General features: G+C 44.6%; 2 protein-coding genes and 1 pseudogene across 2 annotated transcripts; 2 read left to right on the top strand and 1 right to left on the bottom strand.

Moving 5' to 3' along the window:
• Nucleotides 1-372: 372 nt before the first annotated feature.
• Nucleotides 373-32,515, top strand: COLGALT1 (collagen beta(1-O)galactosyltransferase 1). Its single transcript, XM_063118939.1, has 12 exons — nt 373-593; nt 6,338-6,448; nt 8,862-8,979; nt 12,738-12,872; nt 14,030-14,234; nt 16,909-17,028; nt 20,899-20,975; nt 23,010-23,116; nt 23,986-24,118; nt 27,710-27,837; nt 29,367-29,573; nt 31,671-32,515. The coding sequence occupies exons 1-12, from the start codon at nt 373-375 to the stop codon at nt 31,936-31,938; spliced, it is 1,830 nt and encodes a 609-aa protein (XP_062975009.1). The 3' UTR covers nt 31,939-32,515.
• Nucleotides 32,516-57,826: 25,311 nt separating this feature from the next.
• LOC134393912 (olfactory receptor 5B21-like) lies at nt 57,827-58,893 on the top strand (annotated as a pseudogene).
• Nucleotides 58,894-60,466: 1,573 nt separating this feature from the next.
• HTATIP2 (HIV-1 Tat interactive protein 2) lies at nt 60,467-68,650 on the bottom strand. Its single transcript, XM_063119300.1, has 5 exons — nt 68,341-68,650; nt 66,488-66,595; nt 65,698-65,835; nt 64,690-64,751; nt 60,467-63,364 (listed from the first exon to the last, which is right to left on the bottom strand). Exons 1-5 carry the CDS (start codon nt 68,539-68,541, stop codon nt 63,148-63,150), a joined length of 726 nt encoding a protein of 241 aa, XP_062975370.1. The 5' UTR covers nt 68,542-68,650; the 3' UTR covers nt 60,467-63,147.
• Between the last annotated feature and the right edge of the window lie 579 nt (nt 68,651-69,229).

Genomic DNA, 69,229 nt, shown 5'->3' on the forward strand with positions numbered 1-69,229 from the left:
CCTTGCATATTGCAGAACTAACACATTTCCTTAGCCTGTGGCAGCAAAAAAACAACAACCCACCCCGCCGGGTCTGCTCGTGCTTGCTAGTGCAGAAGCGTGGCGGAGGAGGGGAGAGGCTAAGGGAAGGCTGAGCGGCTTGAGAGGGCGAGGCGAGTTTTGACGCGGACAACCCCGCTTGTCTACCGGCCAGCAAAAAATAAATAAATAAAAAGCCCTCCTTAAAGGGAAGGGCTGGGCCAGGCACCCCGTTCCCCCCCCTCTTTTCCCAAGTTTTTGTCGGAGGGCAGGCATCCTCCAAGGGGCTTGTCCTCCGCCCCTTTAAGGCGGTGTTTCCTGTCGGAGGGCAGGCGAGGCAGTGGCGGTTCGGCCATGGAGCCCCGCTGGCTCTGGCTGTATCTGCTGGCGCTGGCGGCGTGGAGTCCCCGCCGGGCGGGCGCTTACTTCCCGGAGGAGCGCTGGGTGCCCGAAACCCCGCTGCGGCCTCCCCGCGTCCTGATAGCGCTGCTGGCCCGCAACGCGGCTCACTCCTTGCCGGCGACGCTCGGCTGCATCGAGAGGCTGCGGCACCCGAAGGACCGCATCGCGCTCTGGTGAGTGGCAGGCGGGGACGGGAGGAGGGGCGCTCGCAATGTTACTTCGCGCTACCTACTCCGGGGCAGCTGCTGCTGCAGCCACCCACGTTTCTCCACGCGGGCAAACGTAAGGCTGCAGCGAAGTCCCGCTGTGCTGAATAGAGATTGCATCGCAGTTACGCGGGAGGAAGTCCCGCTCAGCGCCGTACAGTGCAGCGTAATACTTGTCTACTCCAAAGTAGACCCCGTTGAAGTCATCCAGTCTTGCCTATCCGAGTGCCTTCCAGACGTTTTGGACGACAGTTCCGATTCCTGATTATTGACTATGCTCGATTAGGTTGATGGGAATTGTAGTCCAAAATGTCTGGAGGGCTTCAACTTGGAATCATAGAATAGTCGAGTTGGAAGGGGCCTATAAGGCCATTGAGTCCAACCCCCTGCTCAATGCAGGAATCCACCCTAAAGCATCCCTGACAGATGGTTGTCCAGCTGCCTCTTGAATGACTCTAGTGTGGGAGAGCCCACAACCTCCCTAGGTAACTCATTCCATTGTCGTACTGCTCTAACAGTCAGGAAGTTTTTCCTGTAGTCCAGCCGGAATCCAGCAACCCTATACATCAGTTGGTGTATAGGGTTGCAGCCTTAGTTCTGAGTAAGTATTCTAGATTTACAACGTGCCCGCACAGATTAAAACCCTTACTTTCCCCCCATGAAAGGGTGTGTGTGCACTGGGCAAGATTCCTTGTCTTTATCTTCAGCCTTCCCCAACTTGGTGCCCCCCAGGGGTTTTGGACTACAAGTCCTAGCAGTCCTGGTTATGCTGATGGAAGTTGTAGTCCAAACTGTCTGGAGGTCACCAGACTGGGTGGGGAAGACTTAGGCCACAGCTAGACCTAAGGTTTATCCTGGGATCATCCAGGGTTCGCCCCTGCCTGAGCACTGGATCCCCTGTGTGTCACCTAGATGAACAGGTTTGACCCCTGGACGATCCAGGGATAAACCTTGGGTCTAGCTATGGCCTTAATCTTATGCCCTCCAACATGCCTCCTTTTTAAATATATTTTTTTTATGTCCTGGTTTGTTGGTCCCTGGCCGACAGCTGGTTGACCACTGTGTGAACAGACTAGATGGACCCTCAGTTTGATCTAGCATGGACTTCTTATGTTCTTATGACATAACAAAAAAGGAAGGGGGGAAATAGTAAAAAGAGAGAGAAAGAGAAGAGAAAGAAGAAAGAACAGGAGATTAGAACATATCTGTTCAGAACACAGAGAGCTATGGGGCAGTATATAAATGTAATAAATAAATATTAATAAAAAGGAAAGAAAGAAGAAGTTTCAGCACTTCTATTTAAAATATATACAATAATATAAGCAGTTCATCCATACAAAATTGGCCGCCACTGCTTCTTGAAGTCCTGTCCTCTCCCTTCCTAGGTAGATTTGTAACAGTGCACCCACGTGGGTTTTGTTTCTGGGGGAGCAAGTGCGCCATTTCTTTTGGGACGCCACCACTTGAAGCCTGGGGCATAGCAGAATGCTGAACACTATTCTAGGAAGTAGTTTGCCATTGACTGAGGGAGGCTTGTGTGTGAGGTTTGATGACAAGAAATGGGAGCAGTGACAATTCCAAAAAGACTTTCCATTTGTGGTGGTCTTGCTCATATATACAGGGATTCTGGAAGTCAATACATAGAGAATTAATGTTTATTAGCAGAGAAACAATTGTATATGATCCAGAATTATTTTTATCATCAATATACAAAGGACTCAATACTGGATTGAAATGTAAAGATCTGCTAATATTCCTGTTGATGGCAGCTCGCCAGACAATTACACAGCAGTGGAAAAACCTGGATCGTTTGAATTTATCGGCATGGTATTGAAATATATGGTCTGTGACAATATCAGAAAAAATATCTCATGACTTGCTTCAAATCCAAGGAATATCAGAACCAACATCGTTGTTGCTATATGGGGGAGATTGGTTCAATATACATCACATCCGGATATACAACAAAGTATGCCTGCCTCAGCTTTGAGTATATGGACATTATAACAATAAATGAAGGGAACATAGCACATTTATAATTTAGTTTAATTGTATCTTTAATTATAATTATAGATAATTTTTTTCCGTCTTTTTTTTTGATTCGCTACCTTCCCCTAGAAGTTGTATTAATCAATTTTTCTTCTTATCTTTTTATACTATACATATTTACATAACTAATGGTTTTATAATAATTGTTAGGGGATTGTTTGTATTCATTCTTTTTTGTTTATTTTCTTTTTTTGTAACACTTTAAATAAAATTAAAATTAAAAAAAAAGATTTTTTAAAAAAAACTCCAAAAAGACTTGGAAATAAAGAGCAGTTGGATGTTTCCCTGCTCCTGAATCCCTCGCTCCATCTACGTGGTGCTTTCAGGGCCACTGTACACAGGCGGAGGGTGCTTCTGGATTAGTGCGGAGCAGGGTGGGCTGAGCAGCCTGAACCAATTGCAGGGCCAGCCCAAGACATTTTGCCGCCTGAAGTAACAAAACAAGATGGTGCTCTCTCCTGTTCCATGTACAAAAGTTGACCGGACTGTTTCTTCAGCACTGACAATGGGACAGCATTCTCCGCTGTACCTGAAGGACCAGGTTAGCTTAGGGGTCACTGGGCAGGCTGATTGGCACTCATCTCTCTCCTCGAACACCTTGCTGCTGCCTCCCAGGATCTGCGGCCTGAGGTGACCGCCTCACTCTAGCTAATTGCATGCCTGCTGTGAGGAAAAAGGCACCTTTTCCCCTGGGATGTTTCAGCACAGGCTGTTCTTTAAGCCCTCTAGGGAAAGAGGGTGGCGCTTCCCGCGCAGTATGCAGTCAGACCTGGCCCTCGGCATGTTACAATCCTGAGGGAAATTTTCTAATGAGCTCCTCATCCTGTCTAGTGGATCCTGGAGCTTTGTGGGACATGCATCCCCTTTCTAGCTTCTCCTGGGTCTGGCAGCAGGGTGGCAGGGTTCTCAGTCGACACACGCAGTTCCTACTGCCTGCCTGCCTGCCCCATCTTGTCTCTTGCTGGACATACCTTTTTGTGCCTTGGCCTCCACATGTAAATATATGCACCCCTGTTGCTGCCTGTGTGTCTCTTCTTTAGACTTAGGCCTTAGCTAGACCTAAGGTTTATCCCAGGGTCGTCCCTGCCTGCTCCCGAGATCCCCTGTGTGTCATTTAGATGCACAGGGATGATCCTGTGATAAACCTTAGGTCTAGCTAAGGCCTAAGTCTTAGACCTTTTTATCCACTCTCTCTTACATGGGCTCCCATTCGGGTTGTCTGGCCCTCTTTAGCTGTAGTGCGATGCATGGACAATTCTAGTTGCCTTTCTATTGATTCCCCCCACCCTACGTTCTGAAATGGAACACAGTTTCTCTTCTGTTTTTTAAATGGGTAATCACTTCCCTTTTGAAAACCTTGGATCAGCAAGTTCCTTACATTTCCTTGTATTGAAACAGACTGAGCTGCCTTATCCAACCTGGCAACCTGGCTACTTCCAGATGTATCAGGCTACAACTCCCATTATGCTGGCTGGGGATGATGGCCATCATAGTGGACCCATCTGGAGGGCTCCAGTTTGGGGGAGGCTGCATTACGCAAAGTACTATCTCTTGGCTTCAAACGCCCTCCCACCCAACATGGGAACATAAATAAATCAAGACAATAAATGTCTCATCAATAAATCCATTAGACTAAGTGATTGACAACCGTTTGATTAAGAAGGTGCTGCTGATTAACTAGGCAGGAGAAACACAAGTATCTACAAAATGCATGAATAGAGGACTGCCATTTTAGAAGAGGTTTTCCCTCTTCTCTCTCTCTCAGACTGGAGGGAATACCACTTATTACAGGGGTGGGCAACCTGTTGCCCTCCAGATGTTTTGGCCTGCAACTCCCAACAGCCCTAGGCAGCGTAGCCAATGGTGAGGAATCATGGGAGCTGTAGGCCAAAACCTCTAGAAGGCCATAAGTTGCTTACTCCTTAGATTAGAAGATTCTCTCCCTCAGTTCCCATGCACCCCCAAAATCTGCTCTGGAGGGTTGCTGGATCCTCTTGAGCAAATTTGAGGTGTATGTGTGGGGAGGATGAGGATGCCCCATTGTGCAAGAGGGCAACACTGGATTTAAGCCTAGATTATTATTTGTTGTAAGTTCAACAAACTCTCTCTCTCCCTCCACCACCTGTGTTTAGAAAATCGCAGCCCTCTAGAGAATAGAGTTGCCAGATGCCTTTAAGGCAATCCTTATTCCATATTATTATTATTATTATTATTATTATTTATTTATATAGCACCATCAATGTACATGGTGCTGTACAGATTACACAGTAAATAGCAAGACCCTGCCGCATAGGCTTACAATCTAATAAAGTTGTAGTAAACAATAAAGAGGGAAAGAGAATGCAAACAGGCACAGGGAAGTGTAAACAGGCACCGGGTAGGGTGAGGCTAACAGTATAGAGTCAGAACATGGCTTACTTGGGGTTATCAGATGGTCTCATACTGCATAGCCAGCCCCAGCTAGGCACGTACACTGGGAGCCATGGCCCATATTGGGCCTTCGACAAAGTAATTGCAAAGCTAGAGTATTAGTGTACAATATGCCTCAATCTATTCCAGGGATGGGTGTCTATTCTGGGGATGTTGAGTATGCTTCTGGTTGAACAATGAAAGCAGCTGTTGTGTGTCTGACACACAGTTTCACTGAACATAACGGATGGCTCGGGTTTCAGGTGTTCTAGCTACAATTTAACAAAAAAACCAAAAACACTCTACAAATCAAATAGCAATCCTCATTCAGATCCAGGAATAGACATTCCAAGTTAATAGCATTGTGCTAAAAAATTGAAATTTCAGACTTTCAGCCCTAAACCCAATCTGTGTGAGCAGATGCATACATCCATGTCTTTCTGTTCCTAGGTTTAGTATCAGGATATTAGCCAAATCGTATGTTTTATTACACCTTTGTATTACCTTCTCTCCCCAACTTGTTATTTACAATACGTACATTGTCATTCCACCACCCACCCCTGCCCTGCACATATGCAGAAGTGATCCTGGCATCACAGTGCCCTATATGTATCAAGCTCTCAGTCACCTTTGGGATGATCCCTCAACCTAATCAGATCAGTGCCTTTAGGGTTTGCCACCTGGGCAGAATTTTAGTAGCTCAGAGAGAATTTTATCTTCCTGGCCAATTGACAGAACAGGAGAATGGAAAGACAGTGGGGGAATGGAAGGTAAAGACAAGCAAAAATGTGGTTGGTCACCGGAAGCCTGGGCAGAGGGCAGGGGCATACCTGGTGAGCCGAATGGCCACTGGAAAGCCCACACTGCCTTCTGCGTCAGGATTAGATGCCGCCACCCCGCAACAGTGAAAGCACGGGGTTTTCCCAAAAGCGGCAGCAACCCTGCGTCGTCAAGGCAGGCCCTGGAAGTATTGATATTTTCTCACCAATCTGTCTGTGTGCTGCAATGGCTAGTATATTTATACACAAGCAGATTTGTCCTTTTTGGGGGTGACTGGGGAGCCTGCTACTTTTAAAACCAGCACTTATTTTATGACCCAATAAGAAGCCCTTGCAGGTGCTGAAGCACCGGTGTTCTGGGTGGCTGTTTACAGCAAGGGTGGGCAACTTGTGGCCTTTCAGATGTTTTGGCCTAAAGCTCGCATCAGCCCTAGCCAGGATAGAACCTTGTTTCATTGTCTGATATCTCTGTAGGGTGGCAACCGATCACAATGTGGACAACACGACAGCTGTGCTCCGGGAATGGCTGACGAACGTGCAGAGCATGTATCACTCAGTGGAGTGGCGGCCCAAGGATCAGCCCAGGTGAGCAAGCAAGCATTGTGAGGAAAGATGGCGGTGGTGGTGGCGTGGAAGAGGAAAAGGTGGGCCTACCTTTGAGCATGTGAGGAAGAAAAAAGAAAACGGAAACTAGATTTGAAGATGGAGCCAGTTCTTGAGTGAGGACACAGAGGCTGCTCTGTAACTGCAGCTGTGTTCCACAAACTTACTTCCTGTCTTACATTTTGCAGACATAGGATGGTTGACAGACAGCCTGCCCCCCCCCCCGAAAAGTGAGCAGATTGCATAAGTGAGTCGACTTCAATAGAGCCCAGTTTGATGTTCTACACAAAATGAAGGAGGGCGTATACATCCGAGACTTACTCACTGCTCGCCACATCTCAAATGTTGGGGCAGTGGAGGAACTAGGCCAGATTGACACTCGCTTCTGTCCTCCTTACAGGGGTGTGTGTATGGCTATCCAGACCCTGGAGGTGGACCTTATGCATAGTCAAATGCCATCCAGGGTCAAGCCAATAGAGTTCACTGCAAAGAGCACAGCACCAAACAAGGCTGAGTACAAATGCGAAGTCACAGGGCAGCCTGAGGTCTAGGCTAGCAAGGTACAAGCAAAGACTACAGCACCAGGCCAGGAAGGGTCCAAACACAAAGTCACAAGGCAATCCAGGATCTACTCTCAGGAGGTCCAGCAGAGGGAAGGCTAGGTACTCAAAGATGAGGCCAGGAATCAGAGCTGGTGCAAAGATAGCATTCCAGGAGATGCTGAGAACTCAGGCTTAGAAGCCCAAGCTTTCACAGCCTCACCCTGGGCTCAGCTGCAGAACACCAGAGGTTTTTAGAAGAAGCCCTTGTGAAGATGGCCCTACTCATGAGAAGCCCTTTACTCATGAAAATCCTTCTTTTGCAACTGGACACTTCCTCTTTGATTGGGCTGGTTCGCATGACACGACAGCCTGCCGTGGCTTAATTTGGCTGTGGGGGCTGTTGCGTGGATACCTGGCTTACTGTGGCTTGTCTTGTTATGTGAACCCAGGCAGTGTGGCTTGTTGGGAGTGGGCAGTGACCCAACAGCAGCCCATGGGTTGTTTGAGGGTTGTGGCCCACTCCAATAAGCCATGCCACCTGAGTTCGCACAACATGACAAGCCACGGTAGCACGGCCAATTAAGTAAAGCATGCCAGCATGCACGGTGGGGTAAATAAGACACCATGGCTTATCCCCCCCACCCCCATGATCATGGAAACCTAGTCAGTTCTAGGTGACACCTAGGTGACACCTAGATCATGGAAACCTAGTCAGTTTCAGGTGACTCTTGTGACACTGCTATTCTTGGGGGCTAGGTCTTAGAGGTGGAGTTCTCCTCCTCCACTTCTCAATCTAGCATGGGCTTTTCCTTTATGTGTGTTTTTTGTGGGACGTCTGGCTCTTTCTCTGAAGAAGATTCCTCCAGCATGGGCATGATAGTACCTTATGGAGATCGTTGGTTAAGTCTACGTGCACTATAAAAGAAAATCATAGTCCATGTAATCCAAATTCTGCACCTTATATAATAAGTTATGCTGCTTTTGCTAGTTATATGGGCAGGGTCTGAGCAGAGTGATAGAAGTCCCATTCTGTTGATTGCTGAAAATCCTGCTCAGTTCCACCCTGGTTAGCTTGTGGGATTTTACTACATGCTTTCAAACCTACCTTGGTTGTCATGAAGACTAGATGACTGCTTTTATATGTATTTTTTGAAGAAGGAAGTTGAGTTTCTCAGGATGTTGACTTCCATGGCCACTACTAAAGTTGGTACCGTGGCCCTGCAGGACACTGCTTTTCTCAAAATGCATGACCCTATAAACGATTGCCCCAAGCTGTACTATGAATCTTGCAGCTTGGAATCATGCCTTGGAATATTTATTTATTTAAAATTATTTTTGGGCCGTCTTTAAGGGTGGAAGCCTCCCAAGATGGTGTACGTAAGAGAAACAATACAAAACAGTTAAAAAAAACCACCCAAAAAACAAAAACAAAGCCATAACAACAGCAATTACCAATAAAACCAGCCACCCAAAAATAGATCTGGCAAAGCCCTGTGAAGTTGAAGGATAGCAGCCTCACTCAAAATGCTGTTTTGGGTTTATTGCAAAGGACTGTTCTTCCTCCAGCTCCTTCCTAAACGTTTGGATACTTGAACGTCGGTGAGCAGAGATCCTGTTGGTTTTTATGATCCCTGTGCCAAATCCAAGCACAGAACCGTGCTAGTACTTGGCGGAAAACACATCCCCTTCCCTTCGCCATAGGAGCCAATGAGCGAACTCTGCCTCAGAAACGCTTGGCATATTGCACCGGTCACATCTGTGCCCTGCATGGTTTCCGTATGATGGGGCAGGCTGGTGGAGAAGAGGGTTATTCCATTCCAAGGCCTGAACCTCAGCTTCCTTATCCCTGGCAGGTTCTATCCAGATGAGGAAGGTCCAAAGCACTGGTCCAATTCCCGTTATGAACATATCATGAAGCTTCGCCAGGCGGCTTTACAGTCTGCTCGGGACATCTGGGCTGATTACATCCTGGTAAGGAGGGGTTTGGAAAGGAAGCCTGGTGGGCGGTAGTGGAATATCCGGGTTTGCTCCTGTCTTCCGTGGTCCTTGTCTTAGGGGTTTCATTGCACCCCTCCAAGTCTGCACACTCTGGACGTTCGGCCTGTGCTGGTCCTTTCCTCCGCCACGTGGTTGCTGGAGGTGATTCAGAAACTAGAGCAAGCTGTGCAGTTTGAGTTCCTGCAGTTGGCCCAGGTGTATCTTGGCAGTGGGGCGGTAGCTGGAGAGGGGAGGTGCCTCACTTTTCCTGGGCTGTTGTAGCAGGCAGCTACCTTTGGGATGTGTTGATCCTGTTTAAGGGCAAAGCTGGAGAGCTGGGAATTCTCTGGCTCTAACCAGCCACTCCCTTAGCCTTGACTGGAGATGGCCCTGGCAACACCATTAATAAAAAGGGGGGAAAAGACGCTTCTATTTCAAATGTATACATTACTGTAAATAATCCATATAGCTAAACAAACACTTATTGTGAATGGATGTGCTTTTTGGTCATGTTCTTTCTTTTTCTCCACTCCTTCCTTCCCTTTTTGTTTCTGTTATAATTGCAAAGAGAGAGAGAGAGAGAGAGAATGAGAATGAGAGAGATGACTGTGGCAAGTTGAGGTTTGGATATGAGGTCAGACAGATCTGACTCAAGTACATTTTTTACTGGGGAAGTTGTCCTGCACAAGCCCCTTTGCAATCAACCAGAGCTGTGCAGGAGCCAGCCAATCAATATTGTGCGGAGCCAGTTTCTGCTGCGACCTTGCAAACCTTTTCCCCTTCTCCAGGCCTTGACTCCGGAGAGGAATAGGTATGTTGGGGATTGTACGACGTGAGGGCACTTTGAAACCAGGCCCGCCACTTTCTAAAATATTTCATCCGTCTTCCCCACTTGAGCATGAAACAAACCCAATCCATGAAGTCTTCCAAATGTTAGTGGAATGCAAGTTCACCCCACCTGCTATCTTTGCTCTGGCAGCTCAGGGGAAGAGGGAAACACTTGAAAAGTGTGTGTGTGTGTGTGTGTGTGTGTGAAAGAGAGAGAGAGAGAGAGAGACCAGAATAAAGATCCTCAAATATACTATCTCTTTCTCATGGTCTCCAGCCATATTGTCTCTCCTACCCTCTCATCATGTAGTCTTTTACTTCTCCACCCCTTTCCTTCTGCTGATATGCTGTTTACTGAAATACTGTGAAATCTGCCAAAAGGAAAATATCAGGTGTAGAGTCAAACAGATGCATGCATTGTATTGCCTTATGTAATTTTTGCAGTACGGAATTGGATATTTCTTGGTGCAGCTAGGTTGGGATGATCCATCCCCACCTCCTTTGGCCTCGCACTTTATCCTCGGTAAAGCCGGCTCATCTCTAACCCTCTGCCGTAGCCCTGCCAATGGAACTGGCCTCACTTCGAACGCCGCTGATGTCCCTAGGCATATCCGGTGTGCCCCCTCTTCCTTCGTGTTTCTCATTCCCAAGTTAGAACAGCTGTGGTGGGATTTCAGGGCGAAGTGATAGCCGGCAAAGCAGCTGTTCTCTCTGGGAACCCACCCCTTGGCTGGCCATGCCTCGTACTTCCGCTCTGGAATTAGGTCCTGGCCTCCAGCCCAGAAAAGCTGGAAGGGAACGCTCTCCCTATCTCTTGCTATGGCTTGGCAAAGTGGATCGTTCCTTTCTGCCCTGCTCATGAAAAGCAGCGGCATCTGTTGGTATATTGGATCTGTGGGCATGTTTCTTTTGAGTCCTGCCGGGACTCTTGGGATATCACCCACCATGGGCATGTAGTACCTGACTTCCTGGAAGCAGCACAAGGCTCTGGTTACAAAGGGCTTTGCCTGCTTTCCTTTAATGACCCCCCCCCAATAGCCCGCCCTGCAGTGTTTTAAAAGCACGGAGGCTCCTTGCCTTTTCCATTTTAAAAAAAGCACGGCTAAACAGGCCCCACGTATTGCAGATAGAAATGAATCTCCAGCTGCAGTGTGAGAAGCAGCAGGCTGCACATGATGGGGTGTTTCAGTGTTCATGCACTCCCACGTGCGCGTCTGCTTCCCGCTCCAACTGAACCACTAGAAGCCCGGGAACTGCTATAGCAAGTTACACTAGAACAACATTTTAAATCCTAAGTGAGCCTTCCTCAGCTTGGCTGGGAAGGATGAGAGTTGCAGTCCAAGACATCTGGAGGACACCAGGTTGGGTAAGGCTGTTCTCTTAGGGCTTTGCTAGACCTGCCGGGATAAGCCGGCAGGGAGGCGGGGCGGCAGCGCGCTGACGTTAGCGCGCGCCGCCCGGGCTTCCAGACGCACGACGCGCAGGGACGACGGAAGCCTTGCAGCGTCCGACATTTTTTAAAAAAGTTTAAAGGGGCCGCGTGTAGCTGGAAGACTCCGGACCAGGTAATTTCGATTTTTTTAAAAAACCGAAGCCCTCCCTCCCTGCCCCCGGCCTTACCCTGGCAGCGGGGGGGAAGAGAGGGGCAGGGGGAAGGCCGGACCCGGCAGGACGGGGCGGGGGGAGAGCAGGCATCGGGGATGGCAAGGGAGGGGGGCTTTGCCTGGGCAAGCGCCGGGCGCCGGCGCCCAAGCAAGCAGGCGACCGGCGCTGCCTGGGCAAAGCCCCCCTCCCTGCCCCCAGCCTTGCCCTGGCAGCGCCGGGCGCCTGCTTGTTTGGGCGGTGGCGCCTGGCGCTTGCCCGGGCAAAACCCCCCTCTCTTGCCATCCCCGATGCCTGCTCTCCCCCCCCCCCCCGGTCCTGCTGGGTCCGGCCTTCCCCCTGCCCCTCTCTTCCCCCCCCCCCCGGCCGATGGGCACAGCGCTCGTAAGAGCGCTGTGCCAGGTCCGTGGCTTTTCGCAGCTACTTGCAAGTAAGCAAGTAGTCGCAAAAAGCCACAGACCTTCCTAGACGTTTTGCAGCCCCGTCCTGAGGCCGGGGCTGCGAAAAAGGCGCCCCATAAGCGACTTCGCTTATGGCGCGTTAGAGGAGGCCTCAGTGCGGCCTGGGCTCGGATTCCCCTGTGCGTCATCTGGACGCACAGCAGGGAAACCGGGTCTCAAAGCTCGCTAAGGCCTCGTCTAGGAAGGCCCTAAGTCTCCCCAACAAGCAAAATAGGGAAAGTGATTGAGCAGGGACGGGTGCTAGAATTTAAAAAAACGTCCCTGGTAAAATAGCAACTATTTGAGCGCATGCAGGGGGAAATGCCTTGGAAAAGCAGGTGCAGCTACTCCAAGAACTGAGGATGCCATCTTTGCAGTGTGCTTGACTTTGAGATGCATAAACCTCTCCTTCTCAAAGTGGCTGGCTGGGTGGCAGGCTGCCTTTGCTCCATTTCTCCCTGTTGCTGAACCACAGCTGCCGAGTTCCTCCTCTTCTTTCGTGCTCTTCTGGACTTTCTGAAATGTCTGTTTCTGGGAAAGGGGTCTTGAGGATGCATCAGCTATACCAACAACCCTCAGAGGGTCAGATTTGACCAAGTGGCAGCCGTTTCCGATCCCTACGCCAGATATGATTTGAACCGTGATTTTAGTGCATTGTCTGAATGTATGTTATGTATCATTTGAAAATGGTAACCTATCATGAGTGATTTAAAAATGTGAATGGGTTAGCTAAAAAAATCACGCTGACCATCTAGTAGAGCAGTCATACCCTGGAGCTTTGGGGTTTACCACTTTTTAAGCTACTCTAGCAATTTACATTAGAACAGCCTTGTAACTAGAATTAATGTTGCTTTTTTTGGTTTTTAATGCGCACCTCTGTAGTTTGTGGACACAGATAATCTCCTGACGAACCCCGACACCTTGGGCCTTTTGATAGCTGAGAACAAGACTGTGGTGGCACCCATGCTGGACTCGCGAGCAGCCTATTCAAACTTTTGGTGTGGGATGACCTCACAGGTATGCAGGTCACAGAAACTCTGGTTCAGCTTTTATCTCCCACTTCCATGTATTTGTGGCAGTTGAGGCCACAGCCAGCAGCGCATGATGTGCAGGGGTGTGTTGGGGTGGAGTGAGGAATACAGGATTTGTATATCTATTTGCTTAGCTCATTGTTCAACCTAGCTGTCCCAATGCCCACCCTCCTCAAATTCAAAGTAGTGAAACCTCTAACAGATGTGTTCCCGCCTGCTTCCTAGCCTGTGGTTGCAACCACAGAGAAGACTTTCGACGTCATGACTCCTAGCTTAGTTTTATGAGGCAATGGTATCATGAAAGGCCACGGTAGCACCCTTCCTGTTGGGTCCTTGCTGCTGCATCTCTGAATAATAAGGCAGATACATTTGTGTCAGATAAAGCCTCACCAGCCTCATCTGTCCAGGGCTCATGAGTAGAGTGACAATATGAAAAGGAGGACAGGGCTCCTGTATCTTTAACAATTGCATAGAAAGGAGAATTTCAGCAGGTGTCATTTGCATGCGTGCAGCACCTGGTGAAATTCTTGCTTCCTCATAAGAGTTAAAGCTGCTGAAGCTTTACTAGTGTGACCACATACAAAAGAGGGCAGGGCTCCTGCAGCTATAACTGTTGTAGTGAAGAGGGGATTTGACCAGGTGCTGCATGCATACAAACGACACATGCTGAAATTCCCTTTTCTATACAACTGTTACGAATATCGGAGTCCTGTCCTCCTTTTCATATGCTCACCCTACTCAGGAACACATGTCAGGTCAGCATGCTGTTCCAGAATTAAGCAATGAATCACAGCAGATTTCTCTTTCGCTAACTTGGCACTGGATTGCAAGATGTTAAGACCCAATGGGAAACTAGCATGGCAGCATGAGAAACCTTAGCTATACAGAATTGCAGATGAAGGAATCGGCCTTGGATGTCTACAACCCAGTCCCCTTGTCTGGCTTCCCCAGTGCTCACCGTCGTTTCTTCCCATCCACTGGAGGGTCTGGATGGCAAACTCTTGGGTTGGTTATGGTGAGCCTCTGCTGATCTTTTGCACATGGTGTTGAAGTGCTGCAGGTTGTTCTGTGTTGCAGCATCCGTGCTGGCTTCTCTCTTTGCAGGAAAGCTCTCATGGGATTTCTCTTCTGCTTCTCTCTCAGGGCTATTATAAGCGCACCCCTGCTTACATCCCCATCAGGAAACGGGACCGTGAGGGCTGCTTTGCAGTTCCCATGGTGCACTCCACCTTTCTCATCAACCTGCAGAAAGAGGCCAGCCAGAGCCTCATCTTCTACCCACCCCACCCAGATTACACTTGGGCATTTGATGACATCATTGTCTTTGCCTTTGCCTGCAGGCAGGCAGGTGAGTCAAAATGCAGCCTTCCTATATTAAGGGTTCCTCTGCATTAACCAAAACTCCTGCAGCCTCACCGGGGCTTTGTCTTCCGGAGTCTTTGTGGGTTTACAATCAACAAAATTCACACTCTTCCCCCCCCCCCCCCGCCCGACTTTGCTTTTGCCAGTTCCTTCCATTATGTTTGATTTATACTGCCAGAAGATGGCGCTGCTGTATTGCACGATTTAGATTTATGACTGCATTTTAGGTGACTTATAAAAGTAGTGGATTCCTGCTTGAAAGTGACGGGGGTGGCATTGGAAGTTGACGAGGTCATGAAAAGTACTCGTGAACTTCCGTGAGTGAACAGCCATGAGCTTGCATAGAGACAGCCTTGTGTAATAATGAGGATATCTTTGCTTGTACATCCACTGAACAACTGGCCTCCTTGTTTGGCCAAACCAGAGACGTCTGTTGGTGGGGAACACCGAGCTAAGCTTAAATTGATAGGGCTGCCTTGCAGATGATTCTTCTTTACAGCCTTCTGCATTTCCCTGCTTTGACTGCCAGCCCATCCCAGCGTGTTGCCTGCTCACCCTTCCACTTGCCATTGCTACTTTTTAAAGACAGGAGAGGCAGCTTGTCCCTAGGCTGCTTCCTCCACTTATGGCTTAGAAGATGTCCTTCTCTAAGGCAGGGGTGCACATGCGCTGCTGGCTCGAAGGATGTGGCTGTGCATCCATCTCATACGCATGCACACGCCAGTGGTTCTGAGACCAGCAAGGAAAAGGCGACCTGTTTCAGGATCGCTAAAGGAGGCGCTGGAGAGCAGGCTAGGGCCTTTTCTACACCTACGGGTGTAGAGGGAGGAAGAGGGGCTGATCCTGGACTTACCTGCTTCCTGGATCGTCACCCTCAGTCCACATGGGCGGCATGACATCCCAGGCATTGCGCCTGTTGCGGTGGCCATTTTTTTTTAAAAAAGAGGAAGAGCTGGTGTGCACTTGCGCTCCAGCGAAAATTAAGGTAAAAAAACAAAAGAAAAAAGCCCTGAACCTGCTCCCCACCCCAGCCTCGATGGCCCTGGACTCCCCCCGTTCCAGCTCCTTCCCTCTGATGACCCCCGGTACTCGCAGGGAGGAGGGCAGACGCCAGGACGGGCGCCCACATCACCTGCGGTCCTCAGGATCGTCCTGGGACCACAGGTAAAACCTAGATAATTGAGGTCTCCGTTATCCTGGGGAAATGGAGGGATCATCCCTCCCTGCTCCTGGGATCCCCTGTGCGTCATTTGGATGCACAGGGATGATCCAGGGATGATCCCTGGAAAAACGGAAGGTGTAGAAAGGGCCTAGGAATCAGTGATGGCAGAAGTGGCAGTGGTGACAAAACTTGTCATGGTACAATGAGGGAATTCAGTGTGAGGAATCAGTGGGTCAGGGCATCCTAGGGGTAGGGGGGAGGTGCAGTCAAGGCCTGGGGGGGGGGGCTGCAGGTTGGGCACCCCTACTCTGAGGAGTGGCAAGAGAGAGGAAATGCAGATGCTGCAGCACTTGGCTGCTTTTTCTCAGCAGAGGTGTTAGGCAGTCTCTTTTGGCTTGGAACGGGTCAGGTTTTGTGCCTGGGAGAGTGCTGCAGTGGGCTGAACGAGCTGGTGGCAGCATGAACAAGGAGAAGCAGACCTCATTTGCCACCCGGCTGCTTGTTTGCAATTCAGCCTATGTGAGTGGTTTCTGAACAACTTGATGAATCCAAACTGGTATGCTTGGGATTTTGTACGCACAGCAGAACTCCACCTTAGAGGACGTAATAGTCACTCCTCAGTGTAACCGCACCTGCATGTACTGTATTCCATGTTAAAGTAATAATAAAGGTAGAATCTTGCATCCTGGATAAATTACATAGTTGATCTTCTTTTGCATAGTTCCCCCTCCCCCTCTCTTTGAACCTTTTGTGGTGGTTTTGCTGGTCGTGAAGCCCCGCTCTAACTACTGAAAACCCTATTCGGTCACTTCTCTGAATTAACATTGCAAGCATATCTTTGCAGACATAATGGCTAGACGTTTTGCTTTTGAAAGAGCAGAAAAGAAAGCCGGGAGTCTGGGGAAGCTGCTTTCCGCACCCACGTTTTACGCTCCTCCGGAATTCTGTCTTGCGCACAGCCCTGACAATGCAGGCTTCGTGGTAGTTTAATTGGTCAGCCACTGAAATCTGTGAGCAGGATGTGGGAGCACCGCATGGGCAGCCAAATGCGCTGTAGGAACCTTTAATCAAGAGTTTATCCACGTTCAGGCACATGGAGGTGAAACGACATGTTGACCAAGGCTCTGTAACCTGCAGGGGCGGCCCTGCCATTAGCTAAAGTGAGGCGGTTGCCTCAGGCGGCAAATGTTGGGAGGCGGCAGCAAGATGATGGAGGAGAGAATTGTGTGCTACATGGCCTTCCCTATTGCCCCTAAGCTAGCTTGTTGCTTTCAGGTGTGGCAGAGGATGCTGCGCATTATTTGTGTTGAAGAAAAGTGATTGTGTGTGGAATAGGAGGGGGTGCCATCTTTTTCTTTGCCTTAGGCAGCAAAATGTCTTGAGCCAGCCCTGGTAACCTGTCAAGGTGATGGACAGAGGGATCTGCTGTTGCCCAATGCCATTCTGCTCTTGTGTGCTCACTCTGCATCTCTCCCCTCCCCTCCACCCATTTGTTTAGAAATTCAGATGTACGTGTGCAACAAAGAGGTGTACGGCTTCCTACCTGTGCCTCTGCGATCCCACAGCACCCTGCGCGACGAAGTGGAGAGTTTCATGCACGTGCAGCTGGAGGTCATGGGTGAGTGAGCTGTGTGACGCGTGGTCAGAGGGCAGCAAAGCCTTTGATGTTTTTTCTTTCTCCTTTAACCAGAGGGGAAATTTTGCAGTAAGGGAAACCAGATTCTGCATTGAGTGTTGTGTCAGCTTTACAAATTGCACAGGTGGGCCACCGAAGACCGTTACAGGGCTTGATCTAGGGAGAACAGGGTGGCCATTTTTATGCAAGAGCTTTGACATCTACACTTGTTCCCTGTAGGAAAGACAGTGTGGACTCTTGAGCTAAAATAAAGATTTGGCATCTGAGCAATTCAGGTTCTGTGCCAATGTAAATTGCATTGTCTGACCCATATTGATGTATGCCAGTCTTCCCCAACCTGGTGCCCACCAGATATGTGGGACTACAGCTCCCATCATGCTCTGCCAGTGTGGCCCTGTGGCTGAGTTTAATTGCAGTTGTAGTTCAACACATTTGGGAGTTAGCACAATGGGGAAGGCTGATGTACGCAAATTAAGCAAAATTGCATGGCGAGTGACAGAACTATACACTCCACCCCCAACTAGTGGAAAACTGACTCTGCCATACCTTTGGCATGTGAGATTTCAACAGACACTTCACCTGTGGATCTCTGTTCTGACCCAGGATAAGGCAGCTTCCTATGTTCTTATGCTCTGTGGGTAGCAACTTAGAAGTTATTTGGATGGTCTCCTTCTCTTTGGCTGGGTTCACACAACACAGCAAGCCACACTATGGGTTAAGTGTAGGTTGAGTATGAGTATGGGTTGTCACTGAATTGTGTGTTGTTGTGTTGTGTGAACCCAGCCATGCTAATAAACCAGGGTTTATTAACCACGAAAAGCCTAAGAAGGGAATCATGGTTTGTTGTTGGGTTGTGAACTGTGGCTTGTTTGTGGCTTGTTAGCATGGCTGGGCTTATACAATACAGCAACCCACAATTCAACAACAACCCATACTCAAGTTGTACTCTGACTTTTCGTGTTGTGTGAACCAAGTTTTTATGTTGTTATCCTATGATGGGTTCAGACACAGTTTGCTTCTGAATACCGGGTGCTGGAGGGTTGGCAGGCAATGGGAGGGCTGTGGTATTTATGCCTGGGTTGTAGCTGCCCAGAGGTATCTATCTAGTCACTGCTGGAAACAAATTCCTAGGAATCGTGGACTAGATAGACCCCAGTCTGATCCATCCAGTAGGACTATTCTTGGGTTCTCCCCTGCCACAGAATCATTTTACTACCTTGAGTAAATCTCCATCTCTTGACCTCAGTTCCCTGTCTCTACAATGGAAATGTATGTGACCTACCTCCCAGGGGACAGTACATACAGATTTCAAAAGTCTTTGTAAATTTAGGAAAGCCAGGCTGGTGTAGTGGTTAGAGTGTTGGACTATAACTGGGGGGACTGCATGACTTTGGGCCAGTCCCTGAATCTCATTCTAACCTACCTCACAGGGTTGTTGTGAGAATAAAACGGAGGATTGTGTATGCTCCTTGGAGGAGGCCAAGTTGGCATACAAATAAACTAAACAAATAAATTGGCCGCACATTGAAAGCGATAAGACTTACTTCTAAATAGACCCATATAGGGCTGCGCTGTTAGAGGGACATTGAAATCGCAGAACAGTTGGCAGCCTTGTGAGTGCAGCCAGAGTCGTATTTCCCTGGTGCAGCCTTCCGGCTTTCCCAATTCGGGGCAAGCGGATCAGTCCCGTGTGCACTGTGCTGAATTCACTGTACTGAATTCGGAATGGCATCAAAGGGGCCTGTGTGGCAATCCACCATCCTCCGGGCTCTGGAGGAGTTTGCTGAACTCTGTCCCTTGGGCCTGCTTCACAGTCGCTCTTTGTGCAAACTGCAGCTGCACAAAGATCCTTTTGCTAAAGCCAACTGCCCTTAAAGGGGAAACGGTCACCACTTCGAAAATGTAGCCAACGTGGAAGGTCTCAGTGAGACTACAACCAGCTTTCATCAACAACTGCCTTGTATTGAACACTGAAAGATGTATTCCACGTGGGCAAGAAATTTACTGTCCCTGCCTCTCTCTCTCTCTCTTTTTTTAGAATGCATAGTGACTGTAAATAGCAGGTGGCTATTCTGCACAGTAGGCTCAAGAGCTAAGAGCCCATTCAAGTGTGCTGTTTCTGAGATGGTACAGGCCTTGCATGGGACTGTACCATCTTGAAATGCCCTTGAGAGTTGTCTGTATAGAACAGTGGTTCTCAACCTGGGGCGCTCCAGATGTGTTGGACTACAACTCCCAGAATGCCCCAGCCAGCTCTGCTGGCTGGGGCATTCTGGGAGATGCAGTCCAACACATCTGGAGCGCCCCAGGTTGAGAACCACTGGTATAGAAGCTTCCCCATGTGCAAATATTTCTGTATCAGGACTGCTAATGTATTAGGGAGAAAATATTTTGCTCTCTGAATGTTTGAATCCCTTTTTGAGACACATTCCTTTGGAGAACAAAAGTTTTTTCCCCCCTTCTTCTCTCCATCATTGCAGACAGCAGTTGTTTCTTTCAGGTTTCTTTATGGCACTGTGGAATGACTTGGTTTTGTTTTTAAAATTTGCACCCCCTCTGTATGGGTGGATAATATATAATGATTGACAGAACACAGTATTAGCCTTGGGCGAAATAGCAGCACCTAGTGACTGAGTACAAGATTAGCCCTCAGAAACAAAAGAGATGACGGGGCGTAATGAATCCCCTCCTGCCCGACCCCGACACTCTCTCTCTCTCTCTCTCTCTCTCTCACACACACACACACACACACACAGGCAAAGACAAATAAGCAGAATAAATCCCTTCAACTCTCTTCAGTAGGGTAAAATAAACGTCTGTACTTCCATGCATCTATTGAAGGCAAATTCTCAGCAGAGCATTCACACGAACGGAGACCTTGAAATTTGCCATTGGACAGATTTTCATCCATGCAGATTTCAATAAAAATGGTCCCAAACCCTTCATAGAATAGAGCTGTGTGAGGAAGGGGGACAAAAGAACCATGTGGTGAAAGTAATAGTAAAGGGGGGGGAAGCCTGAGTGAAGGAAACACTTTTTCAAAACTGGAGAACTCAAGTTTGAAGGAGGAATTTTGCTAACAAGCAGACTTTTTAAAATTCTCCAGCTGACAATAGTTTAAGGGGGGCGGCGGGAGGAGCAGGGAACATTTTTGGTACTGTGTGCCTTTTTCTTTTTTCTGAAAGTAATGCCCCTTGTAGAAAAAGTCCATGGAAGTTTCTAGGTCACATTGAGGACCAGCCTGGTGTAGAGATCCCATTCCAAATTTCCATTTGGCGATGCCTCTCTCTGGGAGATCTGACTTGAGAAGGGGGAAGTTTGGCACATGGTAGGCAAGAGGAGACTACAAATTATTGGAGGGTGGATGGGTTAAAACTGAAATAAAATAATTTTAAAAATATACTGGCCCTCAGACACCTATGTTAGTCAATGTTAGTCATTTGTGGTCAAAAAGGAGGGAAGAAAAAAGAGTCAACTTTTTTTAAAGCTTTCCTGCAATGGTTGCCTGGAAATGCTATTTAGTCACCACAGACAACTAGACAAGTGTCTCTTTACGAGCTTGGTATAAAACTGAAAGTAGTGAGCTTCATTTCCAGGTTCCAAGTAATTAAAAGTATATTTTTCTAATGGAAAAATCCAATTTTCAAACCCATCAGGGTACGCCTCAAGGACTGCTTGATGTAGTTGTCATTTAAGGGGAAAGATTCACATTTTTGTCTTTTTGCATTTCGTTTGATGCTGAGCCAAGAACCTGGGAGCAGCTGATCATAAAATGTGCCTGTTCTTTTTTTAAAAAATCCCAGAAGAGGCCATGTGTCTCGCCATACAACTCCATGTTGTCTTTCTCTACAGTTAAGAGCCCTCCGGTGGAACCTTCCCAATATCTCTCTGTGCCTCCCAAAGTCCCAGACAAGATGGGATTCGATGAGGTGAGCAATACTACAAACGAGAAAGATCTTGGAATTGTTGTAGATCGCAAGCTGAATATGAGCCAACAGTGCGATATGGCTGCAAGAAAGGCAAATGCTCTTTTGGGCTGCATTAATAGAAGTATAGCTTCCAAATCACGTGAGGTACTGGTTCCTCTCTATTCGTCCCTGGTTAGGCCTCATCTAGAGTATTGCGTCCAGTTCTGGGCTCCACAATTCAAGAAGGACGCAGACAAGCTGGAGCGTGTTCAGAAGAGGGCAACCAGGATGATCAGAGGTCTAGAAACAAAGCCCTATGAAGAGAGACTGAAAGAACTGGGCATGTTTAGCCTGGAGAAGAGAAGATTGAGGGGAGACATGATAGCACTCTTCAAATACTTGAAAGGTTGTCACACAGAGGAGGGCCAGGATCTCTTCTCGATCCTCCCAGAGTGCAGGACACGGAATAACGGGCTCAAGTTAAAGGAAGCCAGATTCCGGCTGGACATCAGGAAAAACTTCCTGACTGTTAGAGCAGTGCGACGGTGGAATCAGCTACCTAGGGAGGTTGTGGGCTCTCCCACACTAGAGGCCTTCAAGAGGCAGCTGGACAAGCATCTGTCAGGGATGCTTTAGGGTGGATTCCTGCATTGAGCAGGGGGTTGGACTTGATGGCCTTGTAGGCCCCTTCCAACTCTGCTATTCTATGATTCTATGATTCTATGAATAGAGTCCGGATAAATCATGAAGAATAAGCAAATATATCCGCATTGTGCTTAATTCACGTAGTCTAGGTCTGTGGTCTTCCACCAGTGCGTCACGACCCAGGAGTGGGTCACGAGATCAGTCCAGATGGGTGGCGGCATTAGGACTATTAAGTATAATTCAAAAGTAAAATTGTGAAAGTGGGTCCCATTTTGCAGGTTGGGAATCTAAAGTGGGTCTCAGGTCTGGCCCAGTTGAAGACCACTGGTCCAGGTCCCAGAATCAGCTCTGACAACACAGGAGTTTGGATTACCTTGATGCAAACAATCATGGTGGTGAAATGGGGGAAATGTTTTTTTAATTAAAGTTCAGCAGATTATATTCATTGCTAGGACTGGCTGGACTGGTCATAGAACTCTTTGGTGATTGGGCTTCTTTGCTGAGTTGGGATTGGTCGGTGGGGTTCTGAAGGCAGTTATGGCAGTTGGAACCTGGGCACTGAGGGAGAGACGAGTTAGAGGTCTTTTGGCGGGTTTGTTTATTACCTCAGTGGGCTCTGAAAAAGAGTGAATTGCTTAAAGACGTCATGCAGTATCCAATCCACCCCTTGTGCTAGCGGGACCAACCACTAACACAGTGTGAAACTACCGACTCCAGGGCGTGTTTGTTTCCGAAATGGGGCAGGTCAGCAGAGCTTGAAGTAGGAAACTTCGCTGCCCCGTCACGATCCAGAAACGGATGTTTCTGCTTGTTTCTGGGGCTGCTTTTTGAACGGCTGCTTTCTGTGGTGCGAGCAGTGGCTCCTGCTCACGCAACGGAGGGAGCAGGGGCATTGGCCAGAGTCCCACTATAGCTTACCTAGTGTGGCTTTGTCGAGGTCAACACCCACTGGAGCAGGCATTTTATAAAGCAGCATCATAGGTACCCTGGTATTCCTGAGGATACAGGGTAACAGAAGGAAAATTCCTCCAGTGGTGGCGGCAGGCTGGTAATAAACACCAGCGTTTAGACCACCCACTTCCCCAGGGGAGGCATCATAATTATTATTAGCTGCAGGCACAGCCCTGGATATTAGTTACATGACGGTCTAGTAAACCTCCCTTCTGTCAGGATTGGTGGAATGCTCCTTTGGACACTTTTCACTAGATGGGCTGTGGGGATGACCGTGTTCAAGTAGCTCTGTGTTTTGAAAGTGAAGGTGGAGGCTTCTCCAGTTCTCTGGCCTCAGGAGCCCCCGTGCCTTGTGCCATCCTGCAGGATATGGTTGCATTAGTTCCTTAGCTCTGCATTAGTGCCCTACGCAGGCCTTTTCTGTAATGTTTTTGGTTGCCAAGTTCCTTTCTTTTTCAGGTCTTCATGATCAACCTGAAGCGTCGAGTGGATCGCAGAGAGCGGATGTTGCAGGCCCTGTATGAGCAAGAGATTGACTGCAAAATCTTTGAGGCCGTGGACGGGAAGTGAGTATAGTGCAACTTCCTCTGTTCCTATCCTGGCAATTGAACCTTCCCTTAGAAAGAGAAGAAATTGCATTCACCTGCCGTACGCCAGGGATGCAGAACCTCCGGTCTGTGGGCCTAGCCTGGCCTGCGGAGGTTTCACATCTGGCCTGTGGAGCCTCCTTGGGTTCCTCCAGCCAAGCTCCGCCCCCTGGAGGAATCACTGCTGTTAGGAATCCATGTCTAGGCTGTGTACAGACAGCAGTTGCCAAATTGGGCACAGAAAGGTGGAAATAGATGAAGTAAAACCTTGGACCAACTCAGATTGGTGTAGAAATACACAAGCTTTTGAGTTGCATGGAACCTTGATTTGAGATCTAGTCGTCTTTTCATTCTGCTCAGAAAACAACAACCACACCCTCTGTGCTGGCTGGAAGCTTCTGCAGCAGCTGAAGTTGATTCACGCAAGGATCACTGCTTGGCCTCTTTTTTTGTCCCCCCTGGGTCGCACTGCTTGTCTTTGGCAGAGGTGGGAATTGAGCTAGATCAACCTTCCCCAACCTGGTGCTCTCCTGATGATTTGGACTATGTCTCCTCTCATCCCTTGGCCATGCTGTTTGGGGCTGATGGACGTTGTAGTTTAATAATAATAATAATAATAATAATAATAATAATAATAATAATAATAATAATATTTCTTACCCACCTCTCCCTCTGAATCGAGGCAGGGAACAACATTAAATACAATATAACACATAAAACTAGTTCAAAACGTCTGAAGGGCGCCCGGTTGGGGTTGGCTGAGCCAGACTGTTTCTCTTCCCCCCTCCCCCATAGCATGCCTCCTATTGGCTATCCTCCCTCACTTTTTCCATTCTGTTTGTTCTCAGAGCAATGAATAGCAGCCAAGTGGACGCCATGGGCATCAAGATGTTGCCAGGTTACAAAGACCCGTACCATGGGCGTCCACTCACCAAGGGTGAATTGGGTTGCTTCCTCAGCCACTATAAGGTTTGGCAAGAGGTAAGTTGCCTTTCTCAATGTATGAGAGACTGCCGTTTCACAAGTTCAGTTACCCTGAAAGGCTTCCAAAATAGGGGTTTTGTGTCTGTAGGCGCAGTTAAAACTGCAGGACGTGTAGAGTTCGTAAGAATCTGTGCTTTCATTTACAAAGAAAGAAAGCTTCTAGTCCTCATAGTTAGGTGCGGGAATGTATAAGCCAATGCCTGGTGAAGTCCCCAAAGCCAGGGGTGGGAGTGCTCCGCAGGATTTCCATTAAGAGGGCTTCAATGCCATGCCTTGCCTCTTTCCATGTCTAGTGGAAGCAGAATAATTATGTAAAATAAGGCACTCCTGTAGAAGTGCTTAATTTACATAATTCATACAGTTTGCAGAATTCAGCTCATGTTTCAGAATGTAGGTTCACAACCTTCAGAATTTTGACTGATGGATTTTTTTTAAAGTGCAGAGTACATAGTCCTGTCTTCAACCTGCAAAGTTCCATGTATCTCCCCCACCCCACCCCCAATGAGTAGACCATTCACATGAACTTTTGAGATATATCCTGGAGAGGTGGGGAATGCAATCCATAAACTCAGCCGTATCTTTCTTTAGGGTCTGACCTGCAAGTGTTTAAAAGAGCCTCTGGATAATTTGGGGCTTAGGTTTTTTTTCCTGGAATGGGTTGAAATTGCTCAGTATAGGTAACAGCCCAAGAGATGAAGGAATATGTATAAAAGGGGGTGAAGGAATGTGATTTATTGGGATATTTTCTATTAGTACAGAAACATGGGAGCTTTAGTGGTACACAGGATTCCTTGATTCCAAAGCTGGCCCTGATGTACTGGCACTATTGGGATGTTGGCTTTATTTGGCAAGATTGCTAGACTCAGAGTCTACGGTGTGGTCATACTTAGTTGCAGTCTGCCAAAACAGCAGGAAAGATAAATTAAATGCATAGGAGCTAATCCCCAGGGACTGGATTTCATTGCATTTCATAACAACTTCCAGAATAATTTTTTTTGCATCCGCCAGGACTTAGACTCCAGTGTTATAGCAGGTGAATCTAGTGAGGTGTCCAGAGTACAGTCTTGTCCTGTAATCTTGGATGAGTTTCAGTTGGTACAGCTCGAGGATGTTGACAAGGTGCTTGGACAGATCCGCGCAGCCACCTCTGCTCTGGATTCTTGCCCCTCTTGGCTAATAAAAGCTAGTAGGGATGGAACAGCCGGCTGGGCCAAGGAGATGATTAATGCCTCTCTACGAGAGGGAGTGGTCCCAGACCGTCTGAAAGAGGCGGTAGTGAGACCACTCCTGAAGAAAACTTCCTTGGACCCGGAAAATCTTAGTAATTACAGGCCAGTAGCAAATGTTCCATTCCTGGGCAAGGTCCTTGAGCGGGTGGTGGCGGGCCAGCTCCAGACACTTTTGGATGAGACTGATTATCTGGATCCATTTCAGTCGGGTTTCAGGCCTGGTTTTGGCACGGAAACAGCCTTGGTCGCCCTGTATGATGACCTGTGTCAGGAGAAAGACAGGGGGAGTGTGACTCTGTTGATTCTCCTTGATCTCTCAGTGGCTTTTGATACCATCGACCATGGTATCCTTCTGGAACGTCTGGCTGAGCTGGGAGTGGGGGGCACTGCATTGCAGTAGTTCCGCTCCTACTTAGCAAGACGGCTCCAGAAGGTGGTGCTTGGGGGACATTGCTCGGCCCCGTGGACTCTTCGGTATGAGGTTCCACAGGGGTCGGTCTTGTCCCCCATGCTGTTTAACATGTACATGAAACCGTTGGGTGCGGTCATCCTGAGTTTTGGAGTGCGCTGTCATCAGTACGCTGACGACACGCAGCTCTACTGCTCCTTTTCATCCTCATCAGGTGTGGCTGTGGATGTGCTGAACCGGTGCTTGGCTGCGACAATGGACTGGATGAGGGCTAATAAACTGAAGCTCAATCCAGACAAGACTGAGATGCTGCTGGTGGGTGGTTCCTCTGATCGGATGGGGGGTGTTCAACCGGTTCTGGATGGGGTTGCACTCCCCCTGAAGGAGCAGGTTCGTAGCTTGGGGGTTCTCCTAGAACCATCTTTGTCACTTGAGGCACAGGTGGCCTCGGTGGCACGGAGTGCCTTCTACCAACTTCGGTTGGTGGCCCAGCTACGCCCCTATCTGGACAGGGATAACCTAGCTTCAGTTGTCCATACTTTGGTAACTTCCAAATTAGATTACTGCAACGCCCTCTACATGGGGCAGCCTTTGAAGATGGTCCGGAAACTGCAGCTTGTGCAAAATGCGGCGGCCAGATTGATAGTTGGAACAGGAAGATTTGAGCATATAACACCGATTCTGGCCCGCTTGCATTGGCTGCCTATATGTTTCCGAGCCCAATTCAAGGTGCTGGTTTTAACCTATAAAGCCCTACATGGCTTGGGACCACAATACCTGATGGAACGCCTCTCCCGACATGAACCTACCCGTACACTGCGCTCAACATCTAAGGTCCTCCTCCGAGTGCCTACTCCGAGGGAAGCTCGGAGGATGGCAACAAGGGAGAGGGCCTTCTCAGTGGTTGCCCCCCGACTGTGGAATGATCTTCCCGATAAGGCTCGCCTGGCGCCAACATTGTTATCTTTTCGGCGCCAGGTCAAGACCTTTCTCTTCTCCCAGGCATTTTAAGCAGCATTTAATAACGTTAAGTTTGTTTTTAATGGACCCCAGAATTGTTGTTTTAAATGGATACTGTTGTTGTTTTTATACTGTTTTTATGTTTTTTTAAATTTTTGTGTACTTTTAATGTTTACTATTTTTAATTGTTGTAAACCGCCCAGAGAGCTTTGGCTGGGGGGGCAGTATATAAATGTAATAAAATAAATAAAATAAATAATACATGTGCTGCCATCTGATGGGCATGCCGGATTATTACATCGGCTGCAAGATAGAAATTATTGTTTATGGTGTGGAGACATAGGAAAGGAAATTGACCTTTGGAGGAAATTTTCCACTCAAATCTGAATGCCAGTTCTGCTCATCTGCTCTTTGTAAACCACATGCATACTGAACTGCATCAAGTTTACACTGGCACCTTTTACCTTCAGCATTAAAAGTTGATGTCGGACAAGGATTGTGTGGACGCTGCAAGAGTGCAGTAGTAGTGCAGAAAGTGCCATTGGCCCACAGTATTCTGCTTCCCGAGAATCCCATTTCTTCTTTCTTTTTTTAAAAGTTTCTAGCCATTATGGATGCAAGTTGTTGAGGGTATCTCTCCATACTCTGCATGGCTTTTCCTCCCTAGTAAACACTGACTAAGTTATGCAAAAGAGTAAAAAGTGCAGAATAAAAATGTGCACAATAAGAATTAAGGAAATCAATTTACACAATTTGTAAAGGTCAGAGAATTCCACTTCTCTTGGATTGTTCAACACAGAGCTTAAATTTTTGATTAGTATGGAGTACACACAATCCAGGTCTAGAAATTGATGAGTTACTGAAGCCGGCACGTTGGGCTTCTTGATAGTATGAGAAGCAACAGAAAATTGGCTTTGGGGTGCAGCATAAACGTATTTGTATTATTTAAAGAGAAAAGGGGCCAGTGATGCATTTGCTTTCTTTTACCAGGTTGTTGAGAGGGGCCTGGAGAAGTCGGTGGTGTTTGAGGATGACCTGCGCTTTGAGATCTTTTTTAAACGTCGCATGATGAACCTCATGTATGATTTGGAAGAGGAAGGCCTAGACTGGGATTTGATGTGAGTGTTGGCATTGAAGGCTGCTGGGAAATCTTGGCAAAAGCATCCCCATGTGGAAAATGAATCTTGATTTGGGATTTCCTGAACAGCAGGACTTAAGCGCGTGCACCCCCCCCCCCCCCCACAAATATACATGCAGATCTGTAGTATGGGTGGTGGGAGAAATGAGTAACTAGGGGTCTGTCTCCATGTGGGGAAAGCTGTAGCTGTAGATCTGAGCCCTGTCAGTTAGGCGACGCAGGTGCAGCTTCACAGCCACTGTGGGGCTTCCCCGTGATGCTGCGGTTTGAAAAAAGTTGGGGATTTACTCCGACTTTTTTCAAAGGGAGCAACGTCAACACAGCGCTTCCACCATGTAAAGCTGCTTTGCAGCCAATCCAGGGGTGGAGGCTGGTGGAAGGTGACCAGCAATTGGTCACCTTCCACCAGGAAGAGGGAGGGGGCAGCTCCAGAACCCGGACGGCCACTCAGAACCCCTGCGCTCTCTCCTTGGCGTTGGGTAATCCCAATGCCGCCTTGGGTGAGGGAAAGTACAGGGTTGAGGAGGGAGGTGGTGCCAACCTGACGCTGTGAAGTCAACCCCCTGGTGAAAGGGGGATGTAGGGTAATTTGCAGCTGGTTCCTTATGTTACATGAACATGGCTAAAACATGCATATTACTGATTAAAATCACCAGCTGGTAGAGAGCAAACCAAATCCACCCTTCATGGGAAGTCCATAGTTCAGATCTAGGATCTCAGTCATGGACTTGCCTTAGGCAAGCTTCTCATGTCAGTCACACATGGGGACTATGGGGTTGTTCTAAGGACTGGTGAGATCATGGATATGAAACATTCTGACCCTTCAAGAAAATAGTCCTGGGTATATATAGGTGACAGCCTGGGCATCCTTAATTGGAACTCAGTCTCAGCAAAATAAATGGGATTTATTGAAATAAAATGGGACATCTTCACTTACTTTACTTCTGACATTTAGAACCCACTTTTCATTCAATGACCACTCACAGTGGCTGACTACATGACTCTAAAACAAATTCCATCAGTAAAATAACATTAAAAAGTACTATTAAAATGTCATAAAATAATAAAATCGTCAAGATTGGTTTCTTATCAGGGTTGATGGTGGTGGCCCATAATATAATTAGGAGGTGTATGGATTTTGTTTATTAAGCGGGTTTATTAAGTAGATTACAGAGTATATTAAACACAGGGACAGCAATAGGAAATTGCCATTTTAGAATCATTAAAGTATAACATAAATTTAAATAGGAGTAACAACCAAGGATCACTTGTGAGCGTATGGTTCTCACATTATCAAGCAATATATTCAGACTGTACATTCACAAGTGATCCTCAGGAAGAACTTAAAATGGGCTCACAGGAATTTCACATCAGTAGGTCAAGCCATCTTTCAAAAGGAGCTTCATGTCGTTGCTGTGTAATATCCGATTGTCTCTGTAAACGCAATTGTGGTGGAGCTCCTCTAAGGAGTGCCTTTTCCTCTTTCGTTTCATCTCTGTCTCCCTCTAGCTACATAGGCCGGAAGCGCATGCAGGTGGAGCATCCGGAGAAAGCTGTGCCCCACGTCCGCAACCTGGTGGAAGCCGACTATTCCTACTGGACGCTGGCCTACGTCATCTCCCTCCAGGGTGCCAAGAAGCTCCTGGATGCCAAGCCTCTCTCCAAGATGTTGCCAGTGGATGAGTTTCTGCCGGTCATGTTCGACAAACACCCTGTGTAAGGCTGGCCTTTGTGACTGCTGGGAGGGGAAGAGGAAGGGGGACCTATGGCCACAGCCAGGACGGCTTGTAAGAGGCCTTGAGTGATCACTGCATCTTTGGCACTTGAGATGTGGCTTCTTAAAGCAAGGGAAACAAGAGGATGCCCCCACGCCCCGTTGTGTTCTATCAGGTTGCAGGCAGGTTTGGAGGTGCAGCACAGTGGACTGAGTTTTAGAGCGACCGCTTCCATCCTCTTGTTAAGCCATCTAATTTCAAAACTTGCTGTGTTCATGTGTCCCATACAATCCGCCCCGCACACTCAGGGCCTGCCAGAGGAGATTTGTCTACTTAACTCTCTCTACGAGTTTAAGACAGCTATAAAGACTAATCTCTTCCAGCAGTCCAGGAAGGAAAGGAACCTCTCGTGCAAGCACTTGAGTCATTGCTGACTCCTAGAGGGACGCCAGCTTTCTCTGACGTTTTCTTGGCAGACTTTGTAGCGGGGCGGTTTGCCATTGCCTTCCCCAGTCGCAGTTACCTTTCCCCCAGCTAGCTGGGGTACTCATTTTACCGACCTTGGAAGGATGGAAGGCTGAGTCAATCTGAGCCGGCAGCCTGAGAACCAGCTTCCGCTGGGATCGAACTCAGGCTGTGGGGAGTTTCGGCTGCAGTAACTGCCGCTTACCACTCTGCGCCACACGAGGCTATGTGTGTTTTAGGTGCCTGTTAAAGACCTACCTCTTTACCCAAGCTTCTCTGAATAATTGTGCTGCCCAGTTAGCTTATATATAGTACTCGAGGCTCTGGCAGGCCTACCCAGATTAATTTTAAACCAAGAATTTTTAAGATGTCTCAATTGTTTTTTTTAATATTGTATTGGTTTTATACGCTTTTTAAATTAATTTTCTGTATTTGATTTATATTGTATTGTTCCCCGCCTTGATCCAAAGGGAGAGGTGGGTAAGACATAATTAGATGATGGTGATGATGTGCACCTCCATTTTGGTTTGGGCATTAGGTAATGCTCCGCTTTTGTCTCATCTGCAGATGCTGTCGTTAGAGTGATTTAGCTATTTCTGTTTTTCTTATCCCTCACTCCATATGCATTTTTTTGCTGGGGAAATCATTTCTACTCTCTTGTGTTCCTTTACATTATGCCAGATTGGTGAGGCTTTTTCTGTCTCCTTTGGAAACGTCAGCTGTCCGTAGCCAAAGTTAGTGGGCAGTTGCAGTGGTTAGACTGCTGCATTGTTTGAGAAATTAGAAATCAGTCGTGTAGAATCTCATTTAACTTTTGACTAAGAGGCCTTAAGCATGAGGTCTACTCTTGGTCCTAACATTGTAATGCTGGAAGAATCTAGCCCTTACAAGAACATTGTTTTAAACAGCTTAGAGAATTCCAGATTCCCTTAAAAAGAGAAGCTACCTACACACTGGGGAAACCTGCCCCTTATAGCAGTAGCGGGGAACATGTCGCCCTCCAAATGTTGTTGGACTGCAATATCCATCAGCCCTAGCCAGCGGTGACGGATGACTGAAGTTTCACTCTAACAATATCTGGAGGGCCGCATTTGCTGCACTGTGGCCTTATAGGTATGAGCGGAGTGCAAGAAAGTTGTAGCAGCAAAAGGGATAGTTGTACAGAAATCTCTAAATCAGCCTTCCCTAGCGTGGTACTCTGCAGGTGCTTTGGACTGCAATTCCCTCACCATGGTTGTGCTGACTGGGGCTAATGGGAGTTATAGTCCTAAACATCTTCAGGGTATCATGTTGGACAAGGCTGTCTGAAAGGAAAAGGTGCCATCTCTAAATGTATGGGTGGGTGGAGGAATGTATCCCACATTTAAATGGATCTGTATCCATTAAAATTGACCCTCCTCTTCTTCAAATTATGTGGTTTCAGCCTCCTAGCCCATCTGAAACATAACTAGAATTCAGATATAAAGGAAAATGATACAGTGAGGTTCAGGAGGTTCAGCCACAGCTTCTCCCAGTGGATCTTAAGCACTGTAGTTGCATACAGTTCAGTTTTAAACTAATTTATACGGTGTAGCTACAGACGTTTCCCAGGAAGCAGCTCTTCTCATGTGGCGTTTCTTTCCCTGTCCCACAGTTCCGAGTATATGGAGCACTTTGATGACCGGAATTTGCTGGCCTTCTCAGTGGAGCCTCTGCTGGTCTACCCGACGCACTACACAGGCGACAACGGCTACATCAGCGACACGGAGACCTCCGTGGTGTGGAACGATGAGAACGTCAAGACTGACTGGGACCGGGCCAAGTCCCAGAAGATGAAGGAGCAACAGGAGCTGAGTAACGAGGCCAAGAACTCTGACGTGCTCCAGTCCCCTCTCGACAGCACAGCCCGCGATGAGCTATGACCCAGCTGGGGCGCGAGGGGAGGGGACTGAGGGAGAGGCGGGGCGGGTGGACCGGGAGGGCTTTGGCGATGTGTAACGGTTCCCCCACCGCTCCGTCTGGAAATTGGGGCACCCGATAGGGGAAGTTGTTGGGTTTGCTTCGTCCTGCCAGCCTCCGTTACTCCATTCTCTTCTCCTGTTTTGCCATACGCATTTGTGTAAGAGAAGTTTTATTCTCTGAATATTTGGTACTCTACAGGGAAACTCTGTATCTGCTGAGAGGGGGTGGGGTGGGGTTTAGTCCTAGAGAAAGGGGCTAAGGTGCAGCCCACACTAGCAGGCTCACATACCACAGTGTGTCAGACTGAACCAACTCTCTTGGTGTACGGTTGAGGCCTTTTTGGTTATTTTTATATACATTTTTACCAATGACAGCTTCATATCTCCTTTCTGGGGGATCCAGGTTTTTCTCTCGTTGGTGCCTTGGCAACGTTGAAGTTGTCCCAGTTTCCCATGCGCTGGTGAACTCTTCTTTTTTTGGAGCGTGTCTCTCATTTGCCCTCTATGTAAGAACAAATAAATGCTCTAGTGTGTTGTACTCTCCGACTGTCAGTGATGTGTGGCGGAGAAGCAGTTTCAGTCTTGCTTTCTTTGGTGGACTATATTTCCCATCATCCACTGTGACAAGGTAATCTATAGCACTGGTCTTCAACTGGTGGGCTGGGACCTCAATTTATGTTGCATCCATAACAGCACCACCACTATCACGATTATTTTGGCTTACAAGAATGTTTTTTAAGAAAAAAAGAAACAAGTTGGGTGGAAGAAGGGAATAAGAGATAGATACTTAAAATTAAAAATATATCTTATACTACAGGTTAGGATTAAAAAGATGGGTCCCAGATCTGAAAAAAATTAAGACTATTTGTTTGTTGACTCCTGAAGTTTTGCTGCCATCACCACCACCGCCCTTGATTTATAATGTCATTCAAATTTAATGTTTCCTTATTGATTAAAAATAATAAATGCTAGTCTTTAGGTCATCAGGATTAGTGAGGAGAGGTTTCTTTCTACAGTCAGGAGGAGGGAAAGCGTTGCAAGGTAGTAGTAGAGATCCGAGGAGGAATGCAAGCATACATTTTCGAGGAGACCACACTGTAGTTTTCATACATGCTGGAAGAACATGCTAGATGCTCACCATGGATTGGACTTCTTGTGACAGCTAGTAGGGATGCCACAGGAGACCTGGACATCATGGGCATTACAGAAACCTGGTGGAATGGAGAGAATCAGTGGCATACGGTCATCCCTGGATATAAACTCTACAGGAAGGACTGGGAAGGGCGTACTGGGGGAAGGATTGCTCTGTACATCAAAGAGGGCATTGTGTCAAGTAGACTAGAGCACCTAAATGGGGCAGACTCTTCCACAGAAGTGCTGTGGGTGGCAATACAGGGCCCCAAAACTAATTTAGTGGTAGGAACATGCTATCGTCCTCTAGATCAAAATGCTCAGGGTGACCTTGAGATGGAAAACGAAATACGTGAGGCCTCAAAAGGAGGAAGTGTTATAATGATGGGTGACTTCAATTATCCTCACATTCACTAGATAAATGCATAATTTGTCGACAGGCACCACCCAGCTCTCACAGGGCAGGCCGTGTATCTGTGTGCGTGAGAGAGCATGTGCGTTGGAGAGTCTTCACATAACTGTCCATTTTTGTAACACGTTTTGCCCGTGGTGTGTGATGCATAACTCTACTGTGTGGATGGGGGGTGGGGGTGGGGAGCTGCCTGGGTTTAGAGAGAAACTGATCAGACGTGATATTCACATGCCGCTCTGTAGTGGAAGATCGCCATCCACAGAGCTCTTCCGTCACCAGGTTTTCTTGACATGAATCCTGCTAGCAGATGCCCCATCAGGATGGTGGCACTTCTGCCCCCAGGTCTCCGACTGTACTCATTCACAAAATGCAGACAAATCAGGCGCCTAGCTGACTCCACATGTACATTTCCTGCACAACCCCATTACATTCTTTCACTTGTCTCCTTTCCCCTTTTTGCTGTGAAGGATTTGAAAGGACATGCATTTTCTCACGCCTCTGGGCAGCAATATTTCATCATGTATTCTCCCATTCAGAAGCATTCTTCAGCTCATGTGCTGGGACATGCCTCATGAGTGTGATCTGCCTGCACTTATTTGGAACAGCCTTGGATTACGTTTCTTCGGGCAACTGCCGTTGCATCGCCAGAAGAAGCAACTTTGCCATGACTTGAGCAGCTTTAACACATTATCTGCAGACAGATTTGAGATTGGCGTTCTTGATTATATAATAAGTTTTAAATACTGCTTTGTAATTTTAAGATGGGCACAGCAAGGAATGTTTCCATTGAAAAATACATGGAAAGCTACCAGAAAATAGAGGGAGGATTGCTTTTCTTTTTGGACAGTGCTGGATTGAGGAAAAACTCACAGATATTACATCTTTGGTCATTTTGGACAGGGTAGTCAGTATTGACTCAGTTGGAGTATATGGCTTGCAGGAATTTGATGCTGTGAGAAAGTATATCTCAGTCCTTGCTTGATGCACTTTTCGGGCACAATATGCCAGCATGTTTTGCACAAACTCTTGTACGGCTCTCATTAATTTTGGTACGGCTTGAACAGGAGAACATAGGCAGTCCATTTCACGCTAACTTTCATGCTAAAGCTATTTCACAACAGAAATTAAGCTGAATGATAATGAGAGTCCAGGGTTGAGCAGAGATTTGAATCCAGTTCCCATAGGACCAACACTAGCCAGATGTGACCAACATTTGAGCCAGGTCCATGCACTCCCTGAAATAGTTTGTGCATCTGGTTGGGACTTGGGAGAACTACCTTTCAATTGGCTGTGGGTGGGTTTAAGTTTCCAGTCCACATGATGGCTTGCATATTTGTTAATAAAAAGCTGCGCTAAAAGTCTAGAAATATCGAGACTTTACCTCGGAGAATATTAAAAAGGATGGGAATGGTAGATATCTTTTGATAAAAGGCCAAATTGAAGGGAAAATATATACTTTGATTAACGTTTATGCACCAAATGATAGACAAAGAGAATTTTATGAAGAGTCATTTAGAGAAATAGAAGAATTTAAGGAGGGATATGTTATTTTGGCTGGAGATTTTAACATGGTTATGGACAATAGAGTAGACAGGTCAAACCCCACTAACGCAGAAAAGAGAAACAATATTACTATCTATATAAATAAAAATGTAAATGTTCGTTCGAAACAGACGTTACATCTCCGAAAGTTCTTCACCGATTGCTTTGAAATTTTGACACAATGTTGCATTCGAATATGCGAGCGTTGTTATGTAACTATGTTCTATATGGGGTCAAAAGTTTGTCTTAAAATCGAAGAAATAGGCCTCCTCAAAACCAGTCCTGCTGATCATTGTGACATCGCCAACCAGTAGGCCAATCCACTGCCTCTGCCTCCTCTCCTATTTGCATGTTCTCTCCTATTTGCTTTTATAGGTCATTGTGACATCGCCAACCAGTAGGCCAATCCACTGCCTCTGCCTTCTCTCCTATTTGCATGTTCTCTCCTATTTGCTCTTATAGGTCATTGTGACATCGCCAACCAGTAGGCCAATCCACTGCCTCTGCCTCCTCTCCTATTTGCATGTTCTCTCACAATTGGCTGAGTGAATCTAGATGTCACACCTGTGACAGTTACACATTCTGAAGAAAGGTAACTGCCAGGAGTTTCCACTAACCTCCTCACTGTAAAAACATCCTTTTTTAAAAACCAAACAATCTGCTTTACTTCATCCAAATAATGCCTCGCAAAAGATCACCCTTAGGTTGTCGTACTCGCAGAGCGGAAGCACTGCGACGAGAAATTGCAAATCAGACTGAGGAAGAACGGGCATCAGCAAACGAGAAAAAAAGAAAAAGAATGCCTCAAATACGTGCCAAGGAATCAACCAAGCAACGTTCAGCCAGACTTGAGGATGCACGGTTGCGAGCACGGCAATCGCGTTCTACAGCTTCAGATCTGCTTTGTTCTCAACAGAATGAACGCGACAGGCTGAGAGGGGCTGAAAGACGTCAACGAGAAACAGCACATCAGCGTCAAACACGACTCCGTGGTAAATAATCACACGATTACAATCGCCTTGCATTCCGGTACAACCCAGCTGATGATTATAGTTTGAGGCGGCATGTTCTCATCGGCAGTATGACTGAACTGTGTCCTTATTGCAAGGCTCTTAAATTTAATGGAGAAACAAAAGGAATGTGTTGCGCTGCTGGAAAAATTAAACTGCCTCAACTTGGAGAACCACCAGAGCCATTACAAACTTTGCTTGCCGGATATACCGCAGAATCAAAGGATTTCCTATCTAACATCAGGAAATACAACTCATGCTTCCAAATGACGTCGTTCGGCAGAGAAATCATCACAGCTCCATTTATGCCAACTTTCAAAGTCAAAGGACAAATTTATCATAAAGCCGGCTCCTTCCTTCCATTTCAAGATAGTCAACATAAATTCCTTCAAATGTATTTCATTGGTGATGGCAATGATGAATTGAATGCACGCTGCGGAATTTATACCGGCATAAAAAGGTCCATCGTTTCAAAACTGCAACAGCTACTTCACGAAAAAAACAATTTAGTACATTTGTTCAAAACAGCAATTGACATGATGCCATCTGATACACACAAGATTGTTATTCATGCTGACAAAACGCCTGCTGGAGAACATGTGTGAAGATTCAATGCTCCAACTATAGACGAAGTGGCAATTGTTATAGTCGGAGATCAATCTTGACAGGACCTTTCAAAGGTGAAGATGTCCTCATTCCTCGCATTCCTATGATTCCAACAGATATGCCATTTCAATTTAAGAGATTGCAATTCCCAATTCGATTGGCGTTTGCAATCACCATCAACAAAGCTCAGGGCCAATCTTTAGAATTGTGCGGTTTAGATCTAGACACTGATTGCTTCTCACATGGACAATTATATGTTGCGTGTTCTAGAGTCGGCAAACCAGACAATCTCTATATCTACACAGACAATGGAACAACTAAAAATATTGTATATCCACAAGCATTGTGAAATTAAACATATTAGAAACATCCACTTTGTCTTTTCTTTCTTTTCAATTTAACCAGACTGAGCCACAGCAACGTGTGGCAGGGTACAGCTAGTTTTAAATAAATTAATTAAAGAAAAGGATTTTGTTGATGGGTGGAGAGTTCTTAGGGGGGCGGAGCCTGGATTTACCTTTTATTCTCCAGTCCACCATACATATTCTAGGATAGATCATATCTTTGTCTCTAGAGAGTTTGTAACGAAGGTATGTAGAATGGAATTAGGGTTAATTAGAGTAACAGATCATGCATTGGTAAGTTTAGACTTTACAGTTAGAAAGGATTATAGAGAAGCGTTAAGGTGGAGATTAAATACTAAGATACTTAAATATACCAAAGTGGTTGAAAAAATGCAAGAGGAATTGTCAGAAACCTGGGAAATAAATGAAAAGGGAGGAACAATGATGGCAGTTGTTTGGGATACCATGAAGGCTGTAACAAGGGGGATTTGTATTAGAGAAACGTGTAACTTAGAATCACAGAATCATAGAATAGCAGAGTTGGGAGGGGCCTACAAGGCCATCGAGTCCAACCCCCTGCTCAATGCAGGAATCCACCCTAAAGCATCCCTGACAGATTGTTGTCCAGCTGCCTCTTGAATGCCTCTAGTGTGGGAGAGCCCACAACCTCCCTAGGTAGCTGATTCCACCGTCGCACTGCTCTAACAGTCAGGAAGTTTTTCCTGATGTCCAACTTAAAGAGGCAACAGGATGCATTGCAGGTTAGGTTAGAGAAAGAGATAAAAAATTTGGAGAAAAATTATTGGCAAACTAAAAATAAACATAATTTAATAGAATTACAAGCAAAGAAAAAAGAATTAGAGAATATAAATTTAGAAGAAGTTCAGAAAAATTTAATTTATATGAAAAGAGAATATTTCCAAAATAGTAATAAGAATTCTAAAATGATTGCTAGACTCACACAAAAGGAAAAAAAGCTAAGAATGGGATAGGAACAGTGAAAAATAAGCAAGGGAATTATTGTCATATAATGAAGGATAAAATAAAAAAAAATTCAGGGATTTTATGAAGAATTATATAAGGAAAAAGATACTCAGAAGAAGAGGATGGAAGTGTATGTGGATAAATATATAAAGAAGGGATTGGAAAAAACTATATCTCAAATAGAAAAGGCTATAGAGAAGTTGAAAATGTGTAAATCACCTGGGGTAGATGGTCTAGGATCAGAGTATTACAAAGTTTTTAAATCATTATTAGTGCCAAAGTTATTGAAATTATATAATGCTATATTGGAAGGAGAGAGGATTCCGGAATCATGGGAGCACTCGTTAATAATTTTAATTCCAAAGCCGGATAAGGATTTGACTCTCCCTGATTCATATAGACCGATCTCATTAATAAATCAAGATGCAAAATTTTTTTCAACTATTTTGGCAAAACGATTAAATAAATTCATAGCTAAATATGTAGGGGAAGACCAATGTGGATTTATAGCAGGTAGACAAATGCATACTTTAGTGGGAAGAGTTTTAAATGCAATGCAGGGGATAAATAAGTTAAAGATTAAAGCGGGAATTTTAGCGCTGGATAGTTTTAAGGCTTTTGATTGTGTGAGTTGGCAAGCATTAAAGATGGTTTTAAATAAAATGGGATTTGGAAACAAATTTAAAGCTACAATAGAGCAGTTATACTCCCAAAATACAGCCGTAGTGGTAGTAAATGATGGAGTTACGGATAAGATACGACTAGCCAGAGGGACAAGACAAGGATGTCCACTCTCGCCTGTCCTGTTTTTATTGGTTATGGAATTATTGGCAAATGTAATAAGAAATGATGGGGAGATAGAAGGGATAGGTAGTATTAATAAAATAAAACTGAAGATGTTTGCGGATGACACTTTGTTAACTATTAAAGATCCAGTAGGAAAGATGGAAAGAATTAAACAGCAGTTGAAAGAATTTGAAGAAATTACTGGGTTAAGAATAAATTGGGCAAAATCAGAGTTGATGTTATTTAATTATACTAAAAAGGAGGGAAAGGAATGGGAAGGGAAAGCAACAGAAATGAGAATTAAAGAACAGATTAGATATTTGGGAATTAGGATTACTAAAAATTTAGAAAATTTAGAAAAAGAGAAGTAGTTTGAAAAAAGAGATATTAGTAAAATTGAAAAAATATAAAAGACTGAACCTTTCATGGTTTGGAAGAATAGCATTAATAAAGATGAAGATTTTACCAAAGATTAATTTTGTTTTTAGGATGCTACCAATAAAAATCTCAGATACAGAGTTAAAAAGTTGGCAGAATATTATAAATAATTATTGTAATGCGGAAAAGAAAGCCAGGATAAATAAGAGTATATGGTATTTAAGCCAAAAAAAGGGGGGATTGGGACTCCCAAACATTAACCTATACTATGTAGCAAATAGGTTAAGACATATTGTAGAAGCAATTTTAGGGGTAGGTGATTTAGATTGGATGGAGGATAAAACTATAAGTAATATAGACTTAAATCTGGACAATTTATTTTTTAAGGAAGGGGGCCAAAAATGGGTTGAAAATATAGGTAATTCGCTCTTGAAGTTCCACTGGGAACTTTGGAGCAAATATAAAAAGGAGCTGCTTCCAAGCAGCTCCCCTTTAACACGGGTAAGAATGTTAAAGAACTTTCCTGAAGATTTAAAGATTAGATTAAGTAAAGTTTTAATAGAGGAAAACAAAATGAAATTAAGAGAATGGTTAAGAGGGATGAATACAAGAGAAAAGATGGAAGAGGTTCTAAAAGATAGAAAATTAACTTGGTTACATTATTGGCAATTGGAACAATGGACTAAAAATTGGGTAAGAGAAAATGGAGAGTGTAGAGAGATGTCAAAGTTCGAGAAATTAATTGATGAAAAAGAAATGGGTAAGGGAGAGAACACAGTGACAAAAGGTTTAATGAGTCAAATATATAGTATATTACTTGAGAAAGGCTCGATGGATAGTGTAGGAAAATCGGTTTGGGAGACAGATCTGAAGATACAGATAGGACAGCAGAGTTGGGAAGAACTATGGAGACAAAGAGTGTTGAGAAATATGTCAGTGAGAATAAAGGAGAATTATTATAAAATTATATGGAGGTGGTACCTAACCCCAGTTAGATTAAACAAGATCTAAACAAGCACACAGCAGATTGTGCTGTGGTGAAAAAGGAACGTATTTACATATGTGGTGGGATTGTAAATATGTGCAAAGGTTGTGGAAGATGATGTTCTCAGAGATGAAGAAACTGTTGGAATGAAAATAGAAGAAACACCAAGAGTTGCACTACTCTCACTGCAAGAAGATTTTAAATGTAGTAAAGAAATTAAGGAATTGATAACGAATTTGCTGACAGCAGCAAGGTTAATCTTAGCTAGGAACTGGAAGACTCAAGGTGATTATTCTATTGAAGAATGGAATAAAGAAGTATGGGATATTAATGCTATTAATGATAAACTGACATGTAATATTAAAGTGAGAAGAGGTATAGCAAAAATGAATGATTTTGAGGGAATTTGGAAAAAGTTCCTAATATTTGTGTTTTCTAAGGGAAGTGGGAAACCACCAGCTGAAGAAACTATGAGATTTTGGAAACAGGAATGAGATCCCGAGGTGGGGGGTGCACTTTTATGTTAAGTATGACTATGTTAAATAGATTAAGCGAGAATATATGATATAAATGTTACTCAGAGTTTATGTATTATGTTGTTTTTCTTTTAATTGTATTGATGTATGTTTTAGTATTGGAAGATAAAAAAATTAAAAAAAAGAAATATTGAGACAAATAAAAAAGGGGGCAAATTTATTTTGTTGAACTTTCCAACTAAGATTGTAGTGCCTGAGTTTGCTTTCCTTTCCCCCCTCCTCCTCCTCCCTCCCAATCCCCTTTCCTTTTGTGTCATGTCTTTTAGATTGTAAGCCTGTGGGCAGGGACTGTCAAGAAATACTTTTGTAAGCCGCCATGAGAGCCTTTTTTGGCTGAATGGCGGCATAAAAATACTTAAATAAATAAATAAAAATAAATAAATAATCATGGCTTCCATATACTGATGTTTTAAAAGGGCTGATTCATGTTTGAGGCGAAGAATCTTTAAAGAAGAGTACTAGAATAAATACATCAGTTTCTTTTTCTGTGGCCTTCTCTGTGCAAAGCAGGCACACTACCATTAAAAGGTTTGAGTGTGGGTCTTTATGTAACCAAATATTGGAGAATGATTTCATCTTTTTAATTTTATGGATGGATTTCTTTGTCATCAACACAAGAATGAACAGCTTTCACACCAAACAGTGCCTGATCTGACATCATGTGTTTTCGACCTTAAATTTCAAGAAATGGTAAATGATTTTTTTTTTAAGAAAGTACATATTTCTCCACCCCTCAGCTTTGCTGGTTTAGTTGTAATACATTTATTTTAAACGTGTTCCAGTCACAAGGGAAATGGGCAAACAATTTTTTATCCAATCATTCTCAGACTACTAGCACCCGTAACAGCATGGGATTTGCACCACTACTCGCATGATTTATCTGAGTGTGTACGTACATAGAATCATAGAATAGCAGAGTTGGAAGGGACCTACAAGGCCGTTGAGTCCAACTCCCTGCTCAATGCAGGAATCCACGCTAAAGCATCCCTGACAGACGGTTGTCCAGCTGCCTCTTGAAGGCCTCTAGTGTGGGAGAGCCCACAACCTCCCTAGGTAACTGATTCCATTGTTGTACTGCTCTAACGGTCAGGAAGTTTTTCCTGATGTCCAGCTGGAATCTGGCTTCCTGTAACTTGAGCCCGTTATTCCATGTCCTGCACTCTGGGAGGATCGAGAAGAGATCCTGGCCCTCCACTGTGGATGCACAATGTTTCCGTTGACCACAAATCATTCTGCTTCTGCTGGACACAGAGAAGAGCAAGAACTATGCAGGATGCTAAACTATCTTCCAATTACTGGAACTCGTATTCAGCAATTGCTCTGGCTAGTGAGGTTTCACTCACCAGGCATTGCATACATGCCTGTGCAACTATAAAGGCTAGAAACATATTGGTTTCATTTTAAATGGAAGCTGCGATTCCTAACAAGCCCAGAGCTATAGCCGATCCTGCATTCTGTATTTTTTCTGCACTTCTGCAGAATTGTAAAAGAATTTTGTGCAGCATCCTGCACTACTTTGCAACTCTTTTGTAGAATTCGGATGTTGGCATACTACATGCATCCAAGCCTTCCTTCCTCCTCTTTTGGTAGACGGAAGGCGGGGGAAGAAACTGTTTACTACATTCTTGTTGTTGTTTATTCGTTCTGTCACTTCCGACTCTTCGTGACTCCATGGACCAGCCCACGCCAGAGCTTTCTGTCGGCTGTTGCCACCCCTAGCTCCCCCAAGGTCAAGTCTGTCACCTCCAGAATATCATCCATCCATCTTGCCCTTGGTCGGCCCCTCTTCCTTTTGCCTTCCACTTTCCCTAGCATCAGCCTCTTCTCCAGAGTATCTTGTCTTCTCATTATGTGGCCAAAGTACTTCAGTCTTGCCTTTCATACCATTCCCTCAAGTGAGCAGTCTGGCTTTATTTCCTGGAGTATGGACTGGTTTGATCTTCTTGCACTCTCAGAATTTTCCTTCAACACCACAGTTCAAAAGCATCTATCTTCCTTCGCTCAGCTTTCCTTATGGTCCAGCTCTCGCAGCCATAGGTTACTACGGGGAATACCATTGCTTTAACTATATGGACCTTTGTTGTCAGTGTGGTGTCTCTGCTCTTAACTATTTTATCAAGATTTGTCATTGCTCTCCTCCCAAGAAGTAAACGTCTTCTGATTTCCTGGCTGCAGTCAGCGTTTGCAGTAATCTTTGCGCCCAGAAATACAAAGTCTGTCACTGCCTCCACGTTTTCTCCCTCTGCCAGTTATCAATCAAGCTGGTTGCCATAATCTTGGTGTTTTTTTTAGGTTTAACTGCAACCCAGCTTTTGCACTTTCTTCTTTCACCTTTGTCATAAGGCTCCTCAGCTCCTCCTCGCTTTCAGCCATCAAAGTGGTGTCATCTGCATATCTGAGATTGTTAATGTTTCTTCCTGCGATTTTAACTCCAGCCTTGGATTCGTCAAGCCCAGCACGTCGCATGATGTGTTCTGCTTACAAGTTGAATAGGTAAGGTGAGAGTATACAACCCTGCCGTACTCCTTTCCCAATCTTAAACCAGTCCGTTGTTCCGTGGTCTGTTCTTACCGTTGCTACTTGTTCGTTATACAGATTCCTCAGGAGGCAGACAAGATGACTTGGTTAACCAAAAATATGATTAAAGAGGGGACATGATAAAGGCTTATAAACTCCTGCATTATGTAGAGAAAGTGGCTAGCGATTTTTCTCCCTCACAAAACCAGAAGTGATTTGCAGGAAATTTAAGGCCAAAAAAAAAAAAAAGTACTTCTTTATTCAACATGTGTGGAATTTAGTGTGAGAGAATGTGGCCACTTATTTTGTATGCCTTTAGAATTGGATTTTGAGAAGATTCCCACCTCTAACATTAAGACCAAAACTCATTTTTATAACCTTTAAAGACACAAGAAACAGGAAGCCAGCTGGGAGGCAGTTTGGTCCGTTGGATGACAATTGAGTGAAAGGAGTACTAAAGGAGGATAAGTTGAATACGGAGGAGCGCAATGAACGAACCCGTCTTCAGAGCAGAAGATACCCGTGCTTGAACTAATATTTTCAGGAAGGGAGCCTGAGCAACTGAGGCAAATAGTGTTGACAAGAGGTGATGTTCTAGACCATGGATGGGGAACCTCTGCCTATTCCAGCCCACAAGGTTCTTCATCCAGCCATGGGGGCTTGGGCTCCCTCTGTGGGTCCCATCCTTGGAGGCGACCAGGGCAGGGAGAAGAATTCTCATCGTTTTCTCTGATCTCTTTGCACACTGCTCTCCCTCCCAATTGGTTGGGGGAGTGGTGCACTAAGAACTTCACCAGCCAAATTGCCAGGTGGTTGATCCAACTGTCCCTCAGCCAGGGACTAAATGATGTCGAGGTGCGCGGCTGTGTTGCTGGATGTGATTCAGCCTGTGGAGGACTGCATGGGTGGCGATCATCCAGTCCCACACCCCAAACTACTCACCCACCCATCTTCTAGATCTTATTGACAAACTGAAAATGAAACAAATCACTGGGTCCAGATGGTATCGATCTGAGAGTTCTTAAAGAACTGAAATATGAAAATGTTGAACTTCTAACAAAAATGTGTAACACGTCCATAAGAGTGGCCATTGTGCCAGGGGCCTGGAAAGTGGCCAATGTAACTCCAATTTTTAAAAAGGGATCCCAGGGGCCAGACGGAGTGGAATCCAGGAAATTGCAGATCAGTTAACTCAACATCTGTTCTGGGTAAACTGGTGAAAAGCATTATTAAAGATAAAATTAATAATGAGCTAAGAGGAAGACATGCTGAAGAAGAATCAGCATGGCTTCTGCAAAAGTAAATCTTGTCTCAGTAACCTTTTAGAGTTCTTTGAGAATGTCAACAGATATCTGAATCGAGGGATCAAATAGACATTGCTTACTTGGACTTTCAAAAGGCTTTTGACAAAGTCCCTTGCGAAGGATTCCTGGACAAATTTAGCTGTCATGGGATAAGAGGATTGGTAACTGGTTAAAGAACAGAAAGAAGAGAGTAGGAATAAATGGCCAGTTCCCATAAAGAAGGGATGTACTACTAGGGATGGATAGATCTGTTAATTTTATTCTCGCCAAGATTTCCAAATATTCAGGCTTAATTTCATTCCATTCCATTTCTCCACATGTTTGCAAGTTTTTAAAACAGTCTGCTCAGAAACTCACTTTTTAATATATCCCCCCCCAAATATATGCATTTTCCCCAGTACTTTCCTATTGATGTAATGCAATTTGTATGCAGATTTATCTAATGCATGCATTTTGTGCATACTTTTCACTAATATTCTTTTCCTGACAAGGTTCATCGACAAGTTTCAAAAAGTGTGAATTTTAGTATGTAATTGTCTCTCAGCTTGCTTATTGGTTTAGATGCTGTAAATTTGGTAAATTTATATGAAAATCTTAATGGAACGGATTTCTCACCCATCCTTAATTGGGAGTTGTTCATAAATGATGTGGAGTTAGGGTGAGGTGTCCAAGTTTGCTGACAAAACCCAATTGTTTAGGGTGGAAGGCCAGATTATTTAATCTGAGGTTCCCCATCCCTGTGATAGATGCTTTCATTTGTGTATCTGCTACAACAATTAACATTCATAGCACTTTAGATCTTGCTCCCCAAACATTTTGGATTGCTGAGCACATTTGGAATTCTGAGAGAGTGTTGTGTGTGCACTCTCACAAAATGGCTGCAATGGGCGGGCTTGCCCATTCATGAAATGGCTGCCATGGCGGGCCTGGCTGGTCACAAAACACTCATTTCCAAGGAGGCAAACTGGTAAGACTAGGAGAAAAGTAACTTGTCTGAGAACCTAAGTACAAGACAGAGGTGTGTGTGTGTGTGTGGGTCTGAGTTCCAAACACAAAATCACTTTTTTTTTTTAACCCAAATAAAAATTGTGCTGGAGGGCAGCCCTTCACTTTGCAGCATGCCAGTCTCCCAGCTAAAACAAATAACTGTTTTAAAAAGGGAATAAAATAAACATTATAAGAGGAAGGGAACCTGGCAGTGTCCATGGGCACATTTCTGTTGATGGACACCATCTTGGCAGACCCCAGTTTTAATGTCGAGGGAGGAGGCAAACTCTGATGCTCAGGACAAAAAGAAAATTTATTAAGCTCTATGCATTTGGTAGGGAATAACTCCTTTTCCAGGAGCTGTTTTATGTTCTTTTTTAATTTCCTTATCTCCAAGATCAATAGTATTTCCTTTGAGTGCTAGTGAACACTGTTTCTTGAGCTTTTGTGACCCCAGTTTTAAACAATCTTCCTGGGACTAAGTACCATTAATATTAGTGATTAAAAAAAAAAAAGTTTAAATAAGTGGACGTCTGAATGCTGCAAATACATGGATCTCAGAGACTGCTCCATAGGGCTGTTGAATCCAGCAGAGGGAGACAGAGGAACAGCATTTAATATTAAAACAGCATTTTAATATTTAAAAATTAAAGGAAAGAGGAGAATGCATTCTCACTTGAAATGAGGCCTAGTGTTTAATTGTGAGGGGAATTAACCATTGAGACTGACTTTCCATGGAAGGGATTAATAAAAATTTCCATCACTTTCAAGAGAGATTACCCTTAGACCACCTTTTTAAAAGATACTTTTTGAACTGTTTTAGTGAGAGTAATAACTGGAGACAGTTGCTGAGCCTGCTGTAGCCATTCTCAGCACTTCGAAACCTATTATTAAGCTACAAATCAATGACAACTGGTAAATAAAATACTGCGGATGCTTCAAACTGGGTTGCTAATTTGATCGCCGCTCTTTTTAGTGACATTTTTCATTTTCATCTATGCTTGTTATTAAGAGCTTGTTATTAAAAGGACTTTTCTTTCCCCTCCTGGACTGTGATCCTCTCCCTGCTCATTAAATTAAACCAGTCCTTCTAGTGTCCTGTGGGGCTTGCCTGTCTATTTCCAAAACACTATTGCCTCCCCTGAGAGCCTACGAAGAAGTTCCCTTGCCATCCCGCATTAGAAACTTTTGCAGACTTTTAATAAGGCCCCCTGTGCTGTTGCACAAAGTCTACTTTTTAAAGTCACTCGTCACTAACAAACTTTGCCAGTCAAAGCAATCCCCGAGACAGGCAATTATTTTCATGAGAAGGTGGCAAATTTCCACGCTCCATCATCTGCTTTGTGTCGGAGTTGGTCAGGCAGCTTTGATGGGATCCGCTAAAGCAGGGATGAGGAACACGGCCCTCTGAGGTTCCAAAGATGGCCACGCCCCCTTTCCCTTAACCACTGATCGTTTGGTGCAGCTGTTGTGCAGTTCACCCCTCCCTACTCTATGAGGTTGAAATGCCTCTCCTAAGGTTGAGTTACTGGGCAGTAAGATCTTTAAGCAACAATATCCTGGTATTTTGGCCCCACCCCTTTTGCTTTTAGCTCCTCCCCTTTGCATTCAGTCCCACCCCTGCTCTGAAATGGAATTTGCCCTGTAAAAAGAGGAAACGCATTGCCCCCCTCCCCCAAAAGACACAAATTTGCATAAACTTTGTGTGTGTATGTATATATTTTAGAAATGGGGCCCGGTGGACAACAGAGGAATGGTTACTTGAGATGCTGGAGCTAGCGGAGATGGCGAAACTTACAGCAATAATTAGAGAAAAATCGACATCAAGATTTATAGCCGAATGGAAACCTTTTACAGATTTTATGAAGGGACGAGAAAAAGACAAGTTGTGCATCTGTGGATTCAATCAATAACGTAGAAAAGGTTAAGAGGGGGGAAAAGAGGGGAAACTTAGATCCTGTGATAATAGTGTAAGAGAAAATATTGTCACATATTTTTGCTGGGGAGAAAATTGGAAGCACAGCTTATTTATGTATGTTTCTTGTTTTTATGTGTGTTCCTTTTTTTCTGGTTGGTAGAGTGGATCTGTTTGTTTATTTGTGTTTTGAAACAATTATTATTATTATTATTTTAAAAATAGAGATTTGGGCCAAAGGGATGTAAAGCAGTACAACAGCAAAGCAACAAGCAGGCTCTGAATCCACTATGGATGCAGGCAGTCTTAAGGTAAAATGTATAAGAAAAACTAAAAATGGAGCATTTTAACAAGAATATTTTAAGTTAAACCTTTCGGCTTCCACCCTTGTTCAGCAGCCATGCTGTTAAATGGATAGCAGGAGTGGCAGTTTGCAAGGCTCGCCTGCACGCACTCTCTCAGAATTATGCTTGCTTCCAGGAGAAAAACAGAAACAAAAGACACTGACATGGCTTGACAAAAGGGAAAACTTCTGGATCTACAGACTCAGAACACTTAGTCCAAATGGTCTTGATCTGGAGGACAATTGGTAGGGATTTTAGACCAGTCATTTTTAGCCCTCCGTTTTTTCTCCTAAGGGTTTTTCATCTCCAGGCATTCCAAGCTGCCACCCCTGATCTCCATTTAACAACACAGCTGCTGACCAGGAAGCTGAAACACTTACATATACATATATTTTAAATACTCTGTTAGTCTATTACTACAATTGAAATAGAAATAGAATACATCTACCCAGAGAAGGGAAGACTGTGACCTGTGCCTGGTTAGTCTGCTGTCTAAGTGCTAACTGATGATGGACATCGTTAAGCCCCCTTGGTCTCTCTTTTTAGGATTCTTTATCTTTAAACTGGACTTGGACTGAATGGCTCTTCAAACGGAGGATACCTTCAAAACAGAGGACTGTACTCAGACAGCCCTTCCAACAGAGGACTGTCCTGTGCAAAAGAGGACACCAGATTTCGATCTAGTGCCAAAACTTGTGATGCTCCCACTTTCTCAGATGGATTGCCTCAGCTAAGCAGTTGGCCTATTGATGAGCATCAGGCTTTCCCATCCGGCAGATGAAGGCCTCTACCGAGGCCCCTCCTTGAAGCCCTGTTCACTCAGAGAAGGAAGAAGGAGGCAGAGAACTCCCAAATGAGCCATGGCCTTGGTATGTACCCCCAGGAAGCCATGCCCCAATTGGGAAAGGCGAGAGTAGAGTGAAGCTGGCATCTCAAGGAACCACTTTATGAGGTGGTGACTCAGTGGAATTACCCCACCCCCTCATATTTCCCAATCAGGGAAGGCAGGGATGGATGAAACTAACTCCTGACTAGGCTGGTGTGTGTATGTGTGAATGGGGTTTAGGCAAGCAAGCCCTGTGCCAAGAGTGGGCATGGCCCCAACCACAGCTGGTACATGGTTATCACCCTCAAGGTAGAGAGTAGGGAGCAGGGCCAGTGTAAGGGCTATTATTCATTCATTAATTTATTTATCATACTTATACCCCGCTCCTCAGCCAAAAAAGGCTCTTGGAGCGGCTTACACTTAGCAAAAAAGACAGTCCCTGCCCTCAGGCTTACAGTCTAATAAAGACATGACACACAAGGAAAAGGAGTTCAGGAGGGAAGAGGTAAAGAGAGAAAGAAATTAAGTGGACTGGGGAAAGGGCTGATGGGTTGTCCTGCTCCCGAAGGAGGGGAGTCCAACTGGAGCAGGCCCCGATGTTTCCTCGGCCTGCTCCTGTCCCCTCGGTCCTTCTTCTTCCCCACAGGACCAAGATGGCAGTTTGCCCTGTGGGGGTGGGGGAAGAGTCCAACAGGAGCAGGCCCCGATGTTTCCTCGGCCTGCTCCTGTCCCCTCGGTCTTTCTTTTTCCCCACAGGACCAAGATGGCAGTTTGCCCTGTGGGGGTGGGGGAAGAGTCCAACAGGAGCAGGCCCCGATGTTTCCTCAGCCTGCTCCTGTCCCCTCGGTCTTTCTTCATTTATGTGTTTATTGATTACATTTCTTTACTGCCCAATAGCCAATGCTCTCAGTGTGGTTCACAACAATTAAAACCATAAAATAAGGCATAATAAAACATTATATTATACAATGAGAATGTTGACCAGTAACACCATAATTGAAAACCCGAATTTACCCTTCTTGGATGTCCTCTTAACCATTGAAAAGCATCAAATTGTCACGGAATTATATTGTATGCCTACAGATTCCCACCTGTACATTAACAAACGTCATCTCATCCACACCATCGAAAGAACATGATCCATACCTATAGATAGGTAAAACGTAGCTGCAATAATGAAGAAAACCTCTCAAAAATATGTAATGAACTTAAAGAACATCTCAAAAAATGTATCACATTCAGAAAGCCACCCAATTTGCGTAAATTGTTAGTTTAGCAGCACTTACAAAATTTGCAATCCAGGATCACACTAATGAAATCAGCCCATTGCATTACCCGCACTTACCTTCCACGTATTTTAAAAGCACTTACTAAGAAAACTTATTGCATTACACAATCAGTAACATGCACTTCCACTAAGGTGATTTATTTAACTGGATATAAAAAAGGGATGTTGTAAGTAGGAAAAACTACAACAGATCTAAGAACAAAACTCCATAACCACAAAACACCGATTTTTATCAAAAAAACTACAGCAACCTCTTGCAAGACATTTTAACTCATCTGCACATAGTCCCTCAGATTTATAATGTCTTCCAATTAAATAAACAAAGGACACTGACATGGTTGACAGAAAGAAAAACATCTGGATCTACAATCTCAAAACTCTTAGTCCATATGGCCTTAATCTGGAGGACAATTCATAAGCTTTATACCACTCATTTCTCTGTGGGTTGCCCCCCTCTTTAGGAATTTTCATCTCCCAGCATTCCAAACCCCCACTCTTGATGTCCAATTAACATCACAGCTATTGATGAGAGTGGAGTCTAAATGTTTAGCTCTAAATAGGTTTTGAAATTACTCTATCTTCCTTACATATTTTAATTTAAGACTGACTGCATCCATAGCGGATCCAGAGCTTCCTGTTGTGCTACTTTACACCAACTTCTACATTACTTCCAAAAAGGGAGTAGCATTCTCAATGGATCCACCACCCAGAGACACGGAGCTGAAAAATAATAACCACCCAAACCATCCTGTGCATGCTTTATTCCTTCAACAAACAATAACCAAAGTTATGCTTATTATGGAACATCTTAGAACCTTTCTATCATCCCTTTGGATCTTGAGATCCACACACCCATAGCCATCTCTGGAAAGGTCTCTCTCTCTCTCTCTCTCTCTCTCTCTAAGCTGTCAGATCAAGAGACAATGAATATGTGCCTTTTGTCATCCTTGATTGACCACTACCTACATAAAGTGGGAATCCTAAAAACAAAATTACACAAAGAACATCAATACCAGGACATGTGCATAAATATGGCAGACCTTAGGTGTAAAGTAACTTTACAACCAGAGAAGAAAGTATAACACTCAAAACTGATATCTTACATTACAACCTTCCCTAACAATAGCAAGATTAGGAACTCCAACTTTAAACACATTTTTACATACACATTGGATATTAAATCCTAAGAAGTGTAACAATAGAAGATTTTATAACACTTCAACACAGTGAGATTACGCACCAAAAGTATTCCCAGAACTTCACAAATTCAAAGAGGATTCTCATAGTGGATCTAACAGGTGATAGAATTTCCCCTATAGAAATTAAACTGCTGTCTAAAGGCTTTAACTCTTGCCCTATACCTAGAAACCATGACTTGTCTCAAACAAATGCTGAAGTTAAGGCATTTAAGAGAAGATGCATGTTAAAAGAATATCCTATAATGATAAAAAAAAAAAACAACTTTGTATGTTGAACCTATCTCATACTCCTCTCTCACAATTTCTGCCCAGAAAAAACTGGACTCCGAACCCAAATAGAAATCCAGCACAAGAAACCTTCCTTTCATCAGTTAAAACAAGGATTCATCAACACAAACCTGGATGTGTCTTTTTCAATCAAACAAGAGAAGAAAGAGATATCTTCAAATTAGAAAGGACATAGTTATAAATCCAGTTGATCAAGGAAGAGTTGTTGTGATCAAGGCTGAGGATTATACTCCTGAAGCTCTGAGTCAGTAAAATGACAGCAGTACATACAAACTCCTCGATCTTGGTATCGCAGCTGACCTAAATTTAAAGATTGGCAACGTAATCCATAAATTCCTGCATAAAAACTTACCAGACAGAGAAATTGCTGGCCTTTTTTTATTAACCCTTCCCTATAGCAGCAAAAAAGCTGTTGTGTTGATATGCGGTATGAAAACAATAAAGGCTTTAACTCTTGCCCTACACAAGTTAGGGCAAGAGTAAAAGACTACCAGTGTTTTATTTCTAAGGCATGCACTTTCATGGGCTAAACCCACTTCGTCAGATGCAGGAATGAATAAAAACAAGATGGAAAAGACAGTTAATTAGTTACATGTATGTGTCTTCAAGTCGACTGTGACCTCCAGTTGCATCTGTTGTAAACCACCCTACTCAGAGATCTTGTAACTTCATGTTCATATCTTCCCTTTACAGAGTAAATCCATCTCCTGTTTGGTCTTTCTCTTTTCCTTCTACCTTCTGCTTTCCCTAGCATTGTCATTTTTTTCTAATGAATCATTTCTTCTCATTATATGTCCAATGTAGGATAGTCTCAATTTCAACATTTTCGCTTCTAGTGAGCACTCTGGCTTAATTTGTTCTAGAACCCACTTATTTGCCTTTTTCGTGGTCCATAGTATCCACAAAACTCTCTTCCAACATCACATTTCAAAGAAATTGATCTTCCTTCTGTTCGCCTTAATCATTGTTCAAGTTTTACATGCATACATGGAGATCGGAAATACCATGGTCTGAATAATCCCGACTTTGGTTTCTAATGTTATATCTTTACTTTTAAGGATTTCCCCCAGATCTCTCATAGCTGCCCTTCCTAAACCTAACCTTCTTCTGATTTCTTAACTATTGTCTCCATTTTGTTTAATAACTGTGCCAAGATATTGATAATCCTTAACTAGTTCAATTTCCTCATTCAGTTACAAACGTCAGTTACAGGCAGGTAAAAAGCAAACATTCCGTTCCAATTTAAAGAGACGCCTAGAATATTTATTTATATTTATTTATTACAGTACTTTTATCCCGCCCTTTAGCCAAAAAGGCTCTCATGGTGGCTTACAAAAATATTTCTTAAGACAGACCCTGCTCACAGGCTTACAATCTAAAAAAAATGACACAAAAGGAAAGGTGATTGGGAGGGAGGAAGAAAAAAAGAAGAAATGCAGGCACTTGGTTCTTAGTTGCAAAGTTCAGCAGCTGCTTCCTTTCCCTCCGATGGCCTCAGCAGCGACAGTTGGTAGCAGGACGGAGCTCTCAGCTGGAGCTGGAGCCAGGCAAACTGCAATAAGGGACTTGGACTCTGCACACGATAATGACCAAGTCATTCCGACCATCTGTTCAAGCCAAAGTCCAAGGTGTTAACAACAAATGTCAACTCTGAAGCCTCGTGCTGAATTCTGTCTTTAATGTTTCTGTGTTGCGAGTCTTCGAGGTTGGTTACCAAATGACCTGGAAGGTTAAATGCTCCCCTGCAGGTTTGCCAGGGCTACCTTTTTAAATGTCAGTTTTGTGCTCATTTATTCTCCTGCATCAGGGGCTTGTCTACTTTGGCCCATGTACAGTACATGGCAGAAGGGCATTTCTGACACATGACAGCGTATATATCACTTTTGAGGATGTGCAGTTGTATGATCCTCTGATGGCGCTGTTTGAGATTGGCAGATTGTCTGCATGCAAGTAAAGGCTTCCTGTCTGTGAGAGGTGAGGATCAATTTCCAAAATGGGTTGGAAGTTCCTGATGATACATTGGAGTGGTTTAAGCTGGGACCTTTATGTGACAACAAGTGAAGTTCTGTTGTTTTCTCTCTTGGACCTTGTCCTGCAGTAGGTGGCTTCCATGTACTTGCCCCACCATTAATCTTCTTTATCACATAAAAAGTGCCCTGCTGGATCAGACCAAGGGTCCATCTAGTCCAGCACTCTGTTCACACAGTGGCAAACCAGCTATCGGCAGGGGACCAACAAGCAGGACATGGTGCAACAGCACCCTCCCACCCATGTTCTCCAGCAACTGGTGCACACTGGAGATAGCACACAACCATCAGGGCAAGTAGCCATTGATAGCCTTCACCTCAAGGAATTTATCCAACCCCTTTTAAAGCCATCCAAATTGGTGACCATCTTGTAATAGTGAGTTCCACAATTTAACTATGCATTGTGTGAAGAAGTACTTCCTCTCAACCCTTAATATACTTCATAAACAACAGAATCTCTAATCAACTCAGTACTAGAGTATAAAACTTCACTAGCCAAATTGGTACTCGCAACCATTTCATGTTCAATGGCAATCACTATTTACAATGGGAACGCATATGGCTCAATCACATGCCAATCTATTTATAGGATAATTCAATGAAACAATTGGCAGAAGCAAAAACGTTAAGATTTAAATATATTTTCAAATTACTTTGCTGTTAATCTCTGTGTGTGTGTGTGTGTGTGTGTGTATGTGTATGTATGTAATCTAAAACTATAATATAATGTGAGTACTGGGCTGCAAAGCCACACACCATAGTGTGAGTACATAAAATCGCTGGTGTGATGGAGCCCGGTGTGGCTTCTGCCTTTTATATACCGCTTTCGTAGTGCAATAGCCCGCTTTGCTTGGTGTAGATTAGGCCCAAGACACCTAATCTTCGGCCTCACATTCCAATTAACATTTCTAGGCTGGCCACAGTTCTTGCTCTTCTGGAATGATATTTCCCCTCCTCCTCTCTCCGGTTCCTGTGAGATCACATAAAAACACAAGGATGCATCTTAGTTAAGTGTGCCATTAGGCAAGGGAACATGTTGGCAGAAATCCCACAAAGGATCAAGAGGCTTCCAACATGAGATGGGCAGAACTGAACTACAGCACTCGTCTGCTTGCTAATGTGTCACTTCTAGACAGTTCATGGAAGAGAAGGTAAATATCCCAATTGAAGGGATTGCTTTGGAGGGCCAAGGAATGGGAGATGCTCAGTTCTAAGCAATGATGTATTTTGGCAATTGATATCAGGGTATTTTTGTTTTCGCATACGATACTAAACCTCTTGCACCCTGTTTTGTGCACATGTGGGAATGTTATTAATATGGAATGGAAGAGAGCCATTGGTAAATCCACTGTATATCCCAGCCAAAGCTGGATTTATATTTGAATTACGGATGCAGGAAATGCAAACACCCATTTAAGCAGAGCCTCTGAAAGCATTTTAACAGCTGCAATCTTAAGCATACTTAATGACCCAGTGAACTCAATGGAACTTCCTTCTGAGTAGACACACATAAGATCAGGCTGATAGACTTTGAAATATACACTAATTTTGTGGCAAAAAGTTAGGTCAAATTCGGCTCGTGAGTTTTAATATTTGTTAAGATTACAACATGTAAGAGAGTTCTTGATCATGGCTGGGGATGTATGGGAAATTGGTTTGGTAAGTACTATAGATAATTGGTAGGAATTCTAATGTTAGCTATACTAACATACAGTAGAAGACAAACTATCCTCCTCCAATGGCTAAAAAAAATCAGCATGTACAAGTGTAAATTTGCAAAGAAAACACAACAAATTTTGTTCTAAATTCAGACTGCCATATCTCTCTTATCACCTCTTTTCCCTTATCTGTTGTGCTGTCAGTTTACCCATCCGAAATTAGAATGCTTGTGAATATTCCATTCCAGCTGTGCCATTCATAGGCTGCCCTATTACAGAAATATTCAGTGTGTGATACTGGCTAAGATTGTGAAGTACGAGCTGAGGAACCACCACCCCCTTAGTTCAAATCCCACTTTGTCCTTTAAAACATGAGGTGTCTTTGGGCAAATCAGTGTTTTCTCAGCCTCATATCTTCAGTATGGGAATAATACTGGCCTAACTCATAGGTCTCTTGTAAGGGTGTGAAGCACTTTGAACATTTGCGACTAAAGCTGCACGGTGCAGAGAAAACTTCCTCTATTCACCGGATTCTCTTTTTGTAAAGGGCCATAGTAACTCGGAGAACTGAACATTTTAAAATTCCACCTTGACAATATTTTAACTTTTCTTTTATCCTTTTAATTGCAATGTTTTATGGTTGTATAAAATGCATTTTGTTTAATTTTATCCATCTTCTTAATGTTTTATGTGTTGATTTTAAATTGTGATCTTTGTTCAAAATATGTAAGCCTTTTACTGTTTTAATGACTTATATCCTTGGACCCAAGCAATAAAGTACTGAAATATTATATAACTCATAGGTCTATTGTAAGGGTTCTTGAGATAATACACGTAAAGCACTTTGAGCATTTGACATGTGCTATATAAATATTAAGCATTATTACGTACTGCATGTATAGTGTGTGGAGTATCACTCTGTGTGTGTCCTGCTGCCTAAAGGAACTTACTGCAGATAGCCTGATCTGTATAAAGGACACATTCCAGGCTATTCTGCATGCCTGCATTTACAGTATCATTAATGTGTGGTCTCTAATTCTTTCCCAATGTGGTGCCATCTAGATGTTTTGGACTACAAAACTCACCATTCATGACCACTGGCCATGTTGGTTGGAGCTAATGGACAGTGTAGACCAAAACATCTGGAGGATGTCATAGTATGGCACATGCATGCATAACATTTCTGTTCTGTTGTACTACAGATCTATTTTAATTTGGGGAGGGGATACATTATTTCCTGCTAGTCATGCTTCCATCTTCTTCCTCCTTAAAGGAGCTCTTTAGTATATTGTAGGTCAGAAGCAAGTAACATGTTCCTGGAGGCATTTTGTGTCACCCCAAGTTCCTGTTAGAATCCCAAGAAGTGGGATTGGATGAGGAGGGATCAAGGTTACCCTCTTCCACCACTGACCCACATCTGTCCTGTTTTGACACCTTCAATATCATTTTAATCAGGCTTCGAAGTTTTCCAGCAACTGCATGATGAAAAAGTTTGACCCAATAGAATGCTAAATCTAAAGTTTTACTTGAAGAATGCTGAATCAAGGGCCAGACTCATCCATTTTCCAATGCAGAACATCCTATGCACAGTGCAGTATTGGTTAGAGAAAATCACATAAAATGTATTATGAAAAATTTATATAGCTAGATATTGGGATTTGGGTGTTGTTGATTTTGCAAATGGAAAACAATTGGTTGAGTTTTCTCTCTGTTTTCATATTCCAAAGTTCTTCTATGCATGACTTTGGACTTTGGCCTTTCAATCAGTGGCTTAGAAATTCTTGTTTTGCAACCTCTAGGAAAATGTTGCACTAGGTACTGAGGATTCATCCATAGGGTGAGATCACAGAGAAGTGAGTTAAAACCATCCACATGGTCACCCGGTTGGTGTCAGTACAACAGGCGGTTGCCAGGGCTTAGCTACAGCTGAACACCTTTTAAAGTTTGCACAATGCTAAAATTGGGCAGCATTTTGGAATTTAAATATGACTTTGTGAATGTCAAACATCTCCCAATTTTGCTTTTGAAATTTAACCTTGTTTTTTGAAAATGCAAACTTTTAAGATTTATTTTCATGCCATCAAATCGAGACAGTTAGAGGTGCAATCGATCTTATAATCCCCGGGAAGGCATCCAGGGGGCCAAAGGATATGGTAGATTTTTCAGCAGGCAGAGAAGGAGGTGCCCCAGCCGAGAGGGTGGTCTGCTTCAGATGGTCTCCCTTGACTAGGAGCTGTCCTTCACCATGCCACTTTGCTACCACTTGCCACTAAACTCCATAGTTGCAGTGCTGCAGGGCGGCAGCAGGTAATTCCAATTGTAGGAAGCAGCTTCCCCTGTGGTCCCACCTGTGTGGGTGTTTGGACACAAGTGCTCCCCACTCAACACACCATCTAGAACGGCATACAGTCCCCCGGGCCAAAAGGTTGCCTACCCATGCATTAAGTGTAACAGCTCATGTGCTTTGCTGCATGAGGGGAAGATGCTTCTGTTAAGCTTAATGCCAATTCATCACACATGCACAGTTGCACAGATGGGGCAGGGAAAGTGGGTGAACCAGGCCTCTATTTTGTTTTCTTTCTAGCATCTTTGTGTGTGTACAAAGCTCCGTCTCAATGGGCAATTTTGCAGATGCATATATTGAAATATATTTTAATATGCCAGCAAACACTGTTTCCCTTCCACCCTCTCCCCTGGAAAAGATTTTAACTCCAATCGATATTTTATATTTTGCTTTCTTAGGACCGGTTTCTAACCTTGTGGCCATGTATCATAATACACCATGTCTAGGTCCAGCCCCTCCACAGAGACTGGGAACAAGACCACCGTCACCATGTTCATCCTCTTGGGCTTCACAGAGAAACCTGAACTGGGCCCTCTCTTCTCGGGTATTTTCCTCCTCCTGTATGTGCTCACCGTCTTGGGCAATGGCTGGATGGTCACCTTGATCAGAGCTGAACAGCGTCTGCACACCCTCATGTATTTCTTCCTCAGCAACCTCTCACTCTTGGATCTTTGCTACTCCTCGGTTATTGCACCCAAGGCATTGGAGGTCCAGCTACATTGGGGTGGGGCTTCCATTTCCCTACAAGCTTGTGCCACTCAGATGTTCTGTTTCACCACCCTGGTGACCACAGAGTGTATTATTATTATTATTTATTTATATAGCACCATCAATGTACATGGTGCTGTACAGATTACACAGTAAATAGCAAGACCCTGCCGCATAGGCTTACAATCTCCTGGCTTCCTCCTGGCAGCCATGGCGTATGACCGCTTCCTGGCCATCTGCCACCCATTGACCTATGCCTTGCTCATGACTCAAGGGCGCTGTATCTGCCTTGTGTTGGGGGCTTACAGCTGTGGCTCTGTCATCCAGACCAGCGGTGCTTTCCGGTTATCTTACTGTGGCCCAAACCAGATCAATCACTTCTTCTGTGACATCCCTGCAGTCTTGAAGCTCTCCTGCTCAGATACCTGGCTTTCTGAAGCCATCCTTTTTGTTTCCACTAGCATCATTGCTGTGGTGACCACCGCAATCATCTCCATCTCCTACACACAGGTTCTGTGGAACGTCCTTAGGGACCACACCAACCAGGGTTGGCAAAAGGCTCTACCTGCACTTCCCACCTCACCACCCTTAGTCTCTTCTATGGCACAGCCATCTTCATGTATGCCCAGCCAAGGACCAAGGATGGGTCGCAAGACCAAGACAAGGTGGTCTCCATGTTTTACACTCTAGTGATCCCCATGCTCAATCCATTGATCTACAGCTTGAGGAACAAGGATGTGAAGCAGGCCATGAAACACCTGATAAGCAAGAAGATCGTAGGCTTTTCCATGAAGTAGCTTTTAGGATACAAACGTTTACGTTTCATTTTATATGGATTGAGCAGAAATTGCAGTGATCACCAGCTTATCTTCTTATGGCAACCAATCTAAGTTTCTACTTTGCTTATACCACAAGTGTCATCTCTGTTTATGGGATTGGTGGGGGTTGTGGATTATATTGTTGTGACAATCCATGTTATAATGCAAAGTGTTTTGGGGTGGCTTTATCTTGAATGGGAAATTAAGACCGATTAGTTCTTTGACAGCTCATTATTCTGTGACTGTCACAGGCTCCTAATAAATTGGGTTTTATGCTATGTAAAGCTGCTTTCCTCCTCTCTGCATATGAATGCACCTGCATGTAGATCAACACAGCTGCCTGCATTTTGGACTCACCTTGGAGGTGTGGTTATGGAGACCATCATGATAAGCGCCTATTCTTCAAAATTTACCGCTGCTAGTAAATCACTGTTTAGGACGGCCTCAATGTTTTGTGGGAATCAGATAATCTTTATTCAAGGGTAATCATTAACAATCTAAATCCTTCTTCACTGAACTCTTTCCGTTCTTCAGGAATTGCCTTGAGAATTAATGATTAGCTCGAAATAAATACGAAATAAAGACCTAGATAGCAAGGAAAGTAAGAGAAAGAGATTTTTCTTTCGCACTCTAGGTATCCGAGAGTCAGTCCTCAGAAACAATTCTGGTCCTTATTTTTGAGTTGCTAATGAGCTCCTATACAGGTTTCCTCAGAGGTAAGTCTCATTGAACTCAGATCAGTGGGTACAGGAGGGAAGCCTCATTCACACTGAACACAAAGTTTCATGAGTTATACATCAGTGCTGGAGAGAATCCTGAGACTAATCCTCAAAACTACTCTGAATTGATTTGGTATCATGTGCTCTGAGCGGTACAGACTGTTGGAAGTAGAAAACGGCTATTCGAAAATGCTAAATAAACATGCAACAAATAGATGCTCTATGAAGAGTCATTGAAGTGACACAACGGTGCAATAGTTAAGAAAAACCTTGTGGCTTTCTTGAGTTTTGAACTATTTCATTTCACAGGACAAAATGTGTGGTTACAACCCTTCAGATATGAACCCCCTTCTTTTCAGGATGTTTTGCTTCCAGCTTCTTTTCATCTATCCAAGACAGTGGTCTCAACATTTTGTTGGACTACGACTCTCGTAATTCCTGGTTGTTGGGTAAGTTGGCTGGGTATGGTTGTAGCCCAAGATCTGCAGCCCCAAGGTTGCAGAAGTCTGGCCTAAGAGGTTAAACCAGTAAAAGCAAAGAGCAGAGACATAGGCATTTCTTTGCTTCATGATCGATCCTATTTTTTGGCTTTCTTCCCTGGGACTGTCGACACAGTGGACGTCAACACAGCAGTTGATTAACCTAATTAATGTTTACTGCCCTCATTTTGTTACTGCTTTTAAATGCTGGCACATATGTTGTTTTCATAATTGATATTTGAAACTGACTGGGACACACCATGGCAATTTAAAAGAAACAAACATTGGGTTTCATCCAGACTTGGTTCCCTTTGATTGTAATAGGTCTCTTCGAAGCATGACTAACCAACACATTATTCTGCAACGAAACTTCGAGATGTAGTTGTAGCATTTTAACATGAAATTGACACACGGTCAAATATGCCCCACTGAATGACATTTTTAATTAAATTTATAAACAGCAATGACATACACTTAAAGCTTTTGAATTCGCACCAACAGCATTAATCCCTTTTGGAATTATTTCAGAAACAAAAGAGATGTTCCAGATTCAGCAATCATATCAAAACGCAATTTGATCAAAGGTTTAGGCACAAGCTTTGCTGTTAGCCAGAAGATCGTCTGGCATTTTTTTGGGCAGCTTGCTTTGGTTAACAATATTTGCATCATGCACTTAAATAAAATGCCCTGTTCTGCATATCATCTAGCCACTCACAGGACAGCTATGACCATTTATCTCACAAGAAAAGTGCTAGATGGTTAAAAAAAAAAGGCTGATGTAAGTTACCTGCACACACAATGGGATGGATCCAGAATCTGTCTTCCACAAGAGGAAGCGACTTTCTGCGAGAGTCAGGCCTCTGCATCATCTAAGGTTCCCCCACCCAATTTTGAGGGGTTCCCACACCCACACCATAGCTCTACCTATACCCCAGGGGCTCCTGACTTTCTGTGTAGCTTATGAGAGGGCTGTAAAGGCTGCCGTGGGAAGCAGCGGGTGGAGAATTCCACTTGCACCAATGCAGCTGATTGAGTGTAAATCTGGATCCAACCCAGAGATTTCTGTTTCCAATCTTCCAATTAAAAATATAACCCAATGAAAAACACTGGGCAGTCAGTTATTAATTCTCAAAACAAGTTTTTAAAATAATGTCCCGTTCTTTGTTACTATTTACCCGTTGAGCCCTTCACAGAAGTTGGACTCGACTCCCCTACACCCTTTATTCCCTTCCAAATGTTTAGCCCAAGAATGTGATGCACACTAAATCATATGTACACTAAATCTGATGTACATCAGATGTACACTAAAAGGCTTTCCAGGCAGACTTTCACCCTATGTTTCCCTGTTTGGTAAGCCACTGCACACAACAGTGCATTCCCTCTGACACTACGCGCACCATTATCTGTAAACCCACAAGCTTGTGTTTTGTGCTGTTGGGAATTTCCCCGTGAATGCATACCTGGCAAAAGCCACCTGCGTGATTATTACAAAAGAGAGTAGCCTGATGTAGGCTGTCTTCTCACAGGATTAGATCATGCATGGGGAAGGCAGGGATGCACTAGCTAGCTCAGCTCCCTCTGTGGCATTCCCACTGCCCTCACGTTAGTAGGGCAAACCTGTGCAGTGGGAAGCCTGCTGTAATCATGGAGATACTCCTCGGGCAATTTAGAACTCTAACTGTGCAAAGTTCTAAGTCACACAGAGAGCTGCCACAAGTACAGCAGGCTCCTTGCTGTAGACATTCACCCTCCATTATGCGGAGCGTGACGTGACAGGGCCGGCGATGGGATGTAGAGGGGGGTAGAGCTAAGTACATCTTCGTTCTCCCCATTTCAAGATGGGGATACTTGAATAGGGATATTTATTTATTTATTACATTTTTATACCGCCCAATAGCCGAAGCTCTCTGGGCGGTTCACAAAAATTAAAACCATAATAAAACAACCGACAGGTTAAAAGCACAAATACACTGGTTAGTCTAACAGGGATTTTTTAAAATCCTCTTGCACCAAAGTTTAGTTGTGGAGGGATATCAAATGCAAAGTGGCCTTTGTGTGAAGGTTATAACACAGCTTCAGAGCAAAGCATGGGGGTGATGAGGTTAATATTTAAGTCCTGAGCATTAATAAACTCCTCTCCTCAGCCTAAGAATAATTAGGACATGGCTTTTTCTCCTTGGGCTGGCACTCAAGAAGTGCTAAAGCAAACACCTAGGCTGTGTGTTCAGGTCATCTGCAAATTCACCCAGATTCCACACTCAAATTTTACACCTCTTAAAAAGAAAACCATGACAAATATTAGAAAAAGCTTCCCTTATATACCGTTACTGGAAGGAACTGAGTATTTACTTTGGTGTAAAAAGAGATTTGTAGTGCCAAATCAGATAGCAACATTTCTGAAACGTGGACAACGCAAAACATTTTGGGTGAGAAATTCTTCCGGTGTCACAGGAAACATTTACAAGGGGATAATTAATCCTTGGGACAATCCATGTGCCATGGAAGTAGACTCAAATGTTCAAACATGACTCCACCCCACACAGATCAGACGTGATTGGAGCAGACCAGGATTAGAAGGCACAAGTAATTTGGGTTATATTCCGCAACAAGCCGCAAACCCAGAGGGGGCCAGTTAGTTCTTTCAAGCAAACAGGCACTTTAGGTATCTTGTTTTAATGCATAGTGCTGGTCTACCATAGGTCAATGCTTAGAAATGTTTCCCCACAACCAAGCACACAGTTCTCCCCGTCACTCCCCAGTGTCTTGCCTGACAATATTTCATGACCATGGCACTGCGGTCAATGGTTAAGCATTTGCCCTTCTGGCAACTAACAATTCTATTCAAAATGGCTGCCACCAGAGGTGTGGTGGTTTGCTGGGTTACCACGGAGTCACAGAGGCCTGGCTCCAAGATAACAGGCAAGACCTCACAACTTGAGAGACTCTCTCAAAGGGAAAGGAAAAATAAGAAAGCCTGAGCCGTAAATTGCTGAGGCACCTCCACCACTATGTCATTCAGGAAGCTAAACTCCCAACTATTTCATCTGCCCAAGGGCATGTATAGCTGCATTTTCCAGCACTTCCGCCTTCTGGCCTTCCTTTCCTGGCATCACCACATGGTTTACCATCGCCCGGGCCACTGTCACTGTGGGGACAGACATAGCTGTGGGAGAAACAAGGGCTACCAGTCCTAAGAACTTCCTGGCTATCCACTCAGTAGGCCGAGACTCCTGACGGTCACATAGCAGCACCCTGGAGGAGAAGGCAGAATGATAAACTTGTGAGGTACCGCGATCGTAACGCAACAGTAGGAGGGCAAGGGGCTTCAGATGGGTCTTTTTAGCTTAGGAACAAGACACTATGAAATGGGCTAGTTGAGGAGAGAATTTAGATAAGGTGGGGACTGCTAATATTTCTGGAGACACCAAGACCAGATAACAGTATCATTGTCTTGGGTTTATGATAGCAAATATTAGACTATATTTTTTACACAGGGCTTAAGTATCTCTCCTAGCCACAAAATGGCAGCTATACTACAGTGTAGTCATAATGCAGCAACCAATATTACAAAGGCCTGGTGCCACTGGAGTTATTTCCATGCTGCTTTGGGCAATGGTGGCACCCATGTTGCTCAGGTAAATTATAAAGAAGCCATTGGTACAGTGAAAGTGGTCCAATGTGACCGGTTGCATTAAGAGAAAGCATTGTACGGACAATAACGTTGAACTGGAACTGATAAAACAAGGAGTTAAATCTCTGCTCAGCCATAAAACTCAATGGATGGCCCTTGAGCGAGCCAGTCTCTCTCAGCCTAATCTCTTTACAGGGTTGTTGTGTTGGTCGCATCATATGCCCACATATGCCAACCTGAATTCCTTTGACATGAATAACACCCTTTTACTGTAATTAAGCCTAAACAGCTTCTTGAACCTGGTGATTACTGCTGATTCAATTCACTGCATTACGCAAAGCTGCCCTTGAAAAGGTGAGGAAATACCAACTTCCCTAAATCAGAGCTATTCAAAAGGGTGGTTAAAGCACATGAAGAGATAGCACAGCCTTCCGCATCCTGGTGCCTTCCAGACGTTTCGGACTTCACCTCCCAAGCCCGCAAGGCTCAGGAATACTGAGAGTTTAGGTCCAAAACATCTGGAGGGCACCAAGTTGGGGGAAGGTTGAGGGAACCAATCCCCTGCAACTGAAGCGGCATTACAGCTACACCCCTGGAGACCAAAGCGGAGTGGTCCTTTTGCCCTATAAATGGGACATGTTGGGATGAAGCCTGCACACACCCACACTGTGTCCTTTGAGCCCTCTTACTCAGTAGCCAATGGGAGGAGATTTGATTATTTTCCTCAAGTGATGGCCAAATAAGTATTTGGGGTGTCTTGTTTTATTGCCTGATGGTTAGAGAAGGTTCAAACAAGGAAAGATACGCAGTGGGTCAAGGGATAGGAGCACTCCCCACAACCAGCACATCTCTGTGATGTGCCTGACAATCTTTAACGACCTCTGCCTGGCAGTCCAGAGTTCAGCACTTGCCTTTCGGTCACACCCACCCACTTCCCAATACTTACGCTGGCCTAAATATGGAGCAACGTTCAAATCCAACTGCTTCAACCCTGGCCTCAGCTTCACCCTGTCAGGGGAAAGGCAATCAACTGTAAGGCTCCCTCTGTCTCTGACACACACGTAGGACTCAAAATCTGACAGTTTTTAAAATAAATCAAAGGGAGTTTCCAAAGACCAACATCTCATGTCAGAGGAGACTTCCTCTCCCAAACACCATTTGATTCCACATTTAAAATCACAGACAGAAAGGGGCTGGCCGGCATACTCACTAAGGGCTGAAGTCCTCCCAAACAAAGGACCCCTCAGCCAAGAGTGCTCTCGCCTATGAAAATGCATGCTACTGCTGCCAATGAAGTCCAGCAAAGAAGACTGATACAGTGCAGCAAGAAGGTTTGGGGTTACTGTCACAGTGGCATGTGAGGACATAATGAGCCAGATATGTCATTGGTGGAAGTTGTCATGGTAACATTATGCCACAAAGGAGAGGGATAACCAACTCTGGGACAAGTCCACTAATCTGCAAGCACTCTTCCCGATTTTGGCAGGAATACGCAACCTTGCCCCCTCTTTGGATTCAGTCATGAACCCTACACAGATCGAGTGTTGCTTCCGTTTTGTGAGTGTTGGGTTTGAGAGACTCAATTCAGACCCCAACTCTGCCACGATGCTCCCTTGGTGACTTTAGACCAGTGGCCAACTCTCTGCCTAGCCCATCTCACAGGGCTGTTGCGAAGATTAAGTGTGTTGCCTTGAGTTCCTTGGAGGAAAGGTATGATAGGAACGTAAGTAGTAGTAAGAAGTAGTAATAATTTTAACCTTTCTACAATAACCAAGAAAGGCTATAGAATGAAAAATAAGAGTCACTGGCATCTGCACAGGAAGTTAGGACCTAGGACCTGGATATGTAAGACCAGAATTGGAAACAGCTCTGGACTTGGAAGATCCTTCTGTCCACTGCCTATCTCACACCCTGAAACCCTCTGCCTACGGCCTCACCCACCAGACAGACACACCTTAACCCGGAGGTACAGGAAGCCACTGGAGTTATCTGCACCCTTGGTTGACTGTAGGACGAAGTGGTGGCACCCACCGGCTTTGGCTAGCTTTGCCGAGTGCTCAATGTAGTCACGGTCGACGCGCACAAATCCATCCTGGGGTGGGGAGAGAAAGTAACATTTCGAAAGCCCACTCTATCCCAAGTGTTTGGGGCAGGTCAGCACATACTGAAAGACCGTACATCAAAAGATTTCATTCATTAGATGGAGTGTAAGCTGAACAAATTCATCCAGGGGGCGATAGGCAGGGCAGTATAGGACCTGGGCTCAAATCTCCAGCCTTGAAAGTTGGGTGAGACTGTTGTGCTATCTGTTTAGCCTACCTCACAGGGTTGTTGTGAGAGAGAGAAAAAGATACATGCTGCCCAAAGTGCCTTGGAAGAAGTGTGGTGCATAAAACTTTCAAAACCTTTGCATTTTGTGAACCGCCCAGAGAGCTCCGGCTATTGGGCGGTATAAAAATGTAATAAATAAAATAAAAATAAATCTGCTTCTCCCACCGCCACCCAAAAGCCAGCCCATTCCATCCTCCCCACAGCTTCCCAAGGATTCCTACTTCAACCTCACTACTCTCAGACCTGAAAAGGCAAAGAAAATAGTCCATGTTGGCACACTGGAACCTTCCAGAAAAACCCTAGGACGGCCACCTCTCCTCCACCTCCCTGCTTCGCCCCTAGTCTCTCCACCTTTTCAGTTCCACCCGCACACTAGATACTGCCCGGGTCTCCCATTAGGCCAGGCTCCTCACCGCTCCGGCTTTGGCCCTGGTGGTCCCCAGGCAGCAAAATCCAACAGCATGGCCTTGGAAGGAGGCAGCAGAGTCATCCAATTTCTCAAAGTCAACGACTTCTTGGGTCTTGGAGATGGGCCAAAAGAGAAAACAAAAGCAAAAACAGGGAAGAAATAATTCACGATCCACATGGACGAATGGAGCTTTAAACAAGTAAGCAAACAGTGACATTGCCTTGTCTCTCTGCTCAACAAACAGAAAAGACTCCTGGACTAACCTAGAAGCTTTAACACAACTCCTACATGTTTAGGAACCAAGATTACTCAATGGTGAGGGAAACAGTGGGCAGTTGGATACTGCCTGTGCACCCCGGGTTGGACCCCTGATGCACCCCTGATGCACCCCTAGCGCATCAGGAAGCCAGTGGTTCCTAAAGCACTGCTGAGGCCATCAGAGGGGGAGGAAGCAGCAGCCTTTCCTTCCACTGTGGCTATGACTCGCTGGACTTTGCAACTAAGAATCTAACACCTGAATTTGCTTTTTTCTTCCTCCCTCCCAATCACCTTTCCTTTTGTGTTGTGCTTTTCAGATCATAAACCTGTGGGCGGTGACTGCCTTAAGAAATACATCTGTCTCCTCCTCCTTCAAGTGTTAATCCAGCAAGATGTACTGAGGGAAAGCAGGGTCATTTCACTAGCCGCGCTGAAAGAATGATCTTTTCCCTCTTCCTTCTCCATTTCTTTTTCCTTGTGTGTCGTGTCTTTTTAGTTTGTAAGCTTGTGGGCAGAGACTGTCTTCTTTAATTGTTATATATAAGCCACCTTAGGAACTTTTTTGGCTAAACAGTGGAATAAAAATGCTATCAATGAATAAGATAGTCCTGGTTCCAATCTAGTTGCGCTGATTTTCTTATAGTATATTTGTACACTGCTTTAACGTTTGTATAGTTTTGTTTTCAAATGCTGTACTGCAGCCTTCCTCAACCTGGGGCGCTCCAGATGTGTTGGACTACAACTCCCAATAAAAAGGTCCATAAATTCTGTTAAATTGCAAAACCATGAATGTTTGATTACAGGAGGCATTTAAAATATCTTGCCTCTTTTAGTTGGCTTTAATCATCTGCCGACTTTTAATTGGATGGGGTTTATAAAGTTTTGAAGTATGTCAGCTGCCGCCTATCGCTTAAATACTGAAGGAAGATGCCTTGAATATATTTGATACAGAAAGGTGGGACATAAAATTATAGAAATAAATGACTACAAGATATAAGAGCTGGGTACGTAATCCTAACCAGTGTGGCATTGTGGTAAGAGCCAGACTAGGACCGGGGTAGAGCCAGATTCAAATCATAGAATCATAGAATAGCAGAGTTGGAAGGGGCCTATAAGGCCATCGAGTCCAACCCCCTGCTCAATGCAGGAATCCACCCTAAAGCATCCCTGACGGTTGTCCAGCTGCCTCTTGAATGCCTCTAGTGTGGGAGAAACCACAACCTCCTTAGGTAAGTGGTTCCATTGTTGTACTGCTCTAACAGTCAGGAAGTTTTTCCTGATGTCCAGCCGGAATCTGACTTCTTGTAACTTCAGCCCGTTATTCTGTGTCTGGCACTCTGGGATGATCGAGAAGAGATCCTGGCCCTCCTCTGTGTGACAACCTTTTAAGTATCTGAAGAGCTTCAGTCCTGAAGCTCACTCTGTAATCTGCCAGTCATCTGCTTTCAGTTTAACCTACCTCACAAGGTTGTTGTGAAGATAAAAGGGGTGGGTGGGAGGAAAAGGAGGAGGCGAATCCTGTAAGCAAGTTTTAAGTTCAACATGGGATATAAATGTAGTAAACAAACAGTAAGCAACCATCTGGTTTTGCTTTCATACCACGCTGGCGTAAAGCGGCCCTTCCAAGTCCAGCTTTCGGCGGCCGATCAGCGTCACCTTGGAGAACACCTGCTGTCGTAAGATCTCGGCTAGCAGTTCTTTCCCAGTTTCGCCCGAGGCGCCCAGGATAAAACAGGATTGGTTCTTTTCTTGGAAACTCTTTCGGAGATTCTTCAGTTCTTCTGGGGTGAGGGCAGCCATTCTGCTGGCAGGAGGTGGCAGTGGGGGAAAAAGCCTGATGTGACACCTGGCAAGGTTTGGAATGAACCAGTGCTACATTTCTAAAAAAAATTGGAACTTTAAAAACAAAACAAAAAACAGTGAGCATGTAGCAATGACTCTTGCAACTGGGGTCGGTACCTTATTTATTTATTAGACTTATATACTGCCCCCATAGCCAGAGCTCTCTGGGCGGTTTATAGAAATTCTAAAATTGAGATAAAAACAAGTATACAAAATTTTAAATTTTAAAACAGTACACACAAAGCATTAAAAACTGTTAAAAAACTAAACACGTGAGTGATTAAGATGTGCTGCCATATGCCTGGGCAAAGAGGAAAGTCTTAACCTGGTGCTGGAAAGATAGCAGCGTTGGTGCCAGGTGAGCCTCGTCAGGGAGACCATTCCAAGTCTGGGGGCCACCACCGAAAAGGCCCTGTCCGTCGTTGCCACACTCCAAGCCTCTCTCGGCGTAGGCACCCAGAGGAGGACCTTAGATGTTGAACGTAGTGACCGGGTATATTCACGTCGGGAGAGGCGTTCTGTCAGGTATTGTGGTCCCAAGCCGTGTAAGGCTTTATAGGTCAAAACCAGCACCTTGAATTGGGCTCGGAAACATACAGGCAGCAGTGCAAGTGGACCAGAGCAGGTGTTATATGGTCGAACCTTC

Source organism: Elgaria multicarinata, chromosome 3, assembly GCF_023053635.1.
Source record: "Elgaria multicarinata webbii isolate HBS135686 ecotype San Diego chromosome 3, rElgMul1.1.pri, whole genome shotgun sequence".
In the NCBI taxonomy this organism is placed as follows: Eukaryota; Metazoa; Chordata; class Lepidosauria; order Squamata; family Anguidae; genus Elgaria; species Elgaria multicarinata.

Coding starts and splice junctions, on each gene's coding strand:
- COLGALT1 (XM_063118939.1), top strand. CDS start 373: ATGGAGCCCCGCTGGCTCTGGCTGTATCTGCTGGCGCTGGCGGCGTGG. Junction 17,029..20,898: donor CGTGCAGCTGGAGGTCATGG/GTGAGTGAGCTG, acceptor CTTTCTCTACAG/TTAAGAGCCCTCCGGTGGAA. Junction 27,838..29,366: donor GGCCTAGACTGGGATTTGAT/GTGAGTGTTGGC, acceptor GTCTCCCTCTAG/CTACATAGGCCGGAAGCGCA.
- HTATIP2 (XM_063119300.1), bottom strand. CDS start 68,541: ATGGCTGCCCTCACCCCAGAAGAACTGAAGAATCTCCGAAAGAGTTTC. Junction 66,596..68,340: donor GGCCGCTTTACGCCAGCGTG/GTATGAAAGCAA, acceptor CCCATCTCCAAG/ACCCAAGAAGTCGTTGACTT. Junction 63,365..64,689: donor TGCTCCATATTTAGGCCAGC/GTAAGTATTGGG, acceptor CTTCTCCTCCAG/GGTGCTGCTATGTGACCGTC.